The sequence below is a fragment of the Drosophila hydei genome, unplaced genomic scaffold (genome assembly GCF_003285905.1).
Source record: "Drosophila hydei strain 15085-1641.00,03,60 unplaced genomic scaffold, DhydRS2 tig00008114-arrow-pilon, whole genome shotgun sequence".
NCBI lineage: Eukaryota > Metazoa > Arthropoda > Insecta > Diptera > Drosophilidae > Drosophila > Drosophila hydei.
Genome location: NW_022045827.1, coordinates 10,631,103 through 10,703,191, shown reverse-complemented (window position 1 = coordinate 10,703,191; position 72,089 = coordinate 10,631,103). Strand labels below are relative to the sequence as shown.

At 39.2% G+C, this 72,089-nt stretch overlaps 2 protein-coding genes across 2 annotated transcripts; one reads left to right on the top strand and one right to left on the bottom strand.

Moving 5' to 3' along the window:
• The first annotated feature begins 18,757 nt into the window (after positions 1–18,757).
• Positions 18,758–27,948, top strand: LOC111603625 (protein teashirt). Its single transcript, XM_030224458.1, has 2 exons — positions 18,758–18,885; positions 24,868–27,948. Exons 1-2 carry the CDS (start codon positions 18,833–18,835, stop codon positions 27,767–27,769), a joined length of 2,955 nt encoding a protein of 984 aa, XP_030080318.1. The 5' UTR covers positions 18,758–18,832; the 3' UTR covers positions 27,770–27,948.
• A 1,624-nt stretch (positions 27,949–29,572) lies between these two features.
• On the bottom strand, positions 29,573–30,286 carry LOC111603652 (ER membrane protein complex subunit 7 homolog). The gene has a single exon (XM_023321335.2). It carries the CDS (start codon positions 30,284–30,286, stop codon positions 29,573–29,575), a length of 714 nt encoding a protein of 237 aa, XP_023177103.2.
• Positions 30,287–72,089: the final 41,803 nt, after the last annotated feature.

The following is a 72,089-nucleotide window of genomic DNA, read 5'->3' as shown; positions in this document are numbered from 1 at the left end:
ATTCAAACGCAAATGATTTCAGGACCAACAAAAAAGTGCTCAGAAGTCGATGCTCAAATGAGGATTTCCGCATCTCGTATATTGTATGATATATGAAACAGATCTATAATGTTCAGTGATATAATCCAGTGGAAGCTTTTCGTATGATTCTGGTTGATTGTAGTTACTCAGAAGCAGACTTAACAAAGCTCTATTTAAGAGTAAGCTATGATCGTAAAAAATAATTAAATTGAATTGGAATTTTCAAGTCCTGTTAAAATTAATCACATGTGAGTTCGAGTCTCCGGTTCAGATTCAATTTCTGGTTCAGAAGCAAGCTCAAGTGCAAGTTCAGTCTCAGATTCAGTCTTGGTGTCAGATTCAGTCTTAGATATAGGCTTAGGTTCTGCTCTATATTTTGGTTTTGGTTAAAGTTTATGATCAGACTAAAGTTTCGTCTGAAGCTTATGGTTAGATATTCTTTCAAGTTCAGGTTCAAGTTCAGTTTTATTTCAGGTTCAGCTCTCCGACAGGTTGATATTCAAGCTCAAACTCAACGAGCACGCTGAGGCTTTGTTTCAGGTTCAGATTCAAGTTTAGTTTCAAATTTAAGTTTAGTTTCAAGTTAAATCAGATTTTAATTCTGATTTATAACCAGTTTTAAGTTCAGATTAGGGTTCAAGTTTAATGGCAACTTCAGGCTGAGCTTAGATTCGCAAATAAGCTTAATTTTAGCTTTAGACTCAAGTTCCGGCTAAAGTTCACGTTAACTTTTTATGTTTTCGTTCTCATTCAAGTTCGAGTTCGGGTTCAGGTTCATTAAAGTTGGAATTATGAAAATTTAAAAGAAAATATAAAATGAGTTGAGTTTTTCAAATATATACCTATAGCCTCAATCCAATCATTAAGCTTTCGGTAGCTTCTGGAATAAGATTATCAATGAAAAACTGAACGTTACAATATGTAATTCCTGCATCGATTACTACAAATCTGCTATGCGATAGCCGCTCTTTGCTGAAGTTCTAATGCCTCATCAGCAGCTTAGTGTGTAATAAATATGCTTAGAAAGCATATATATATACATATATATACATATATATATATATATATAATATATATATTACACTTATGTCTGTGTGGCATTTGTATCTGCAGATCTCTGTTCGCATTTTCTCGTACGTCGTCATCTAAATTTTCATTGATGCTGTGTGTGTGCGTTGAGTGTGCGTTTTTCTTTCGTTTTGGCCATTTGGCTGTGTTATTTGACTAACTGCCTGACGTGTTTTCCTCACACTGGTGATAACATAAAATTTTACTATTATGCGTTTTAGCTGCTTTCCAGCATTTTAATACAATATTTGTTTTTTCCGTGCCACACAAGAAGCCGAGGGAAAAAGTGCAAAGAACGCGCGCGCACACAACAGCAAAGGGCAAATAACGTACCACCTCCAAGCCCTCCCCCTTCCCACCGCCCACACAAACTGTGGCCAGGACGCGGCATTGGCTGAGAATTCATGGACATGCAACGCGTCTGAAATTTACATTCAAATGTGTTTCGCTTAGATGCGAAACGTATCCAGCCCCAAAAAAAAAATAGTACCTCAGTGCAGCCAATTCCCTCGAGCAGCATATGTTCCAAGCTGTGGGGGTTGGGCAATGGTCTGGCCTGGGGGCGCGTCTGTCAGAGGGTACGCAACGGATTTTTGATGAAATTTCAAAAATTTCCCACTTAGCGAGCAAAATGACAGACATTAAATTGATTTGCAAGCGAACGACATGACGTACGGAATCGGAGCGGCCTGCCGAGGCCGTCGTCTCAGCGGTGGTTGTACTGTAGATTGGAGGCGACGCCGACGGCAGCGAAAATCAAAATTCCATGCACACTTGAGCATTTCATTTAGAGTCTAAACTGCATGGCCAAGTGCTGAGGTGTGGGCCGAGTGGGCCGAGTGGCTCGAGTGGGAGTTGGCCAAATGGAATTCAGGTTTTTCTTCGTTTTTCATTTCTTTCGTTTCATCTTAACAATGCCTCGGTGATGTGTATGGCTGGGTGGGTGGGTGTGTGTGTGTGGCTCATTGGGCTCTGGGTAGTAATACAAATTTAAAGTTATGTTCGTATATTTGCTCGAGCTCAAACATTCGCTCATTTATTCATCTCGTCAGCTTTGTGCCTTTGTTTGTGCTTCCCTTTTATGCAGACGGTTTTGTTTTTTATTTTTTTATAAATTGTATTTTGCATTTCATGAAAATGAGAAATGAATAAAATAAAATTTTATTTTTTACGTGCAGCATGTGAAGAGTTTCGTATGCTTCTGGCCAACTTATCCTGCATTTGGTCTCGTTCATTTCTTTTCTGTGCTTTCTGTGCCATTAACTTTTACGCTTCATATTTAGTCAAACTTTTCTGACACAAACCAAAAAAGTGCCTCGACTGAGACGTTTTTTGGCACGTCTTTTATTTGGTTAATTTTAAATATTTCTTTAGATTTTATTTGTGGAATTGGGACTAACTCTAATTGTATTTAACATTGGGACTCTAACAGATTGTCAAGTTAACTTTATGATATTTTCTTTAAGTTCTTCAAATTTATTTACAAAAACTCGCAACCTTTCAAAAGCTCCAAATATGAGAAGAATCTCATTGTGGAAATTCTAGTTTGCATTAAATAATTTCGAGTATAATATTGAGTATATATTTAAGTATATTTATAAAGTTGACTTAAGCTAGGCCCAATCGAAAGGGTACCTTTTAGTCGGGCACTCCAAACTCGAGCACTCTTCTTTCTTCATAATAAGGTTTTAATGAATGATTTTTTTGTTTTGTATTTTATAGATTTGGTGAATTGTTTGCTGATCTAGTTTTGTTAGCCCGTCTACTTGGCTTTGTCGAGTGTGTTCCTGTGACATGTGTGCTTCAGAGTAGAGTTTCAATCAGTTAGATTAATGTTTTGCTATCAGTATTCGAAATGGTGACGTTCGCTTCCACAGCCATTTATCAGGGCCAGGCTAAGCGAAATCGAAAACAAAAATAATGCGGTTAAGCAAATCGTCATCGTTATACCCTACAGCTAAAGAGTTAGAGAGTATATTGGACAGAAAATAGGAATAACAGAGGCAATGTATTGTAGTGCTTAGAGTAAAGTTGATGGTAGAAATTGATAGATAACATTTTAGGCTTTATTATCTCAAGCCGAAATTTTTATATAATTTCCGTTAACAGAGCATTGCGCAGTCGGAAGCAAACAACTGTAACTAGTTTACTTACCTTATTTCATAATTATATATATTTTTTGTTAACCTGGCATTCAGCTATCAATCAAATAGTTGCCAACTCTTCATATCACTGTTGCTTCATGTATATAGATATATTTATATATATATATATATGTGTGTGTGTTGTATATTCTGATGGATGGATGGCTGGCTGCTTGATTGATCGATCGATCGGCCAGTTGACGTTGGCCAAATGTCAGAGCTGGAGCTGTTCATCTACAACTGATTAACCACTGAAGGTACGGCCATGCGGTGGGCGGCCGGTGGGGCAGCAGCAAGTGCTGGCTGCGTCATTCAGCGAGCACGCAACATTCACTCAGCCAAAGTTCAGTCAGTCAGTCAGTTAACCAGCCAGTGAGACAGTCAGTCACTTAGTCATTTGGACATCCGCCAGCCTTTGATTGATGGATGACTGAGGGGCCTGGCGCACAGATTAAGATACGAACAGCACTCAAAGTGGGTCGACTCGGCTCTCTGTATTTCCGTTTTATTCATTTTATTATTGAACCTAAAAAACAAGAAAAAGAAAAAGTAAGAAAAAGTTATCGAGCTGAGCTCCATGATAGACAAAGAGAGAATTTAATAATTTTTACAATTTTTTTAACTTAATCATGACAGAAGTAAAATTTAATAAAGTAAATTACGATATTACGATAAGTAGAATGAACCATGTGATCCTCAAACTTAAATATAGAGTCTTGGAAATGAACAACAAAATGTAGGAGACAGATATATATATATATAGAGAGCGAGAGAGTAAAGAGAGATATAATGAATGAGCTAGAGAGTGCGACCGAGGGATAGAGACAGAAAGAGCGGGCAATAAGAGAGAGAGAGAGAGACAAAAGCAGATATAGATAACACTTTTATTAGCCAAGATCGTATTATTTTCAATTAATAGGAGAGAGAGAGAGAGAGATCTAGAGAGCATTTGCAAGACTTGGTACGAAATGCGATTTCATGAAAGGCAAAAATCATGCAGCATTGTGGATCGTATAGTTTTAGCAAGCATACAGAAACAATATCAGGATTGAAAAATATTTCGAGTTAAATGTGGATTCGCACATGGCAGCGCCATATCAAATCCGTTTGCACCCATTCAAAATTGATTTTTAAACATTAATTATAATTTTATTGAACTTTTGCCTTGGGCCATTCGATCAAGCGGCGGGGCGGGTGGGATGGCCTGTTGCAGGGCGTTGCTTTGGGCGCTGCGTTGACGCATGTATCGTCTAATACCTGATAAATCTGTCAGTTAAATGTTTAAATTGAAATCTCTCACCACGGTGCACGCCCTCGCCTAAGAGGCTGCGCGACGGGTGAGGCGATGCGTACGGCACTCAGCGCGGGCCAATCGAAAGTGGGTTGGGAAGAGGGGCGCAGAGTGGGGAGGGCAGCATGACAAACAGACGAGCACTTGGCCAGGCAACAAAAACCTCAGCAAGGCAATGGCAAAACAAAACAAACAAACAAACAACATACAGAAGATGCATTTGCGCTCTGCAGATACAATTTAGATAATTTGTATCTCAGCGATGTTGTCAGGACGCGAGCGCTGACTGACAGATGTTTTGATTTGTGGGTGGAGCGAGGGGCGGGGTGGCCAATGAAAATACGCAACACAAACACATATACAGCTGTAGAATGTATCAAGATGCTCTCGCAGTCTCCCATTCTCTTTCACTCTCTCTGTGGAAAGTGGCAAGTGCTGTGCACATCAGAAATGAAAACAAATATTGGATGAATAAAACGCTTAATTCCAATTCGATTGCTGGCAAACAAATCGAGTGAAAGATTTATGAGCAATGCTCGCGGTATTTATGGCCCACTCTTGAATTATTTAGCAGCCACGCTCGTCGCTCAGCTCCTCAGCTAGTCAGCCGCGCCCCACGGTCCACGACCCACGGGTCGGCGAGGCCATTAAAAGTGCATAAAAACTCAACTCAGCTAATCCTCAACTAACTAACAAAACGAAATCTCTATGTTTATTTTTTTCGCAACGGTACCGAACCAACTGAAAATAAATAAATACACACCAACACCAACACAGGCAACTGGAAACACCTGCCGCTATGTGTGTGTGCGGAGATATATAATTTTTGGACCAATTAACGCCACTGAGAATGGGGAACACCCATTGCGATGGGAGTTGCTGGCTAATTGATGAAGCATAAATATATATACAATATATACACGCACACACATATATATGTATATATATATATATATATAACTCATCTATTACATTTTATTTAGAAAATTTGAATTTAGCATTTAGCAATAAATAAATTAAATTAATATATACATTACATTATTTTATACGTATATTAATAATCTTATTAAATTATAAACTATTTTTTAATTTTTATTATTTTTATAAATTAATAAAATATTTTTCTTATTTATTTTTTATTTATTTATATTTATGACTATTATTAGGTTTTCTTTGAGAATTGTTGCTATTTCTATTTCTGGTTTATTTAGTAATTGTTATTTATTTTTTAACTATTTTACATTTATTATTTATATTATTTTATATAATTTTACTATTTATTTTATTTTTAATTTTTAATATTTTTATTTCTGGCTTAATTATTAATTGTCTTTTATGGTTTTACTATTTTAAATTGTATTATTATTTTTCTTATTTTTATTTTATTAGTATTTATTATTTTATTATTAATTTTATTTGCATTTTGTTTTATTATTAATGTAATTATTATTATTATAAGATTCTTATTTCATAATTATTTTTATTTGTATTTTATTTATAAAATTTATAGAACATAATGTAGAGATAGAAAGATATTAATCTGCGCTAATGGTTTTAATTGATCATATCTCGAAGCTAGATAAAATATATTTAAGATATCTGAACTCCTTATATATAGTTATAGTATCTTCTCACTGACTAAACAGAACTGTCGAAAACACTTACTCAAGCAAAATTCCATCGGATTCCATACAATATCAAAGAGCCAAAGCTCGTAATACCACAAAAGCCATATCTATAGATTCTCTAGCATTTTTTTTAGATAAATATTTAATAGTAACGCATTCTTTATGCATTGCTTTGTGTGAGTGTGTGTGTGTGTGGGTAAACATTTTATTTTAACACGATAACTTTTTAATTTATTTGTTGTGCGTTGTGCGTTGTGTGTGCTACACGTATTGCAAATATTTTGCACCAATAATAACTCAGATTTTGTGGTTGTTAATTTTTGACAGCGACGTGAGTACGCCAACAGCCGCAGTCAACAACAGGCAACAGCAACAGCAACAGCAACAACAATGAGAACAACTGCGATTCGTGTTCCAGGGTTCACTTTCGGGTTGTGGGTCATTGTTTATTTTTTGAATCAACGCGTAGCGCCGCCAATTATCGCCAGGCGATAAAAAATATGAAGTAGTGCGCGCCGCAGCAACAGCAACAGCAGCAACAATAGCAACAACGCCAGCAACAGCATAATTATGACGTCAACAGTTGTTGTTGCTGCGGTTTTGGGGCTGCAAATTGGTTGCGAGCGTAAAAAGGCCAGATGCAAATGCTGGTCAAAGAGAAATGCGCGAATCGCACGGATTATGTGGCAAATGTAACGGAACTAATGTCGCTGGCTGCTGCTGAGTGGCCGAGTGGGTGGGTGGGAGAGTGACTAGTGGGCGCCAGCGTCGGTCTCTCTCAAAGCCGGCGGCAAGCTTTGATCATTGCCGTCGTTGTGACTGGCTCGACTGCCTAATTGCCCCAGTCGCCGCCTTTTGTAATTGATAAGTACACTAAGTACACACACACACACACACACACACCCACACACATATGCAGACACAACAATTCCGCATTGTCTGACGCGTCCAGCTGGAGAGGCTTCAGCGCACATCCATCAAAGGCCTTTAGCATTAAGTCAGTTAATTTGCTTGACCAGAGCTGCGGCTCAGTTCGTGTGGCAAAGCTCTGGCCGAGCTACTGGACTGACCAACATATTTTTGTTTTGATCGATTGTGAATTTGGCAATCACAGTCGGCGCACAGTCTTTCTTTCTTTCTGTTTTGACGGATTAATTCTCGATTCGGGCCTAAAACTGCATTATGATAGATGATAAATGATAGATGGATCACCGGCGATCGCTCTTCGATCATGCAAGGTTTCAGTTTCAGTTTCAGTTTCCATTTATTCCATTTATTCCGTTTGTGGCTTAAGTTTTCGCCTGAAAATTGATTGAGCAACTCGCGTCGTGGCTCAGGTATATTTAACAGGTGATATATATGTACATTCTTGCGGCCTAGTCGAAGGCACGCCTTACGTTTTGATTTATATGCGGCCCACTAAAAAGCGCCAATAATTCATTTACACAATTCTTTAAATTTCAACGTATTACGTATGCCCTCCCCCGCTCCCCCGCTCCCCAGGCCCCAAATCGCCAGCCTTTCAAACTGTTTTCCACACTTGATTGATGCCAAACAGTTCACAAACAAAACCCACAAGTGCCAGCCGCGAATGATATTCCATTAACAGCAACAAATTCCCATTCCAAATTAAACAAATAAACTGTCTCGCTGTGACGCTGATGTATGAATGGATGAATGCGCCTCGTCGATTCTATATTGTTTTAGTGTCTGCCAAAAAGGCACCGTCTGCCCCTCGATAGCTGCCCTGCGCCCTGTGACTTAGCGGCTGCCACCCACTTGATCAATTGTAGCGTCCCCAGTTATGGATGTGTCCCCAAGCCCAATGCCAAGCGATCAGTCTTCGAGTGTTGCCGTTGCAATTTCTCTACTCAACTGCAAAGAAATTTCAAAGAATTTACTTTTGTTGAATTTTATATCATTCAATAATAGATTTGATTTGTCACTAATTTTTAACTTAACACTAAAAGCTGAAATGTGTGAAAAGTATGAAGTCAAATTTGAAAAACTCAATCAGATTCGAATCAACTTCGATCAGCAAATCCTTAATGAATCACTTTAGTATTATAAATTGTTAATTTTATTTTAATAGTTATTTATTTTATATTTAATTTTTTGTTATATTCAAGTGCAATTTGAAATTGATTCTAAGCCAGAGGAATTGGAATTCGCTTATCTTAATTTTTTACTTAAGCATAAAGATCTGTTCGCTTTGCTCACATCATAGAATCAGATTATTTTTCTATTTGAATTGCTTTTAGAGATATTCCAATAGAGACAGATATATAGATAGATAAAGAGAGAGAGAGAGAGAGATGTTATCGAAGTACTCTAGTTAAAGTTTTTAATTGCAATCACTCAGTAAGAGACGAAAGAGTCTAGTTTGATTCTTATCTAGCAAAAACCATTTTTTTATGCCACAACTCCAGATATAACTCAGCTATAACAGTTAAAATGCGTTTTATTCGTCAAACCTGAAACAAGTGACATTCTAAAAAGCGTATAAAACTATAAAGTTTATACCTATTAAGTGTCAAGTGGAACTAGTTCCAGCAGAGAACATCGGAAAGGTGGAACAAACAAATAAAGTTTCGTTGATAATCGTCGATAGTAATAAAATTCAAACATGCTCGATGATTGTTAATAAAATCATTAAGGAACTTTAACGTTTGATCCAAAATAAACAAGATCGTAAAGATGAACATCTGGGGAGTGACCAGAGCGTACGAGTACTCATAGCCATGGCTAATGGCGCTGGCTAACAAGTTGAACATATTGAAGAAATTTCACGATTTTATGACTGCATTAAACACGACTTCGTGCATAAAGGGAAATACTTTCTTAAGACTTTCACATAAATAACTCCAGATCGAAGCTGGGATCTGGAAGATCATTGTTCCAGCGACAGAGACGAGAGAGAGGGGGACGTGCGAGAGAAATCCATGAAAGTGACGAGCGATTGCCGCCTGCAAGTGTCAATATAAAGTAACAACTTTATTGATCCTTATTTATTCGAGGGCAAACCAATAAAATGGGCAACTTTATAATGATGCACATAAATAACGCTCCCTCTGCCTCTGCACTCTCCCCTCTGCCCGCTCCCCTTGCTCCTGCCTAAAACGCAAACAAAGCAACTGCGGATGACCAAGTCAAAGGCGCAGGCGCAACGATAACCAAAACCAAAAAAATAAAGAAATGAACAAGAAGAAGAAGACGACGACCATCTGAAAGATGAAGGCGACAACATGTCAACGACGAATGGCATTGAGGATGTGAATCTCAAGTTGAGACCTGCTCGAGCTGACTCGAGACATGACTCGAGAGGCGGAACAAGACTTTGACTCGCACGCAGATGAGGAACATTTAACAGCGAATGTCTTGCAGGTGTTAAAAAAGATGTTTTGAAAGCCAGGATAGGTTAGATTATTGACTATATTCTGGAGTATCATTATAGGTATGCCAGTAGATAAATAGAACTGTGAAATTGTGCATAGAATTTTACTTACAGACTTGCAGTCTTTTAGAAAGCCAATATACTCCTCTTTGGATTAAATTTATTGATAGCGTATGTAGCTCACATAAGGAAAATCCTCGCTTTCATCTATAAATTTCTTTTCGTTATTCATGTTACTCATCATTGCATCGTTAGACAATCAGGCAATGATTAATCAATCACTCAGTCAGTCAATAAGTTAATCAAACATCATCAATCAACAGTTAGCCTATCAATCAGTTTTGTTCTTAGTCACATAACCTCTTAGTCAAACTCGTAGTCAATCAATTATTCGATCGGGAAGTAAATAAATCAGTGCCTCAATCAATCACTCAATCAATCAGTCACTCAGCCAGTTAATTAATCAGTTAGTCTGTCTTCAATCACACTCAATCCATCAGTCAGTAAGTCCGTCAATCAAACAAGCATTCAATCAGTCATTCAATAACTGGCGAGCTATGCACTCAATGAGTCAATTTGTCAGTAAATCAAACAGTCATTCACTAATTCAATTCTTCAGTCAGTCAATTAAGCAGTCAATCAAGATCTGACGAGTCAGTCAGTCAATGAGTTAGTCAGTCAATCAATCAGTTTGTAAGTTGGCCAGAATACCAATTTATTAATAAGCAAGTCAATCAATCAATTCGTCACTAATTCCATTAGGAATCTAATCAGTCAATCAGTTACTTGCCAGTCAATCAATCAGTCAGTATAGAAGTTAGTCAATGAACCAAAGTGTGAAACAGCCAAGCAATCAATTGGCTACGCAGGGAAACATTTATTCCATCAGTCACTCCATCAGTCACTCCATCAGTCACTCCATCGGTCAGTCACAATCAGTCAATATGTTCATTGTCAATATGTTCCCCATTTTATTATAGTAAATTATAATTCAAGACTTTACGTTTTTCTTTAAGCGTAATTTACGCTTCTTATATAAATTGCGATTTCCGATTAATTTATATTTCCTGTCTTTAATTTTGATAACAAATTTAAATTTTGAAATTTTATCAGCTGATAAATCAGCGACATCTGCAAATGGAATTATGGAACCGGCTTTAGGTGCATCGCGCGCTGCGTTCGCATTAAATTAAAATTGTTTATTGTGTTTGTTGGATTGTCTCGCATCGCTTGATAATCGAGTCCGCGGCTCATAAAGTTCGGCGACTGCGTTTTAAGCCAAACTATAAAAAGCGGAAAACCAAAAAAAAAAAACCGTGAAAAAATATCCTAAATCCCTTGGCGGCCCCAATCGAACTCGAAACTGATGGCGCAATTTACCGTTGAATCGAGCTGAGTTGATCCCGCAGAGCTTAACAGTGCCTCTCATAATTTAACGACTCGGCGCGCGGTCAAAATGATTTTTACTATTTGAATATCCTCGGCCAAGCGATGCGTCCATTTACAAGCTGTAACACGATTAAGTCCCAACTCCCAAACTTATAAACAATCCAATCATTAAAGTAAATGTTGTTGTTGTTGCTGTTGTTGTTGCTGCTGTTGTTTGTCTGATTTGCAGTTGGAAAAACTTCAACGCGAGCCCCGTCATAAATTTCAGTTTTTGCATATTTATAAACTGTTCGTTGTTTTGTGGTTGTTATGCGCGTTCAGCGAATGGAAGCGGGTATATGGGTTGCCATGCAAACTTCTATATACATTTTCCAGTCAGCCAGTGTAGCTGAATAATATTCATATTTCAGCTTAATTTAGGGCCGCTCTAAGCCATAAGCGAGTATCATGCAGTCAGTTACAGCCGTTTCCATTTGTTAATTATGCTCAATCCCAACCCAGACACATGCCCTGCAATTAGTGATTCGATATGTGCAGAGATATCATTTTTGCCCACTTATCACTTAGCTATGCGTTTACTTTTTGCACAAACTGTGCAAGAATAGTTTTACTCTTCATCTTTGCACCAGATGAAAACTAAAAACATTCGTAGTTATATTTACTTAATAATAATCTAAATGCTTCCTAAGGCCTTGGGATCAATGAGAATATTTTCCGCATTTCAATCAGCTTCTAGCTTCAATGGGCGCACCAATGTAGACCCCATATACTCTTCCCACTTCTTGAACGAGCAATAATAAAAAAAAGTAGATTTGCGAGAAGTTTTGTCTCGTGGCTTTGATCGCCATCAATTTGATGACTTTCTGCGAGTTTCACGGATGCGGATTTCTGATCCGCTGTATCGATGTGGCCCACATACAACAAATATATAATATATATATTTAAATGTCGCCGCTTAGCTAATTACTATTTAATGACGGCCCATTTGAGAAACTTGAGCGCTTCAGTGTGCGTGACTCGTCGAGGTATTTCGATATCAAATTAATGTTTTACCATTTAAACCGAAACACTTTTGTATCTTTTGTGCGGCTGCTAATTAATGCGACTGCCGAACTGCGAGATATCTTTGGCATCGCCTTCGTCATAATGTTGAATAAATGTTTTACGAGCCGTATTTGAATTGTTTGCCTGCTGCTGCTGCTGCTGATTTGATTAAGATGAACTTGGACAGCAAAATGAAACCAGATTTGTAGAATAAACAAGTAGGAAAGCTCTAGTCGGGGTGCCCGACTAGGAGATACCCTGAAGAGAGCAAAGCAGCGATGGTATTTGAATCGCAACTTAATTAAAGTTAATGATAATTACCAGTAATGATCAGGAACATAAATGAACATTACGACGAACATCATTAATTTAATAACAATAAGTATTTATTAATAATAGTTAAAAGTTAAAAATTATATAAACAAGAAAAACTTAAATATATTTTTAAATATTTATTAAACAAAAACTTAAGCAAAACCTTGATCGGGAATATATATGCTATTCATATATATCACATACTACCTTATGGGGTCTGCCACGCCTCCTTCTGTCTGTCACAAACATTTGCACCAAACCATTATATCCTTTCCCATTTTCAGGGTATAAAATGAGAATGGGGAGAGGGAGAGTGGGCGGTGTTAGGTGGCAGTGAGAGAGGCTATCATTCCCTAATCAATTAGTTGACTATTTTGATTCTCAATTTTATTTTCGATTTTGATTTTGATTTTGGCCAAGATCGAGAGCCATCGCGTCGACTTCGTCAGCTACTTTTGCTGGCGCCATAAATTTCTAAATTATAATTATAAAGTTTTTTGTGTTTTTGTTGCTTTCAATATTTGTTTTTTTTTTTTTTATTTTTTGTTAATATTTTTTGTATTTGTGACTTTTGTCGTCGCCTTTTTTTGTTGCCATTCAAAGTCGAAAAGCGCTTCAAGTTTATTGCTTTTGTTAATTGTAATTTATTTGATTGATTTATCGAGCGAATAAATATTTATCAAGCGAGTTTTGCAATCAGCTCGATTTTTAGTTCATAATAATAAACAAAAAACAAAAATTTATATATATATAAATATATATATATATATATACAGAAATATTTGTTCAGATATTAAAAAGTATTAAGCATGTGGACTGCTTAGGGTTTTAATTGCTGTATATATAGAATATAGGCTAAAGACTATATACCATATACCATATACTATATCTTATATCTATGCTCATTCACGTCAAAGTCATAATTCAGCTTTAGATGACATTTGCGCGCTGCGAACTGTATTTTTTGGCTGGGAAGATTTACGTAGCGCTCGTAATTCAAAAATGGAAAGAGTTAAGCCCCGGGCCACATGAAATCGCCATTAAAAATAAATCCAAGGCAGTTCGACCGATCATAATAGCGGCGGGCTCATCGCATCGTTTCACTTTGACAATTTACGTCGCGCCAAAAAGCCCGTGGGCTGCACTCGATCTATATCTATATACATATATATATATATGTATATTATATATAATCGCTGTCCGGAAGCGTTGACACTCGCCTCAGCTCTTGACGATTGCTGAGATTTCATTTTTCTTTCTCTTCATTATTCAGCCAAATGCGTTCTTAATGCCTTTATGGGCGTTACGTCCATTAAAACCTACCAATATTTAAGTACAAAGCTCAATCTGCATGAGAATATCCCAAGTCGTTCACTCTATCGCATTTTATAACATAATTTCATATGCAAACTGAAAGAAAGCTAAAGAAAGATTTGCAAAATTTATGAACAACATTTTTTTGTTCAATTTCAATGCAAAATTTACAAAGGCAAAATATTTTATGCATAAGATTAGCCTTTTATATTAAAATTATGCTACATTTTAAAGTAATTTTTAATTTATTTTTATTTAATTTTAATTTTATTTTATTATTATTATACAATTTTTTATGTTAAATTAGCTTAAAGAAACCTATTTAAAAATAAGCAATTCAATTTTGTAAAGCGTTTTTTTATAATAAAAAATTTAAGTACAAAAAATAAACAAAAAACTTGACAAAATGTTTACATAATTAAAAAAATAATAAATATGTAAATAAAATGTTATTGGTAATAAAACCGCTTTAAAATATAGTTTACGCTGGGAAAGAAGTCAAAATTATACAGAAATTAATTTAATTTAATTTATAAATGTAAAATATATAAAACAATATAAATACTTAAAATATATTATGTATTTTATAAATAATAATTTATTATAAATATAAAAATAAATAGAAACTACAATTTTATTATTTATTATTTTTATTAGCAAATACATTTATCTGCTCTTATTGATGAACTTCATTCAATATATTTAATATACATTTAAGCAATTTGCCTGCTTCACTGCCTCAGTCCAGGCTTCACTGTACCAGCAATTGGGCACAAGTTGAGCAGCGTCGCTTGCCTTAAGGCCACATTATCTGAGTTTAAGCCGCTAATTGTTGACGAATGCAGAAACATAAAAAAGTAAGCAGCGACGACAGCTGAGTGAAAATGGAGAACGCTTTTATTGATAGCCAATGATGGCTGAGGCTGCGGCTGAGGCTGAGCCTGGCAGCAGCTGTCGCAGCTTCGGCCGAAGCCGTCGCACTTGTTGCTCCAATCGGGCCCACTTAATGCCCGGCACAGTGGGTCGTAAAAGTTTTTACGAGTCGACAATTAAACGATGATAATCAAATCACTTGGAAGCGCTGGCTCCACCTACCAGTCCTTGGGCGCCCGCAGAGGAGCGGCTGCGGGTGGGGACTGGAGATTGTGCTCCTGTCGCCGCATAATTCTCTGCCCAACTGTCGCCAGCGCCGATTGACGTTCGTCTGGCGACGAGCCGGACTCTGGGGTAATAAATACTTTTACGATTCTATAATTTGATTTGGGCATTTCTTCTTCTTCTTCTTCTTCATCATCTTCATCTTCATCTTTTCTCTCGATTTTTTTCGTATTTAATATTTCCTTCGGTTCGCCGCGCTCGGCCGCACATTAAGTTTTTTATGTGCTCGATCGTAAAATGCGTTTGATAAATTATTATTTGGAATTCGTAGCTGGAATTTGCGCCCAGAGATCGAAACATACAGAAATCTGCATACGAACTGCGAATCTAGTTTGAATCTTTATGTTTGATTTCGTTTCAGGTAAGTTTCAGGTGGAATAAACTCAGAATATTGCAGGAAATTGATGGAGTATTGGATATATATATGGAATATGAATATTATATTTTTATTATTATTATATATTTAAGAAAATATGATTAGCGTATTGGTAGAAATATGTGGGAATACTGGATTGTTTGACCAGGCAAGAGAATTCCAGATCATAACAATATCTTCATCTTCATATTTGAAACTACAGATCTCTTAATATAAGAATACATATATAATATATATTGTTTCTATAAGAAGATCTTAGAGTACAGAAAACTGAAAGTATTTTAAGATACTTATGGAAACTATATGGGGAATACAGAAATCATATGAGACAGTTGTCAGTCTTGGTCGAGATATATGTTAAAATGATACTTCTTTCACCATATAATACTTCTGGAGATATTCCATAGTGAAAAATAAGATAAAGAATAAAGATATTTTAGTATATCTGGTATAAAAGTATTTCCCATTATATATCTGAACACTATCAAAGGTAACTGATTCTACTTCTCTCTCCCCCTCTCTCTCTCTCACTCTCCCTCATTTTATCTGTCTCTTCAACATTTTTTTCTCAATAACTAATTGAACAGTTGAAGTATTTTTAAAAATATTTTATAGCTTATTCATTTAATTTCTATCTCATTTTCAGCATTCCAACTCTATGAACTTCCCTCGATTGCTTTAAATATGCAAAGAGAAACGCAACATTAATTAAAAACATAAAAGCGGCTGTTAAATTCGGAATTAAACTTATGTTAGGCATCTGAAACGATGAATGGAACAAATAAGCAAACTGTAAATTGCAAATTTAGAATACTGAACGAAAGTGCATGCAGGCATATGCCCGAGTTGTTCAATGAATGCACGCTTACACATGCATGCCTAGTATATATATGCAATTCAGCAAACAGCCCTCAAAAGCTGTCATCAAATTGACGAACGGAGCGCGAGGAATAGAGTTTCGAGCTTTGCTGCTATTTACATTTTGTACATATTTAGCTGTATTACAATGTCATTGTGTGCACACATACACATCTGCATGCAAATATGTGGACACTCACACAGACAGAACACCCGCACGTCGCAAAAAAAAAACACAAAAAAATGCCAGACAGAGAGACAAAATGTCGAAAGCGCGACAGCTGCAGCAGCGGCGCAGACGAAAGCAGCAACAGCAACAGCAGCAGCAGCAGAGGCAGCAGCAACAACAGCAACAAATTAGAACGAACCACCTTCTGAGCAACCAACACACGCACACTTACACACACACAGAGTTACACTCATGCACAGCCATTGGAGTGAGGGAGTGAGTGAGCCAGCGCATGCGAGTGAGAAAATTTGTTTTGAACTGTCATAAATCTTAATTGTGGCGGAGTGATGGAATTGGAATGTGCTGAAGCCGCCGACCTACCAAAAGGGTGACGCGCTGACGAAACACTGCATGCAGCTAATTTGAGAGAGAGCCAACGAAAGAGCGACAGCAACGAGCAACAGCCAGAGTGTGAGAGGCAGAATGAGCACAAACATTTCCCCTGCGCTGGCTGGCTAACTGGCTGACTGTTCCATTTCCACTTCGTATACACGCCGCAAAACATAAACAAGATTTATGGCAGTTCCAATTGGTGAGTAGGGGAAACGTAACGGCCATGCGCACTGGCATCGCCCTCTCTCGCGAACGTCGCGCTCTCGTCGCGCCGGCCGCGCGCCACAATTTCAGTCAACAACAGACCGTTACAGCGAACGATCATGTTCGAAAAGCTCTGTGGCCCGCCAAGAACAACACGCACGTAAAACGTTAAAGGGTAAAAGAAAAAGCGCGTGGACAGATTCGCGCTGTCTGCGTCGTCGTCGCCGTTGCCGTCGCAGTCGTTGTAATTAATTAGCACAGACGCCAGCGTCGCTGTCAGCGTGCGCGAGCGAGATAGCAGCACATTTAATCACAGCATTTGTGACAGCCAGCTGCTAGTAGTAGTGGGGGAGGAGAGAAAAAAAAGCAAAACCAAAAAACACACACAAAAAGCATAGCAGCAAAGTAATCAACACGCTGCGCTGTCGACGTCGCCTTTTTGGTGGGGGCGCCAAATACTCGAACAACAACAAGCACTGAGTGCGCATTGCGTTGCGCCGTCGCTTAACGCAATCGAATCAGAAATTGCCGTCGCCAAACGCGCGCTTCGTGTTAACGAACGTCGCCGTCGCCGTCGTCATCGTCATCGTCAGCGTCGTTGTCAGCATCGTGTTTCAAGTCCAACTCTCGTCAAAAGACACCAGCAACAATAACAACAGCAACAGCAGCAACAACAACAAGAACAGAGCCGCCAACGCAGCTTCCAGGGCGCTCCAGCTCCAGAAAAGCAGACAAAACGAAACGAAACGAAACGTGCGCGTCGCTGCCACCGCGCTTTGAACTTCATTTTTTTGGTATCAATCAGCAGCGAACTGGCAGAGGAGCAGAACGCGAACGCAGACGCATTGTTGTTGTTTGTGTCTGATTCTTGACTGAATCAGTTTGACAGCCGACGCAGCACTAGCACCAGCAGCAGTAGCAGCGCAGCAGCAGAAGAAGCGACCCGAGACTGAGAAGAAGCGGCAGCCAGCAACAGCAGCAGCAGCAGCGCCGCAGCCAGTGACGACACGGCAACGCCGACACATTCATTCGCTGTTCGACTCTCAAACGAGTAACGACGGAATCCGGATGAACCGCACTAAGCACGAAAGGCAAAAAGAAACCAAAACATACGCACGCACACATCCATACACAAACAAACGCACACATACACACACACACATTGACAAATAAAAGCGAGCGAATTGTGTGCGACGCGTGTTCAACAAAAATAACAACAACAAATTCAATTATTTTAATCTGAGCGCCATTTATAAAACAAAAAGTGTGATAAAAAACAAATAAAAGAAATGCATAATTTAAAAAAAATTAATTTATTAACAAATTAGTTAAAACAACGGCATCAGCAACAACAAACACATGCATCATATCTAGTCAAAATTCACAAGAAATAAATAGAAGAAGCAGAGATTAACAATGAAATGCGCGTCAAATGTTTATTAAGACTGATTACAACAACAACAAGTATAACAAACAAACAAAACAAACAACAAATGGTTCAACAAAAGTATACGTAAAACACAAAAACAAAAACAAATAAAATATATTTATTAACAAAATAAACACTACAAAAAAAAATATAAAATTAAAATTAAAAATATATATATTTAACAATATTTTGCTCACCAAAAAAAACTTAAAATAAAATAAAATATTTAAAAACAAATCAACAAATTTCAAACGAAGTATACGATTCAACTGCAATTATTAAATTAAATTAAAAAAACATAAATTTTTCTGTCTGCCATATGAAAATATTATAAATATATAAAAACAAAACTAAAATAATATAAATAAATAAATATATATAGATATATATATATATTACACTATTTAACACACAAGTTATACGTAGCTGAAAACGCTAAAAAATACCAAGTGCAAAATATAAATAAACAAACAACAAAAACGAAACAAAATCGAATTATTATAAAAATATTGCATATTGTGTCAAATTAAATATATAAGTTAACAAGTAAATAAATAAACAAAAACAAAATTAAGTGAAATTTTTGATTGCAAATTAAAGTAAAACAAAATCCGTCAAAATTCAGCAAAACTTGAAAATGTTGCACGAGGCGTTGATGCTCGAGATCTACAGACAGGCGCTAAATGCCGGGTAAGCAAATGACCTTAGTGTTAATATATTATTAAATATTTTAAAGTTTTTTTTTATATAAAATTTAAGTTTATTAAATATATACAATGGCCAAAGTTATTGCGAAGAATACAAGAAAACATTCAAATATTTAGCATACAAATAAATCAAAATAATTATAATATTTATAATAAATAAAAATAACTATTAGTTTAACAAGCAGTCGTTAACCCAACCAAGTTTTGTAGCTGAATAAATATCGTTAATGAGGACCAGGAAATTATTGAACTTTTAAATTTCTAGCATATTATCAGAATAGAATTGAAGATATATATAAATATGTGCAACAATTGTGTAGAGTTTTACTTTAGCAACTCAAATTGTTTCAATTTTAATGTAGCTTGAATCTATTACAGTTATTTGTATATTAAATAAACCATTAACAAAAAAAAAGGTAATTTAGATAGGTTCAAAGATTTAAAGAGAAACTCACAAATTGCTTATAAATATAATATAATATAAAGATTGAAGACTGAAAATTATATTATAAATTAGATATTTAATTTAGGTATATATATTATATTCAATATTCCATAGTACACATTATCTATATTTATGCATTATATGTTCATTTATAATTTAAAGGAAATTGGGAGTTAACAAACATTATTAATAAATAAATAAAGTATGCATCTATTGAAACTAAAATGTCTTGAGCTAAGCCAAATTAATTAACAAATTAAATCACATAGATTTTCTAAAAATTCATTTAGATCAGAGCTAAACAAAAATTACTATATTATGAATTGTGTTTGATTAAGTAGGAATAGTAGAAAGTAGAATGTTAAATAAATTATTATACAACATAAAAGTTGACAGAATATGAATACATTAATTACCTTACCATTTTAGGAAATAATGATATTATTTTAAATTTTCTTTCTTCTTTATACAAGTTTCTTAGACTAACAAATTTCCTCATTGAAAATAAACTTTTTTAAAATGATTTTTAATTACAAATTTTTGCGCTCAATATAATTGAAATTTGTAAAATTATATCTAAAATGATTTGAAGCCAGCTCGACACTGTTAAGAGAGAAAGAGAGATGGGGAGAGGGAAAGAAATGTCTGTACGTTAATCGATTTTAAAACTGGTTTTCATTAACGAAACTCACACATAGAAGTCGACTAATTAGCTATTAGTCCAAAACTGGATCCATTTGATACAAAATATTATCTAAGAATTCGATTTGGGAATTATTTTTGAATGTGACGAATGTGCGAGACGTTTTGATGCTTTTGTCGTCCCAATCGTGGCAACACCTGTCGTTATAAATTCTCAGCTCGCACCGATATATTGGCCATATATCAAGAAACACCCACCCAGACCATATGTCGGCTATAAAGCAAGGCAGAGAAATTGATTTATAAGCCAAATATCAAGCGATAAATAGCACGATATATATACCTCGCTCTCTCTCTCTCTCTTTCTCTTTATACGGATATATATATCTATATAGTGAGCTGAGCCAACTAAATGCCATTGCCGACTTGCTCAATCGCTCAAGTATCGCACGCAATTATCGCTGGCTAAACGTTTGCCATAGGCTTTGTGATTAAACTCGTTTTGAGATACATTTTTTAATAAATCGGAACGCAAAACGAGTTTCGCTTCAGCACAGAAGTCGACTCCAGCTTCAGCTTCAGCTTCAGCGTCTTTTCTTTTTCGGTTCTTCAACTCATTTGGAAATGGGAAAATGCGCTGTCGAGCAAACTGAATAAATCAAAATAGTAAAATAGTTGAAAATACGAATTTCATATGCTTGACGTGGGCGCAGCTGTATCTTTAGCCTCTATATATGTATCTCTATCTCTATCTCTGGCCGTATAGCTGTAAATGTGTTTGAGTACGCGCCTATTACTGCAGAGATTTATGCGCACAATTTGCAGCTAGCCTGGCCGAGGGGGCTATTTAGTAATATTTAGTTGTTGTATTAGTCATGCGTGCACGGCAAAGTATCTGGCAGATACAAAAGTATCTGCAGCCAGTATTTAGCACAGATCAAACCCGTCAATCTGCCTAGCGGCTGCATGTGCCTTTCTCTGTGAGTGTGTGTGTTTGATTATTAATGAGACAATTCCCGCTTGTAATTAACTGCATTTCACTCGCTGCCTATAAATCATTTTGATTTAAGCTTCATCAAATAACAAGATTGCATATTATGATAGCTGCAGTCCGTGGAAAACTTGAAGCTGAGCTGAGCTATTTCTGTAGTTTTTTATGCGACTCTTAATCGCACCTCGCCATCTGAAAATCCAATTAGCAATTTGCGCACAGCTAAACGTGGCTCGGTGTATTAGGTGTCTGAGCGAAAGGTGTTTCAATTCCGATGTTATATAAAATAGGTAAAAAGCTTCCATGAATCATAACTATATAGTCTATATAGTTGATGGCGGCAGTGTTTGACATTGGGCAAAGGCCCATCAATATTACTGCACTTAGAGGCGAGTGGCAACAGCAATTTGTGGATCTATGCGACGCTATCCATCAATAAGTTTTACCACAATAGATAGCTTGATAAAATGTTTATTGTGTTGGACAACTTAATGCTGGCAGCATTGAGTGATCGTTCGCCCAGCCAAACAGCTCTAAGACATTGAGACACCAAAACTTAAATGTTCTAGGTGAGCTAGAAGCTAGAATTATGGAAAGTAAAAAATATATAGAGTGAAGAACATTCTTTGGGTTTAAATTGAGTAGAAAATATAGAAAATATTTGGACTTCATTTCTTTTGCTAGTTTAAAATTATGAAATTTATATTATATATATGTTATATATTTATGTTATATTTATGAGTTGGAAATGTGGGACAAATGTTGTTGTTTTATATTTATTTCAATACAAATTTTGTGTGATTTAAGCAATAAAATAACAAAACTTTAACTAAAAACTTTTTATTTTTATTAAGAATGCATTTTGATATGAAGAATTAAGATTAACGATGAGATATATTTATCTTAATATATTTATATATTTATTTATATATATTTCTTTTATAATTTTATATATCTATTTTTTATATATTTAAATTAATATTTATATATATATATATATATTTGTTTTTGTTTTATATTTTATAATTTTAAATACATATATTTTTATATGTATTTAATAATTATTTTTTTCTTATATGTTTATTTATTTTTTTTTATTTATATTAACATATTTTTAATTTGTATTAAAATAAATTACTATATATTCATATAATTACGTTTTTATATTCGTAAATATTTAAGATTTAAAATGTTGCTTTATTCTTATTTTTATGCCCTACTCTGTTTAACTGTCTCCCTGGTTGCTTCGTTTGTCTACATCTATTAGAGCTTCAGTTATATGAACTTAAGGTGCACTTGCTCTTCCTTCAGGTATAGATATGGAGTATACAAATGTTGAGCTATTTATGCCCTGAACGTCTCAATCACAGTTGAGTTCCATAAACTTACTATTTGGTTAGAGTAGCAACAGTTTTTACCTTGCTAAGCAAAACCTACTCGAGCTATGAGAGACTTAATATAGATACTATATAAACTGAGCACATTCCATTGTATCTTAAGTCTCCACATAGTATTCGCCTACTTAAAGAGTAATTTGTATCGAGACAAAGCTGCCAACTTGTTGCAGTAGGAGTGATGAGCTTGATTGAAAGCGAAATCTCATAGGCTGTTCTACATATAAATAAATGACGAATATACCTGATAGGTATAAATGTTATGAATGTCTTTAAATGACTCATATATTTAATCATTTTGCTGTCAATCAATAATTGTTACGAAGCCAAGTTATGTATTCGCTCGTAAGTCAAGTCAAAAGCTTTGCCATTTCCGGCAAATTCAACAACTTAGCGAGTCAGCAGCTCTGAGCGCCCAAGCCACGCCCACACAAACACACACAGAAAACTAATACTAATAAAATTGCCATCAAAGTTTTACAACTTTTGTGGTATATAAATAAAAAAAGATGTGTAAAAAGCGAGGAAATCAAAACCAAAGCAAAATTCATAAATGAAAAAATAATAAATATATATATATAGATACATATATGTATTTATGTATATATGTATGTGGTTAAGCATGTGCCTTTTGCAGATTTATAAGTAGATGCAGAGCAATAAAAATTTGTTCGTTATTTATGCACATTAGGAGCAGGTCAGAGGAGGGGGAGGGGCGGGCGGTGGTGGGGGAGGTAGGTGAACCGACTTAATTTATGCAAAATATGTGGAATGGCTTTTGTGGCTCGCTTTGTCGTCAATTTTATGGGCCGCCTTCTGCGTTCAGCGAAATGAGCTGAAGATAAAACAGATCTTAGATGTCGAAAGATCTGTTGATAATCGCGATGATGAGCTCCGATCATAATTCACGCTTTGGCTGTCTCGAATTAAACGCCATTGTTCCAAAATAAATTTAACCGATTTTTAACGATTTTTACAGGCAAAACTTGTCGCTGGAAGCGGCGAAGGGGGGCGTGGGGTCTGTGGCAGCGGGGCGACACATGAAACAGCTGGACACAGTTTCGTTTTGGTTTATGGATTTGAATAACAAACGAAATGTTGACATATGTTTCATATTGTTGCCATTGTTGTGCCACTAGATTTTTATGGCTGCTCGACCGCTACTCAATGAGCTGACAGAAAAGTAATATCAAATGCAGTTGGCTTTATATAACTCGCTCATATAGATTCGGAGCAAGAGAGATCTCTCGAAAGCCGAATTATGATCGAATGGCAAGCTTTCACTAATGATCTACGATCGAGCTGCCATTGTTAGCGTATGCAAATGCGAAAGCAATGTCATCTCTTTCTATCGCACACTCTAATGAGCCGATTATGTAATTGGGGGGCGGGAAAAGTTCTTGCCACGCCACACAACGACCAATCGATTGCCGCGAGCGAGTGTTTGCCATTTGTCTACTGTCAAAATGGCATTGGCGGCCATTAAGAGTGAGCTGTTCACTCAGCAAACATGATTGGTGAGCAACAAGTTGATCAAACGATCAGTGATCACTGATCACTGATCACTGATAACCAATCTCTGACTGCCGCTTGTCGATCAATAATCAATGATCAATGAGCGCTGATCACGTTGCCTAATTTCTGAACGTTTTGTATAATTAGCACAATTTATTGCTGTTGATTAATTAATGGCTTAGAGTGAGTGAGAGTGTGTGTGAGAGAGAGAGAGAGAGAGGGAGAAAGAGAGAGAGAGTGGGCGATGGCGTAGAGATCAACGATTGAATTGATAATCAAGTGCTTTAGCTGCGATCGTTCTTGCTTTAGGACCAATTCATGCAGTCGAAGTTCTCTTTATCCTCCTCTCTTTATCTGCCTGCTTCTTTATTATGATACTATATACACAGTAAATATATCTAAATCATTTTTCGACATATTTTAATTGAATTATTCTTAATTTATTTCAAAGCAAGCAACCTATGATTTGCATTTCCTCACATCTTTGTGTTGCATGTTTTATCTAACATAAAGATTTTCTTACTGAACCCAACTGTTACACACTTGTATAGCATTCTCAGTAGGATCTCAGTGAAGCTTTCAGCCATAGCTTTAGCATTGAAAGGTTATAACAAGCGAGTGACTACTGTGCTTAAAGGCTACTTAAAAGTAGATTAGGTTGGGAATTAGGAATTGAAATACAGTCTGACACAAATGAGATTGTATTTCTTTTATTGAATGGATTGAATTTCCAATACAAGTATTCTAAGCGTATCAGTTCTTATATCTTACATTAATCTATCTCAATCTCTTCTGTACACTCTCCATCACCTTTATTTTTAATTCTTATCATATCAATTAATTATATATATATTACAATAATGACCATATAAGATTGTCTTAGCTCTTAAATCTACTTAACTTTGCCTTATATCAAATATTTATACCCAGTCAGAAGACACTTGCAATAACTTTGCCTCGTCTATCGACTCGTTGCAGCGCCCTGCCCACAGCACGTCCACGTTCCACGGAATCGGCGAACTCCAGCGAGCGCTGCCCCTCGCACGATTCCAATTCCTCGGACAATGGTGGCCAGCGGGACGCGGCGAATATGTCGGCTGGCGTGCTGCCGGCGGTGCCCACCACAATGCACTCATCATTCCCGGCGGTGCCGCAGTCGCTGCCCGCCCAGCCCTCCTCCATGGAGGCCTACCTGCACATGGTAGCTGCCGCCGCGCAGCAGTATGGCTTCCCGCTGGCAGCGGCTGCTGCTGCAGGTCCGCGGCTGCCGTTGCCGCTGCCCAGCGAGGCGGCAGCGCCGTTCAAGCTGCCGCCACAGGCTTCGCCCACCGCCTCGAGCAGCAATTCGGAGGCGCTGGACTTTCGCACCAATATGTATGCGCGCGCTGAGTCCGCGGAGCCGGTGGCCTCCGAGGAGGAGGAGGAGTTCGACGATGGCGCCAACAACCCGCTCGACCTGTCAGTGGGCACACGCAAGCGCAGCCACGACACACAGAGTCCCATTGGCCAGATTCAGGTGAAGAAGATGTTCAAGTCGGAAAGCCCGCCCGCCAACGCTTCGCCCGCAGCAGCCGCAGCTCCAATGCTGCCCGGGGTCAATCCCTACTTGGCCGCCGTGGCGGCAGCCAACATATTCCGCGCGGGGCAGTTTCCCGACTGGAACGGCAAGAATGATCTGGTGGTGGATCCGCTGGAGAAGATGTCGGACATTGTGAAGGGCGGTGCTGGCGGTGGTGGTGGCGGCTCCTCGGGGCTGCATAAGGAGAAGCAACAGAACAAGGCGACGCCACCAGCGGCCGCTGCACCGCCGCCCAAGAGTCCCGCGAATCAGACGGGCGCCGGCAGCGGCAGCGGCTCCTCCAGCTCGAATAACACATCCGGCGAGGGCGGCGGCGGGGTGACTAAGGCGCGCCACAACATCTGGCAATCGCACTGGCAGAACAAGGGCGTGGCCAGCTCGGTGTTTAGGTGCGTGTGGTGCAAGCAGAGTTTCCCCACCCTCGAGGCGCTCACCACGCACATGAAGGACAGCAAACACTGCGGCGTGAATGTGCCTCCGTTCGGCAATTTGCCCAGCAATCAGCCGCACCACCACTCGGGCGGTGCAGCGCAAGCTGGCGGCCATCACCACCACCACCATCAGCAGCAGCAGCAGCAGCAGTCGCAGTCGCAGCAGCAGCAGCATCAACAGCAGCGCAAGCAGTCGGGCAGCCAAGCGCCCTCGGCGAATGTGAAGAACGCGTTTCAGTATCGCGGCGATCCGCCCACGCCGCTGCCGCGGAAGCTGGTGCGCGGCCAGAACGTGTGGCTGGGCAAGGGCGTCGAGCAGGCGATGCAGATACTCAAGTGCATGCGCTGCGGCGAGAGCTTCCGCTCGCTGGGCGAGATGACCAAGCACATGCAGGAGACGCAGCACTATACGAACATCCTCTCGCAGGAGCAGAGCATCTCGATCAAGTCGGGCAACTCGAACAACGATCACGGCAAGGACAGCGGCCAGAACAGCCTCAGCTCCGAGGAGTCGCGCACGCTGTCCGCCGTGCTCACCTGCAAGGTGTGCGACAAGGCCTTCAGCTCGCTGGGCGATCTCAGCAATCACATGGCCAAGAACAATCACTATGCGGAGCCGTTGCTGCAGTCGGCCGGCGCCCGGAAGCGGCCGGCGCCCAAGAAGCGCGAGAAGTCACTGCCAGTGCGCAAGCTGCTCGAACTGAAGGCCAATCCCGAGGAGCAGCCGCTGGAGAAGCCCAAGCCCGAGAAGTCGGAGGCGGCGCTCTTCGCCGAACGCATGCGCCAGTACATAACGGGCGTCAAGTCGCCCGAGGAGATTGCCAAAGCGGCGCAGCTGCTGGCCAAGAACAAGTCGCCCGAGCTGGAGCAGAAGAACGGCGCAGCCAATGCCAGCAGTACCAACTCGGGCTCAGGCACAGGCAAGGCAGCTGCCGGCTCCTCCTCCGTGCTCAGCGCCATCGAGCAAATGTTCACCACCAGCTTTGATACGCCGCCGCGACACGCCAGTCTGCCTGCGAGCAGCCCCTCGAACTCGTCCACCAAGAACACTTCGCCCGTGGCCAGCAGCATCCTGAAGCGCCTGGGCATCGATGAGACCGTGGACTACAACAAGCCGCTGATTGACACCAGCGATCCCTACTATCAGCACTATCGCTACACGAGCAGCGAGCGCAGCGGCAGCGAGTGCAGCGCTGAGGCCAAGCCGCGCCTGGAGGCGCCCACGCCGGAGAAACAGCTGCCGCAGCAGCAGCATCAGTCGACGTCGGCGTCGCAGTCACAGTCGCTGGAAGCGCCCATCAAACAGGAGCCGGAGTCGAGTCTCAAAATGGAAATCAAGTCTGAGCTGAGCGATGAGCCGCAGGATCTGGCCGCTGCTTCGCCCAAAATTGACGCCGAGGCGCCGCTGCTGAATGGCAACTACAACAACAATAACAATAGCAGCAGCAACAACAACAACAATAACAATAACAACAATGGCAACTCACCAAAATCGTCTTCCGCTGCCGCCAGCCCGCAGTCGTCGCGTCTGCCGCTGCCGCCGCGCAGCCCAGCGGACAGTCAGCGCTCGGCCACACCCAAATCGCCCGCCTCCAGCCACAAGTCCTACGACGGCAGCGACGGCAATGCCAAAAAGTATCCCAGCGACTCGCTCAACGCGCTCTCCTCCATGTTCGATTCGCTCGGCAGCAGCGGCGCCGGCGGCGGCAGCGGCGCAGCCAATACGCGCGCCAAGCTAGCAGCGGCGGCGGCCGCAGCGGCTGCAGCGGTTGCCGCTGGCGGCGATTCGTCGGCGCCGGAGAATTTGAGCGCCAGCAACTCGCTGGCGGCTTTGCGTCAGTTCTGCGTGAAGAAAGAGAAGACCGCCTAAAGCGTGGGCACGCCAAGAATTTGCCACCGAAAATATTTTTTCGTTGTTTCGAACAAAATAAAGATTTTTTGTCAACCTTTTTGTTTGCCACGCTTGGCCAGCCGCGGCGCCTCCCCTAGTCGGAGGCGTGGCGCGGCGGCAAAGTCAAGCGAGACTCTTCTATGTACGCACTCAGCGAAGACCACAAATCAAGATATATATATATATATATATATATATATCAAGACTCACATATATATATGTATGTATGTTGCGAGATCGAAAGGACATTTCGACGAATCGCAGCGCGTCGCGGCAGTTGCTCTGGTCACGCACTCAGCCTGCCGCCCATTGTGCGCGCCACGCCCACACAGCTCAGCCAAGCCAGCGGGCCGACTTTTTCAAGGTAATTATCAGCTAGCTATAAACAAAAGTCTATATAAATCCTAACTTGCGTGCCCTTCATCAGTTCTAATCAAACTTTTCTCCATTTTCTTCTGCTTGCAGAATCGTTTCATCTGCGCCTCGTGACATCCTTGAAAGACTGCGGCAACTGTTGGCTGCTGCGGGCGTTTCTCTCTTTCTTTAATTGGCCCCATTGCCCAAAAAAAAACAATTGAAATTATAAAAAAAATATGAAAATATATAAAAAGTATAAGGAAAAGCCCTTCTCAGGGCTGCCAAATTCCTGGGCAAAGAGAATGAAATTGGAAAAAATTAATCATTGTGATCAAAATAAACCGACTTTTATTGAATTTATAAACACGAATTTTCTACTTTACTTAAGGGCGGCAAACACTTTTCTTTCAGCTGAACAAAATTTGAAACAAGCATTGAATAAAATGCTGTGAAGTGCAATATAAAATGATATTCCAGAAGAGATCGTAGAACTGAAAGTGCTAGAAGCAAGCGTTCGGAACTCAAATCGAATCTTTAAAAGATGCAAAAAAAACTTAAACTAAAAATTATCTTTCAAACAGTTGCTTTTTGGAGTAGTTAAAAAGTTAAAAAAGTTATTTAATATTGTTTAAAATTCTTGAAATAAATAAAAATATTTTAAAAAAATCTTGAATTAGGAAAAACTCTCTTTTTTCCTAAAGTGAGCCTACAATTTATTTGGCTTTGTATTGTGTGAAGTCTAGCCATGATATAAAGCTGGCTTAACTTGCTTTGCCTCTCTACTAGCATTAATTGTAATCGCAGAACTCTCAACAGCTAACGCAGCAAGATAATGATCTAATAGTAGAAAAGGATACTCAGAAGCAGATTCCAAGAATCTCTTAGTAATATAAGAGTTAAAGAATCTGTTTTGTTTTACTGTTGATTAGGAATAATTAAAAAATACTAAAAGTATTAATCTTTAGCTAACAAAAATTTGTTAAGGAGTGCAAGAAGTTGGCTATTCGCAATAATTTCTCCATCTATCAAAATTAAAAATTAAAAAATAATGTGAGCTGAGTTTTGTTTTTTGCCTGCTGCAGCTCTAGACTAATGTGAGCAGCTCCTAAATATCTAAACTTTTCAGAAGGTGCCCTGAAACCAAGTGTTAAGTGGAAATAAAGGAATGTTCCACTGAATGATATTTAGAGATCAAAATAAGAGAAAGATATAAAGTTCATGATAAAACATGCCAACATTTTGCCTAAGGCCCACCTCAACTGGTCTTTGCAGTAGCTAATATCCCAGATCCTAGATGCTAGGTACATATCTCATAACATAAGACGTTTCAATTTGTGTCAATACGGCTATTATTCATAGAGCAAGAATGAAGGAAACTTAACAATTGAGAGGCTTTCGTTTCACAGTTAACCTTAACCACTTAGCCTAGTTGCGCCTTCTGCTCGAGGCGCCTGCGATCGCTTTCTTCTGCTTCTCCAAGGGATGTTTGCCGGTTAGAAGCGAGGTGAGCACATCACTGAGATCCGGCACACCTGTGTGTATTTTGGGGAATTGAATGTTCTCGATCTCACGCTTAGTCTCCGGATCGTTGATGAGTCGCGGCAGCAACAGCATCAAGAGCAGCGGCACCACCATCAGCAGCACCATTGGATTCAGCATGTAATCCATGATATTCCACTGCTCCCGGCTACGGAAGTATCTGCGTCGCATGCCCGGCTTCAGCATCACCGGATAGGGCAGCTTCAAGACCTGTGACGGCCTCAGATAGCACAGCTTGCGTGCCCGCAGCTTCCCGGTTTGGGTAATGTCCACGCGAATCGGCTGAAAGAATATATCCGCGTGATCTGCGTGAAGCACGTAACTGCCAGAGGGCACGCCGCTAATCACGAAATTGCCATCGGCCTGCACGAAGCCCAGATACTCGCCGCCGTTGATCGAGAGACTTATATCGGCCGGCCAACGTTCAGTGAGCCGCAGTGTCGGATCGGGCGGCAGGACTATGCCCTCGATGCTGTAAAGCGCATGGCCAACGCCGCTCTTTGCCGCCACCAACTGCCTCGGTAGCTCCACGGGCATCGAATAGCTATCGAGTGTGCAGACCATCAGAATAATTATGAATTTTTTCCACATTTTCGACATGTTTCCTAAAACGAGTTGTGTGAGTCAGAAAAGATGATCAGCCGACAATTGCACCTGAGATTTGTTAAGTAAAAAGAGTTTCAAATGTTCACTCAAATTTATATGATTTTCCTGTCAACTTGTCAACTGACAACTAACTATTGAGCTATTGAATTAGATTGCTTCTAATCTTGCTCACTTTCTCTTGACTTTTATGGGCACAATTACGCGCGCTGAACTTTGATATGTTCTGAAGTCTCATCTGAACTCTAGTCAGTCATAAAAACCTCTTGCTTCACATATACAATATACTTAAGTATTTGTTTATCAAAGAGTTTTTTTTGGACTGACTCAGTGACTCACTGATAGGTAACCGCGTTAAATGAATCATAAATGAATGTCAGGCGGGGCTGTACGAATGTCGATTAGAAGGTCATAGTTCAGTGTTTAAATATCAAAATTCTGTGAGGCTACGATGTGAGAGACTATGACTAACAGTCGGAAGAACCTGGGCCTAAACTGTGCTCTTTTTCAGCTTTTATACTAAATTTCGAATTAGTAAATTAAGAATGCAAAAACTTGAATCTTAAAGAAGAAAGAGAGAGAGAAATTAGAGGCGAATTTTTCTCGGAATTGTTCGACAGGGATATACCCTGTTTGAGTCTAGTTCACTTATCAAATTATCTGCACTATCTAATCCAACGTCCAGGCCACTCGCATTCCTTAGCCAAAATGTCAGCTGAAACATTCCAGTTAATAGAAATATTCTAAGTTCAAAATTTATATTCTAAATGTTTACAAAATTATTTAAGGCATCAATTAATTGACATTTCTTTTCACTTTCCATATCCAAACATCAGCTTCATGTTGCTGCAACTCATTAATATATATACGCTGCCTGAGTCATTTGAGTGCCTGCCACGCCCACACTCAATTAGAGCAGTCTGCTGCCAGCAGGCCGTTGCCTGGCGACGCGATCGTGACCAATGTGACTTTTGTTTGCAGATCATCAGCACATGTGAGGCTGAGGCTGAGGCAGAGGCAGCAGCCGAGCCTCTCTTCACTGCGAGTGGCAGATAAAGTAGCTGCCACAAATTTGCACTCGGCTGCAACGTTCTGTGCTGCATGCGACGCGCTGTCGCTTCTGTGCCGAGCAGCCACAAATCCAAACCGAAATTGCCTGAACGCGCGCTCTACACGATTATGCGATAATTTCGATTTGCCAACTTGCAACTTGCAACTTGCAACATGTGCAATCAGCTTTTATGCAGGCACTCTTTGCGCTGGGTATTATGATTTTCTGATCAAGTTTGTCAGCTCAAATCCTACTCTAGTTTTCAATATTTCTTTCTCTGTCTCTCTCTCTTCCTCTCTCTCCCTCTGTCTTTCATTAAACTCTTCCTAAGGGTATTCAACTAGCGACTCTTCCACAGAAATTACTATGCGCTCTTCTTCCTTAGCTTCTTCCTTGCTGCAAGTAGCGCTGAGATTTCAGCAAGTGCTCTTCGGCTTTGCGCGGCTTTGCAATAATTTTGAGCTGATTATTTTGGCTGCCGATGCGCCGAGAACGTAATAATCATCATGATCGGGAGCATCATCATGACGATCGTCATCGCTGTGTCGTCATTATGGCAATTTCGTGGCCATCGTTTGATTTAGCGCCATTCGAGCTTGGGCTGCTGTGGTTCGCGCTGTGGTGGCTGCTGCTCCTAGCTGTTTGTATTTAAATTTTGTTGCTGTAGCTGCGCCTCATGGGCTGCTGCCATTAAACTGAGTTGTTGGCTGCGCACAATTGACAGCCGAAGCGCATGAAAATTTAACTTATGGCTCCTTCAAGCGCCTCTGCCATTTGCTATATATGTGCTACCCACTTTGCTGAATGGAATCGAGCTTCACTCGAGCTGCACTCGCCTGTGTCTTGGCATTTGCACTCTATTCAGTTAACAGATTAAGTTGCTGAGATCTCAACACAAGTCATCGCGTCTTGATGGCTCGCTGTTTTGGCAATCTGTTTTGCCATTTATACCAACTCAAGGCTTACTGCTTTAGCAACTGAAAGCTTAAAGATAGATTAGATTGGATATGCTCTATTGGTATTTGATACTTAGTTGTGCCCAAGTCTAGAGTTGATAAGAGAGTCTAATGATAACTCTCTCAATCATGAGAGAAGATAAAGTATCTCGGAGCGAGCTGAGAGCTTCAGTGGAATGTCTGAAACACAAAGATCATGCAAATTAATAGGGTGTATCTGGTATCAGGTATCTGGTATTTCCTGAGATTTGATCAAGGGATTCCATCTTCTATGAACTGAGTTTTCAAGGGAATACCGAAATGTGTTAAGATATGCAGAAGCCGTCAGCACGATGCAATGAGGATGTGGCCCAGCTATGGCTTTGGCCACTCGTTTGGAGCCAATAATTTCAAGAATTGACACAAACTTAATAAATCACTCAGAGGACCCGGCCAAATGTTGCGAATGTTGCGAGGGACAAGGACAAGAGCCTTGGCCAACGAGTCGTGCCATACTTGTTGGCTGTCAGGATCGGTAACGTTTTCGGTAAGTTACTCGGTGCCAGAGACTGGGGAACCCGAACACAATCCAGGCAGGCCACAGACACTGGCTAAATGACCCATTGTTTTTTGGCATTTGGCTTGCTCGAACAATCGAATGGCATTGAGGCTGTTGCTTCAACAAAAAGGAAAAAAGGAAAAAAAACAAAGGACCTGGGCCAAGATCAGCGCCTACAACTCAGGAGACAATCGATCGCAGCCGCTGCAGATCTGTCGCTTCGACAAATATCGCGCATGAATATTTAAAAGTTTTTCACCACAAAAGAAAAAAAAAACAGAAACAAACAAAAACACAAAAGGTTTGAGTTTTGAGTTGAATATTTATGGCTGTCAGTTTGGATCTTTCATTGGAATTGCCATGCAAATCATCTTGAGAATAAATTATGAGCAAGCCAAAAGCCACAAAAACACGAAAACATTCATTAACTATTTGATCTGATATGTCTAATATACGAGCAAATCGAAGTGAAATCAAGAGAAGCCCAGCTGAGTGATAAGAGTGAGCAAACTATAAATCCCTGTGCCTATCGTCTGGCACAGTGAGTGCTATTAAACAATTTACTTAAATCGTATTGCTAACAGTTAGTCTTATATATGGTATGATAGCGATAAGGATTAGTCGATTCACGTGTAACGGCCTCACAGGCAATGCTGCCAATCATAATTCGGATTTACGATCATTCTACTGAAATTATAAGACCAAGCCGTTTCGCTTGTAAATCCATCACCGAAGCCTATCAATACATTTTGATTGATTTAAAGCGCTTTAATCGTCGCTGATCATATTTCTTGCTGGTTTATTTTCATGTGCAGCAGATTAGATTAAAATTGTTTATGAAATCGCATTGCAGTACAATTTTTTATTGCTACCTCTTGTGCCCCCTCTGCTGGGCTGATAGTGAGTGTAATATATTAGAAGTATTATTGGAACAGGTTAGTTCTTTCATTCTTTACTTCTGTCTATTTGATAATAATTATATATACTTACAAATATATATATGTCTTATATGTAAGCTTTGATAGTTTGTAGAAATTATAGTTGAATTATATGATTATATTATATTATTTGTTATCAAAAATCAAATCTTTTATAAATTAGTATTAACAATAAAGGCTTTCGTCTTAGACAACAATAGAGCGGAAACCTTAAGATAGGCCCTGAAGTATTCTAAGCAGAAATGTGTAAAAAATAATTTTCTGTTGGTCTTTTAATCTATATTTTTTTAATAAATTTAATTTTAAAATTGTTTCGTAAAAGAAAAATTAATTCGCCTAAAATAAAAATAGATAATCAACAAAAATATAAAATAATTTTTACTTATTTGTCTATTTTTTTTTAAATATGTAAAAATAAAAAATGAAATTCTATTAGATTTATTTTCGATATATCTATAATAATAAATTTAAAAATAGCATTCACATATCTGTAGTTCGTATTCAATTTCTAGCCATGCAATTGCATAAGCTCTTCTTTTCCTGATATAAGCCCTCGATCTGAAGTTCTCATGCTGGTTACATGGTGGCCTGCCGATGCTGTCTGCACCTGAATGCGCTTTAACCAAATTCTCCGTGTCGCAACATATTCTAATAAGCGCAAAATATCTTCTAATTAGAAGAAATTGTTGAACATGCCACGCGGATAGCTCAGCAATTTAGCAGCTCTGTTGTAGTTGGTTTTGCCTGTGTTTTTGCTTTTGTTTTTATGTGAGGTGTGCAGCGAATGAATCAGCCGCAGACTCCAGATATGGCTGCAGCGTTGACGACCACGACGACGGGAACATTGAGTACGAAGACGATGATGATGAGGAGGAGGCACCAGCCACAAGATGGAGTGGAGTGGCCGGGATGGGAGGCTGGGATGTGTGCGAGTGCGCGCGCATTTAAAACAAGTTCAAGATGCAAACAATGGATCATTATCCAGATACAGAAAGAGCAGAAGAAGAGCGAAACAGATACAATCGAGCGCAATCGCCAGCAGTCGCCAGGCAGCCAAATAGCCGACCAGCCAGCCAGCCAGCCAGCCAGAGCATTCCCATAGGTTACACGAGATGCCTGTCTCAGGGAGTCCAGCGAGCAGGGCAACTGTTCAGTTGGGCCGAGCTGGCTGAAGGGGGCATCGGATCGTAGCTTCGATGGCTCTTGTTGTTTATTGATTACACGCTTTTTGGGGAATGCGATGCATTGCCAATGCAATGGTGGGCAGGGACAGCAGCTGAGGCAAAGGCTCGGGCAGGGACTGCGGCTGGGGCTGTGGCATCGGGTACCCAGTTGCCATAATGGTGCGGATGCCAACGGCTTCAACATGCGCCTGTCATGCGATCGCCGCCAGAACATAACATCCATTACAGCGGATCGCAGCGAGACGACGACGGCGACGACGACGATGGAGACGATGGCGAATGCGACGCTTACGATTGTCGATGCGATTGGGGACCGGGGACCGGCTTGGCTGCTGGAACAGCGCGCAATATGAAATTCAATGCCACATTTGCAGCATGAACTAGAAAATAAGCGAATAAACTTACAAATCAAGCAACGGCGACTAGGGGAATGCCCTTACTAGAAATGGAGCAGCTTAAAATCGATATCGATATTCATGAACATGAATGCGGAGTAAATAAAATGTCCATATATAATGAAATATATGTGTATATATATGTATACTGCTTGAATAATTGAAAAGAGCATATTAGCTGACAAGACATGTGGCTTGAAATGTGAAACATATACTCTCTTATATATCCTTAAATATATCCTTTGAAACATATACTCTATTATTTGCAGCATTTCAGATTATGAAGACTTGATAATTGAATAATATATTAGAGATTTTTGCACTTCCGATACAAATATACGTCCACTGGAAAGGAGGAATTTTATATAGTATAATAGGCTTAAATACTAAAATATTGTGATAATTATTGCAGATAGAGACCTGAGATTTATTTGTATAAACATTTATTTGTATAAACTATCTTCAAATGTAAATATAAATTTTATATCTTTTGCAATTTCCCAACAAGAATCCCAAAGTTGAAAAAGATCTTAACTCTTGATCTTGTCTAATGATCGATCAAACATGATATCTAAACTCACCTTGAGCCGTGGTAACATTTGTACAGCTACTGTCAGCAAATCTTCTCCGATCAACTGATAAGCTTATAGGACATATGTCATCATATCCGATAATATGATCAGAGAAGATCAATATCGATAAGTTGGATATTTTATTAAAATAAGCCATTATTGGAAGCTGAACGAGAAACATTTTTACTACCTTTATAATAATAATAAAAGACCTAATAATATTTATGCAATGGCTCAAATTTCACTTGATGCTGCCACAAAAGCAAGCCAGTTAGTACAGTGAAAGTGCCCCAAAGTCAGCTAGCTAGCTGTAGGGTATAGCTGCTGGTAATGTTGCATAAAGTTCTATGCTGCCTCCTGTGCATTTAAATACAAAATATCAAAATTAGCATTTGTAACAATGGCGAATTGGCCAGAAAATAATGGAACTGACCTGGCATAACCAGCAGACGATCTTGGCCATGGCATCGCACGGCCAGGGCTACGGCCACGGCCTGGCTCGTAAATCAGACATGAAGAGCCAGCCCAAAGATCGCCAACGACGGGGCAGGGCAGGTGGGTGGTGCTGTGGTGCAGCGGGTGTTTGGCTGCCACGACAATTGCACCAAATTCTATGCCGGCAATGGTCAATGTGTGATGCCGTCTGTGACGACAACGGCGACAACATTTACAACGGGAGCAGGCTACAGGTCGTTCAACAACCAGGACAACAACAACAAGAAGAAGAAGAAGCAGAAGAGGAACAGCGCAACAAGCGCTTGCGATTGGCACAAAAAGCGTTACTCAAAGGCCAATCGGCCGTGACTACAACGACAGCAACAACACTGACAACAACAACAACATCGACAACAACAACAACAACAACAACGTAGTAGAACAACTCTACGTATATCGCATTGCAATTTTTACGTTACTTCCAGGCCATATTTGTATCTCAACTTTAGCGACCTGTCCCAACCTTGTTGTGATTGGCAAAAGTCAAGATCCCAGTGTGTTATGGCCAGCTCTGTCTGGGTGTCTCTCTATGTTTGCCATCAGATCTGGTCTTTTCAGTGCGTTAGACTAGCTCACGAAATCTGAGATATTGCCTTAGACTAAAAACCATTTTTTTTGTGTGTCTTTTACTAATTACATTTTTTTTTAAATTATTTATATTATATTTAAATGGCAAGTTTCTTGAAAAAAATGTAAAAAAATTGCTTAAAAAATTTTAAAAATATTTAAATATTTAAATTTAAAAGTTGAAAAACATTTAACAGCTGCGCAAACCCAGATAAAAGCCATTCCCAATAAGGGTTCATTTTGAAATCAAACTAATAAAAAATTGACTTACAGCCAGGCTTCAAAATATTCCAAATTATGAGATTCTACTTCTAAGGCTTTGTTATATAAAGATTTAGTTAAACTTTCAGAAAACCTTGCTTTATAGCTTTAGCATTTAACATTGATGAGTTTAATATATTGTCCAAAACTTTTAGTTTCTTGCTTGCAGATCTAGATAATTTAATAATTAATCTATCAATGAAAATTCCTGGCAATTTAGCAATTCGAGCTTAAAGTTAAGTAAAGAAAAATTTAAAAAAATTAAAAAAAATGTTAAAAAATTTAGAAAAATGTCAATTAGAAAATCGTATATCTGTCAGTTATCTTATATACTCTCGATCTATTTTAGTAACGGTTGGAACTCTGCCTTTATGACAGGAGCATTGAAATTCATGGGAATCTTTTACAGTTAGTGAATTGAGTTTTAACTGGAGCTGTGGTTCCGCATGGAACAACGAGAGGAGTTTCAACGCTTTGTGTTTGGAAAACATTCGTGATGATGGCAAGGGAAATGTGAATGTCTTTTCTTTAAGCGATATTCAGTGGAGCGTTGCGATTTGCATGTTGCTGCGATCTGCGTCTTTTGTATCTTTTAGCCACCTAACCAGGGGACAATCGAACTACATCGTCGATTGCGGTATCGAGCTACAAGTATCTTGCGGCCAGTAACAACGACATTGCTCAGCTTATCTAAATGGGATTGATAAGCTTTGGAATTTGCTGGAAATTAGCGATTTTTTTTTTCACTTTTTTAACTATGTTTTTTTCCTGGCCAACTCGTGGCAATTGCCGTTGATTTCTCATAGAGTGAGGCAGAGAGAGAGGAAGAGAGAGAAATTAAGTAGCGCTAAGAAATTAACCCGCAGGTCCTTCGCCGCGAACGATAAAAGCGATCTCATAAACAAAGCCAATTTGGAAGCTGGCAACGGCAATGTCCATGCGCCTGCCCGGGGGCAACGCAGAGCCTCAACAAAATGCGGCTGCTGCTGCTGCTGCGGTCGTCCACACGGCACACACAGAAGCAGCTACTTTAAATGAACAATTTTATTTTTATCCCGCAAACAAATCTCGCAAACGAATGTTTTACAATTGGCCATCGAGGCCGAGAGTCGAGAGAGTCGCAGCCGGTGCAGGTTCAGGTCCGGCCTCGGCTACAGCCGTAGCGTATTTAAGCAACATTATTGCCAAATCGTGACCATAGTTCCATGAAACTGATATGGACCAGCCACGGCCCCCTTTCCCTTACCCGCCCCAGCGGCCACCTCCGCCGCCCTCACAGCCCCCAAACAGCCCACCAGCTGCACTTCGAATCCCCAAATGCCACGCCTCTACTGAAGCCAACGGCGCCCGCGTTGGCGCTCATATTTGCAACGAAATGAAATGTGCCCCGTTGTTTGCCGTACAAATTAAATTAAGTGCAAAATGTTGCCGACGTCGCCGCCGGCGCATCAAGCGCACATCATAACGGTGCTCGATGCACCATCTGACACATGCAGCACCACACCACACCACCCCATGGTCGCTGCCCCAATCTGCGTCTTCTTAGCAACTCCATCTTCCAAGCAGCCATTCCAGTCGTTGCAGTTGCAGTTGCAGTGGCAGTTGCCGCGTCCCAGTCGAAGTTGCAGTTGCAGTTGCAGTCGGCTAGTCGCATATGCTTAACTTGAAATCGATCGATCGTAAATTGCGGACTTACGACCATTGCGACTACATTTATAGATTTTTGTTTCCTTTTGGCTAAGCTGAGGCAGCGCTTTGGCTTCTGTTGCATTTTCAATTTTTCCTCTTTGAGTTTTTGTTTACTTTTGTGCAGCTGGCGCTTCAAGCCGAACCCACAGCTCGAATTGTTTAGTCGCTTTAAGTCTTTAGACAAATATAATCAAAGGACTTTTGGCATGCATTCGTAAAGACTATAAGCGGCTATAATGCAATAGTTTAATGTTTTCCTTAACATATTACAGTTAAGCTGAATGGCCCTCAACACTCATCTACTGCAACAAGAAGAGAGATTCTGGTGTGAATATATTTATATATATATATATGTAACATATATAGTTTAAATCTTATTGATATGAATGATAATTGAATAATAGATAATAAAGACAAAATGACATAATGATCTTAAGTCCTCTCAGATTCATGAGACTCGCATAGAAAGGCCGTATTGAAAAAAGTCTTCAGCACATTTTAAAATCTTATAGAGCATCTAAGGTTTCAAAAAGTTTATTATTCTATTAAAATATTTAGAATAAATAAAGAAAAATTTGCTCACATTTTAAGTATAGGGTAGTTCACCCTCAAACAGTTTTTGATCATAAAAAAAACATATAGCAACATCATTCGCCCGCATTTCCGCTTGAACGTATGTTCTCATAACTGCTGCGCGGCATAAAAAGCAAAAATCATTCAAGTGGTTTATAGGTAAGGACAGGCTGAAGGACAAATTGAAAAGAAAGCCACACACTTCCTTTTCCTGCAGCGGCAGTCGACGCAAAAGGCAACCAATGCCAAATGCCAAATACCAAATACCAAGTCGAAGTCGAAGCCAAATCCCAATCGAAGAGCAATCCAATCGAAATCCATGTGTGCGGCGGATTGTTACGACTGGCAGCGGGAGGCAACAGTTTAAGAACGGAACCGAACCGAACCGAACCAAGAGAAACACCCGAATTTTTCGTCTATTTCGATGGCAATAATTCAAAAAATGAAGACGGCTCGATAGTCATAAATCTGTCAAAAATCCATTTCTTCCATTTACCAAACAGCTTGGCATGGCGTTTCCTTTCTTTCTCTCTCTGTGTGTGTGTGTGCTTGCTAAGCGTATCTTTCAGATACATAAACTGGCACTTCAAACATGAAGAAGAAGAAGAGAGAAAAAAATGAAATACTGTGGCAGGAGTCAGCAAGGCAGGCGTCGCCATTCGCCGACGTCTTTAGACACATTTCAGTGGCTTTTGGGTTTTTCAGTTTTTCGGCATTTTTGGGCAATGTTTGTGGCACTGCTCGAGATGCACTCGATGGCAAACAGCAAATGCCGAAGCTGGCGACAACAGCAGCCTCATTGTTTGGCAGTTTTGTTGTCTGCTTTTCAATTCCCATTGAATGCAGCCAGCGTAACTGAAACGAAAGTGAAGCAAAAGTATCTGTAAGATACTTCAACTGTGCGCGCTTGCTACTAGCCCCTTGAGCAGTTTCCCCCTTTCATATATATTTGAGTGTGCGTGCCTGTGTGTTTGTGTGTGTGTGTGTGCACACCCACTGTAACCCGCACAAAGTCCAAACGAATTTATATATATTTATATAAGAAGGAATACATATGATGGAAAGCAGCCATCGCACCATATTTCAGTCAATTAGAACTGTCATAATTCATTCTTCGGAGTTATTTAGTTGCCTCTCAGTCGCTCTCCCCCGTCCTCTTTCTCTCTCACACTCTCGCTCTCTGGCCTCCACATAGAGGCCAGCGTATCGCTTGCTTTTTTTCTATATCTGATAATTTATGGTTTCGCTTATGATGAGTTCCAGAAAATTAAACAATTTTCTTCTTTCGTTTCATATTTTTCCAGTTTCAAGCAACAATTTTCTATGTGAGTGTGCGTGTCTGCATGTGTGTGTGTGGGTGGGTGTATTTCGAATGCATTTGTGCGGCATCGTAAAATTTTGAATTATTTAAAATGTGGCCTTAAGTATTTGTTACACATTTACAACATGAATTTCCAACAAATCTCTTCGTTATTAAGCGCAAATTATGCTATAAAACATATATGAACAGATCGTAATACAAATATAAAGAGCATATATAAATAGACTATGCTTTATATAGAGATTTATTGTTTACTTTCAAGACATGCCAAGGTCAAGTCAAATATGTTTATCTATATCAGTCGAAAGTCTTCCAAACCAAATAGAAGAAATCTTTAATATTTCTCTTATTGATATGTTTTTATCTGTTTTCATAGAGTTGTGGGTTGGGAAAAAACTATTTTTAATTTTATTGTACTTTAAATAAAAATAATTTGAGGTTTCCTAAATTTAAATTATATTAATTTTTATATTTTAATATTTATAAATAAATTTTCTAGTTTTAGTTTTTGAAAATTACTTTTCTTTTTTCATGCCATATTTCATGGAAAAGAGCAATATTTCTTAGTCAAAATTTAGGCATCTGTTTACTGTTCGCTTTAATTTTTAATCCCTGGAGAGCAATATTTTTAGTTTTTTATTTTTGTTTCGTTACCGTCAATATTTGGGCGAGCAAATATTAAATGAATAACTTGGAATAAACTAAAAGAAAATGAACTATAAATTAAAATTATTTATTAAATATCAAAGAAATGCTTAAAAATAACTAAAAGTATACTTAATAATATTTAGAGTGTTAGAAATTTAAACAGCTATGTTAAAATGAACAAAACTTGCCAAGGAAAGCGTCATCGATCGCAGGTAGTACAGATATTCTTGATCAGCATCAACAGCAGAGGCAGATCGATCTCTAATAGTATTAATAATCTTGAGCACGATCAACATTTGAGTTGCTTTAGCTACATTCAGGAGAGGAACATAGTTAAGCTAAAGCAAATGTTTCAAAATATTTCAAATAATCGATCATTTTCCATTAATCGATTCAAATCGATATCGACATTGAGGTTTCGTAGCCTAGCTGGAATACTTTAAGATCAATATTGATAGTCTATACAATTAGAGCATATACTATTATTGAGTATTCTTCATCTCCTCAATAATGTATATACCCTCTTCAAAAGGACATAAGAAACTTCAACTTTAATACTTTAGAAATAATAGCCATATGCTCTATGTGCTAATTGTGTTTTCGCATTTGCAGTTAGTGCAAATGCGCGATTATCAGAGTGCGAAAGTGCAACTAATTGTGTTGAGTCATAAACCACGCCCATAGCTCGGCTAATTTCCAAACACACACAATTTTCACTTAAGTACACTTAACATAAATTAACTGGGAAATCATAAAATTTCTTTAAAAATATATATATAATTTCGGATTGCATTACAGCGAGCAGGAGGCGGAGGGGCGCTCGAGCGCAGCTTGGGGCCAGGACATGCACAAGTGGTAATTGCCATTAACGCGAAATAATTTTTGAAATGGCAATAAGAACGACAATTTCCAGCACGCATGCACGTCCAGGACACAAATTGCAGGACAATCATCAGGCGCGGGCGTCGACGTCAGCCGCGACTGCAAGCGCCAGGCTTCACCATTAGCGAAATGGATGCCGGACGCATAAAATGCACTGGGAAAAAGGACTAAAAGGACTATGTGCAGCAGGGGGTGGGGCCACTGAAAATCCACTCAAATGGATTTGTATACGTGTGCGTGCGTGTCTGTGTGTGCGTGTGTGTGTTGTATTTGTTTTTAGGAATAATTTTCGCGCATCGAGGCAATCAAAATTGTTGACCAAATCGTGGCTGGGTGGAGCTGCGGGGCAATGGATTTTTATGTGGTAATCAACATTGGATTGTGTCGGATGTTTTGAGTGGTGATATGTGTGGTTGCAGTGTCGATATGGCGGTTGCTCCAACGGCTCCAGCACTCACATCTAACCATCGCCAGTTGCCAGTTGCCAGCTTTATCCTGGCTTTGGCCAATTTTAGCAAAAATTTAACGAAATGTTTTTGCAACGCCTCTTAATTGGCGGCATCAATTTTCACACAGAGAGACGGCGATAGAGCGAGAGAGAGATTGTGGGAGAGAGGGAGAGCGGGAGAGTGAGCTGTCGGCCATATGGTTTTTGAGCTTATGACAAAGTTGTAATACGCTCTGGAATTGGCTTAATAGGGTTATTATAGTGCTGACATATTAAATAAATGCGTAAATAAACTTCGTTCGCGTTTCAGCTGAGTTCTGCGACACCAATTTGCGAGTATTTATTGATGATTAAGAAACGGGCTTAACCTTTATATACCTTTAACTAAACTGTATTTTTCAGTGATCTAATTTGGGGACTATCAAAATTAAATGAAGTTGAATAACTAAGAATCATTGCTAGACTCTATGCTAGCTCTGATTTGGTTCTTGAGCACAAATAGATCTTGAGATAAATGTATATTTATATTGTTAGAGAAGAACTCAGAAATGCAAAACAAAGAAGAATTTGTGAATTCCTTTCTTTTACTTGTCATCAGTTTATATTTGGTTACACAGAAATGTGAACTTTAAAAAATTAATATAATTATAAATAATGTGAACATAAGCTAAGAACATTAAAGATTAGTAAAGTTAGAGGACTACCTTTACTTTTCGTAAGTTTTATACCTTCTAAAGATTTTTTCTTTGATGGTTCTTCAAAGTATCGAGTAGTCTTATCGTTATGTCGTCCCAGACTCAAGCGCTAAAAGGCAAAAGAAAGCAAAGGAGCTGTAGGTGCATACATACGCACACTTATACATATATATATATATATATATATATATATACTATATGTTTGCTTGAGGGTGGAAGAGGTGGGTTATGAGAGAATGAATGAAACGTTCGGATTTTGGAGATTGGCCGAAACTGAAATGAAGTTTGAAGTTGCAAGTAAGACGCTTGAAAGCTCAAAGCCAGCGGCAGCGGCTGTTGGGATGCAATGCCAAAAAAAGGGGCGGGGTGGCATTTGGCAGACATTTGGTGAAGCAGCAACAGCAACAGCAGCAGCATCAACAATGGCAACAGCGATGAGAAAAATATCGAAATAGCAAACGATAACAACGAGCGACAGCAACAACAATTGAAAAGAAGGCAGCGACCAGCAAAAGCTCAAGTGGCAGCAGAGAAAGAAGAAGCAGCAGCAGCAGCAGCAGCCAACGAATCAACAGCAGCAGCAGCAGGAACAATGAGAGACGACGATGACGTTGAGCAGGAGGAGTAGCATCAACAGCAACAGCAGCAGCAGAAGCAGCGGCAGCAGAAGACGAAAAAGTCAACGAAACGAGACAACGACAACAACTTCATGTGTATGGATTTTTTTATCCAACTGCGTCTTCTTCTTTGTTCGTGCTCGTTGATGCTGCTGTTGTTGCTGTGCACATTTTTTGATGGACAGAACAATGAGAAAAGGGGTGGAATCGGCAAACAACTCACAGCACCAATACCAACGCATACCATTTACTCCATGCCAGTATATGTACATATGTGTGTGTGTCGATATGAATTTCGATTTGCATTTTACGAGCTTTGAGCAATACGGCAACAGCAAAACAGAATCGACGAAAATGTCGACCGAGGGCAACATAAAAATTGATGGATTCTTCCTCAATGCGTCCACCACAATACTAACAACAACAAGAAGAAGGAGAAGCACAACTAGAGAAATAACAAGAACAGCAAAACGAGTATGGGGCCTGTCCGCCGCTGAGGTAGAGTGCAGCCCTTTTTTTGCAATTCACTCAAGCAACATAGGTCATAATAATAGAAGCACTTCAGCTTCATATATACATATATATAATATATGTATATAAAAACTATGAAACTGAATTAATGCTAAAACTATTTAAGTTATTCGATATGCATATTTATATTATACATTTTATTCTTATTGTGAAAAAAACCAAATAATTAATTTTATTTCCTTACAGGCAGTCAAGTCAAATTTATTATGAATAATATAAATAATAATGACAAATAAAATAAAGTAATAACAATATTATTCTTTATACATTCAAGTTGTCTCGTTTGTAGAACAATTTATGTGAGTGCAGGCAGGTGCACCTATTTAATTGTCTTTAATTGTTTTGTGAGAAAGCTCGCTGGTTGCTGTTGCTTCTTCGTTTGCGTTTTTCAGCTTACTTTGTGCTCGTGCATTGGTGTACGTCGTTATGTGCCTGTGTGCGTGTGTCAATGTGTAAGTGTATGACTGTGTGTGCTGTGAGTTTTGTTCAAGCGCATTGAGCTGTCAACTTCATGTCTCAGCAACATTTCGTTTTCGTTGCTCTTCTTGTTGTTGTTGCTGCTGCTGCTGCTGCTACTTTGCTTTGTTGGTGATGGAATCTGGCTATACGATGCGGCAGACAGAGGAAGCTAACAGAGCGAATGCTGATGCTCGCGCTGGTAGTCAACTACCAATCAGGTCGGTTGCCGTCGCTGCTGCCCCTTGCCAAAGGATTTCACGTGCACTTCACACACACACACACACAGACTGACACATACAGTCATGCACACAAAATGGCAGACGTCTTGCTCAAGTGCCCGTTCTGCAACCTGTATCTGTACATGCTATTGTAGCTCTATCTCCCTCTCACTCTGTCTCTCTCTCTCTCTTACTCTCTCTCTCACTCACACAAACGAATTGAGCTGCTTAATTGAGTCACTTGAATATGCAATTTTTCAAATGCTGCACTTGGCCCGAGCCGCTTTGCAGCTAATGAAAAATCGACCACATCACAACATCGTTAAGAGCAACAGCAGCAATGATGGCGGGGTTGCAGACAGTGTTGCAACTGCCTAGCCGGGTCATGATATGATTTAATTAGGCGTTTCCACGCGCAATCAATCTTGAGCCTTTTTAGGCAGGCAATCGGAATGCACCACTTGAAGAAGACACAAAGTTAAGGTTGATGTGGCAGCGCAACGTGCACACGTGCTACAAAGTCGAGACAAGTTAAGGGAATATTTGTTAAGAATACATTAGAAGAAGTGATAGAACATATGTATATACATACATGAATAAAGTAATTAAGAAAAATATATTTTTTTAAAATTATTTAAAATATTGTAATACATTGTTTGATAAAAGCTTTATATTATATAACTTAGGAACTAAAATCATTTTTTATATAAATAATATATATGTTTATATAATGTATGTTTTCATTATATTATAAATTTTAAATTTAATTTTTCTATAATATTATTTAGAGATTACAAATATATAATAACTAATAATAATTAATATTTAACTTCTCGAACTCGAAGAAAACATTTCCAGAAATCTTTGCAAAATTCATAAAAAACAAAGTCAATTTATGAGCTAAAAATAATTTCTGATAACAATTAATTTATTTAATTCTTTTATATCGCCTATTTAGGAGTAATTTAAACATTATTAGAGTTCATGTGCCTTGAAATGTTTTTTATTGAGGGAACAAAATTAATTTTTAATTTTCTTGAATTACCCATCAGTTTTTTCTGGTTGTTTGACGCATGAACGCAATGACTGAGAACGCCTACGCCTACGAATTTATACGGGTACCTGTTTCTGCTTCATTGAGTGGCACTTAACCAAAATTGTTCTCCATCTCGCTCTCTCGCAAGCTGTTCGCCTAGCTCTAACATCTTACATTTCAATTATTTCGAGGAGAAGAAAGACATGAACACATGTTGGACCTTCCTTCAATGCTGCTGCTGCTGCCTTGACGGAGATGCAGACGTTGTGAGATTAATGCGCCAATTGTTCCCTTCATCATTTCCAATTTCCATTTCCCCACTTCGAAGAGCGAGCGAGCGCTCGACTGTCCGCCCGCCCGCCCGCGCCGCTGAATATCCGATAATAATGCAATTACTATTTGAAAAATTATGTCTGACAGTTTTGAATTTGTCATGGTATTTATCAAAGTCATCTCAGCCGCCATGTGCAGCCCGTTGCCGGAGGAGCCGCGCTCCATATGCTGCCTCGCACTGCAGTCCCTGGGAAATATAAAAAATTAACATGTCACTTTCATCGCAGGTAAATCAGTGTTTTCTTCCTCCTCCTCTCCGTCTTCTTTTCTTTGGCTGAAGGATTTACCTACGTCTCGAGCGTCAAGGTTAGTTCGGGTCGGGTACTAACTTTTGATATCAACACTACAAAAGACTTATTAATAGCTCTATTAATTCAACGATAAGAGCAACATCTTTTTCAACTCTCTGCCCTGGCAGCTTCAATTCAGCTGTTTTGTTAAGCAAAAGGACGGCAAGAAGAAGAGGGCCAAGCGGGTCATTTGTTAAGCTACAGCAGATGACTTTTTCGCCTTGCTCGTGATAGCTTAAGAACTGCAAGTGCTTTGGGTTGGCATGAACATCGGCGAAGGAGTAGAGAGTATAAACTTAATATAAAAAATTTATCAAGATTTTTTTACTCTTACTGTATGCTTAGTATATCTCTCATTTAAAATCCTTTCTAATTAATATTTAAACAAACTATAAAAAACATGAGCTACGTATGTTTTCTGTATAGCTATTTTATAAGAACATTCCAGTTATATTGGCGCCTATTTTTTGCTGGCATTTCTCTTGCTCTAGCTACTTAGCTGTAACCAGTTGAGAATTATATGGTTAAAGCCTCCATTTTGTATGTATAATACAATTAAACTGGCATTTTCTCATTTTTAAACTAAATATAATACTTTAGAAGACTTATAACTATAATTTATTTATTGTATGTATGTATATAGTATTCAATTCAGCTGCTATCTGTCGCAGATATTCTCTTAATTTATTTTTTCTGATAACTATAATAAGCATATAACTGCAAGCTGGATTTATAACCCAAATCCCTGGAATATACGTTATAAATAACTGTGCCCCATAAAGGACATATGCAGTTCAAAGAAAAACATTAGCCATATTTCGTAACCCTAACTCCCAGTTGAGAAACAAAAGCAAAATTCTTAAATTTATTTACGCCATTTGAATGACGTGAAATATGAATACATTTGCAACAGCAACAACAACAATGCCCCACAACATGCAACATCATCTAAAAACCTGTGACGCAATAAAATAGAATTAATAGAACCGGAATTATGCGACTGATGTGACCCGCTGCAAGTAGTCCAAAGGGACGTGGATAGAGCAGAGGAGGGAGCTGGTATGACTAAGCCAGGACTTGGCAATATCATTGTTTGCGTCTGCCTCTCTGTCTCTCTGTCTGTCTGCCTGTCGCATCTAATATTAATAAATATCTTCAATCTGCTGTCGTAGAGTGCAAAATAGTTATGGCGCGATATGCAATTAAAATATATCTAAAAGCCAAATGAGAAAAAAACGTCGTCGTGGCCGGGGAGGGTTGAGGGTTGAGGGTGTGAGGAGTGCGCAAATACCCCTGACAGGTAATAAAAGTAATTTATGCGCGCTAAGGGTTGTAAATGCGACGCCAGGACGTTGGCAGGACAAACACCGACTGGCAGCTCGTTTATGCTGAATGACGTTGACACTGACTGTGGCAGCAGCCAGTCGCAGTGGCAGTGGCATTGCCACTGGCTGTGGCAACACAGTTGGCAGCGCCATTCAAATACAAATGCACCTTCTATAATTCATATTCGCTATCAAAGATCACAAATCAAATTATTATGCCATGTGATGGTCACCCACACATACAAACATATAAATATATATAAGTATATATATTATATACAGCGTCACTCAGTAATGAGAGAGAAGACAACAACCACCAGAAAATGTCTATTGACAAAAAAAAAGGATATTGTACTGAAAACTTGTGGATTATAACGAAATTCTATTTACCCTAATTTAATTTTGTTTATAAAATATTAAAAGAGTTAATATTAAAATTATATAAATATCATTTTAAAAACAATTACATATTAATTATGTGGCTAATAATTAAAATATAATTATTAAAATAATAAACTATTAATATCAATTTGTAAGCATGATATGATACCATATTCTAGATGTGAGTCTTATTCTAACGATGTTATCTCCTCTTTTATCTCTTCACTCTGATTACTTAGCAATTTTATTACAAATATATAAAAATATTTAAGTAAAACATATAAATATACATTATTCACAAACCCTATTAATTATATATATTTGGATAAATATTTAATCAAAATAATAAATAATACATTTAATTTTAACTAAAAAATATAGTAAATAATGTAAAGGTTACAATAAGATAAATAATATAGATTTTTATAGATATAAATATAAAAATAAAAAGATTCAATGCAAAAAGAATATTTTTTTTTTGCAATTTTTTAAAAATTAGATCAAATACGAAAATTTGAAAAATTGAAATTCAATAAAAAAACATTGAAATTATTTTTCATTATTTATAATTTACAATTATAAAATATTTTTTTTTATATTTCTTGTTAGATATCTATCGCTGACTAGCAACAGGTCTTACACCTATTTACATATACAAGACCTTAAAGTTACAATTCTTACAAGTCATATAAGCTTACCATATATAATTATATATTATATAATATTTCTAATAATTTCAAAGATGATATTAAAGAATTTCCAATATAATGCAGAGTAATCAAGAAAAGAATGCTTAACAATTAAATAGCTTGCACAGTTGACGGTGTGTTCTATATGTGTCTCTGTGTGTGTCTCTATGCCTTTGCTTCACTCTCACTCTCTATCTTTCTCTCTCTCTCTCTCTACGTGTGTTCTAAATGCCAAATGCTGAATGCTCATTTACGCCCTGTGAAGGCTGTCGAGCAAGAAAAAGCGGTGCAAATGAGGAGTGCGAGGACGAGCCGTAGCCGTGGCCCGGGACAGAGACCCGTCAAGTTTAGTAGATGTCTGGCAGAGTGGCAAAGGATACGATGCAGTAAAGGATATTATTTTTATGATATCTGTGTCCAATCTCTTGATTTATTCGGCCGCACGAATCGGAATTATTTTATTCGTCGACTGCAGCGCCTGCCATTTTGTTTTGGCCTATGTCCTTTTGCCGCTGTGGCGGCTCGTCCTTTTTGCGTTTAATTTTATACAATTGAGTGATTTATTCGTGTCACAAAATAAAAAAGAATTATGACTCGAATCCTCAACTGAAATAAGGGTCGTTTTCCCGCTTTGCCCGTCGCCCGCTGCTCATTTGCTTCGTCCTGTTTCGGCGCTGCCTGTCAAGAAAGCGCTTTGGATGGTGGTTGCAAAGGACTTTTTGTTGCTGCTGTTGTTGTTGCTTTTTTTGACTCGGCCTCGGCCGTTGCCCTGCCCCATGGTTCGCAGTTCGGGGTTCGAACTTCTCACTGCATTGGTTCGTCTTGACTGACTGACAGACTGTCAGGCAGTCGCTGTTTCTCGTGCGCTTCGTCGTTCTACTCCTCGTCGTCGTCGTCGTCGTCGTCGGCCATGATGGAATGGAAATGCTGTCTTTGTATTTGTGCAGATGTGTGTGTGTGTGAGTGTTCGTGTGTGGGGTTGCTGGGCTGGCTGTCCTACTTGATGGCTTCTCTTTCCCACTTGTGCGATTTGAAAGAAAACTCTGCTAAGTGCTTGGCGTTTGCCTGTATCTGTGTCTGCGTGTCTACGAGTGTGTGTGTGTGTGTGTTTGTGTGTGTGTGGGGGCAATTTTCCACGAGCTGATGCGGGTTTTTCATTAAAAAGTTTCTGCGTTAATTTTGACGAAAGAAAACGATTCTTGAACAATGCTCGCTGAAAGTGGTCAACGTGGGAGTTTCGATTATCAGCTTGAAACGAATCGTCGAAATGGGAGCATGGAAACTGCTGCAGCAACTGCGACTCAGACGTAATTTGTAAAGTTCTTTAATATTTTCGCTTACAATAATGTTGAGTAAAGCAATGTTATGTGAGATATGTGCTTAAAATGTAATTCTACAAGTCGAAAACGTTTAATTTAGATCAGTTTTTATTTTAAAATCTTATATAAAATAGAAATGATTGAGTTTGTTATGTGTGATAATGCCTATGATATTATAAGCTTATAAGCTTAGACGTATGATCTAAGCTTAGTTTGTATTATTGTTTATAATTTTTGAACTGTTCTAAAGGATATAAAACTGAATTCAATAAAATATATAGAACTGAGACTATTGTTTTCTTTTGATAATTCAGAAATCCTGCTTAGTTTTACCAGCAATGCACATAATTATATATATTTTTGTAGCAGCTTTACTTCAGTAAAAGAGCTTTGATATAACGAAAGTCTTAAATATTTTTAAAAGACTTTAAAATACTTTTTAAAGGCCTTAAGAGACTTTTATGGACTAGAGACTATATAGAAAAGATAGTGGCTAGCTCGCAAGCAGCAATTAGATAAGTTCATATTCATGTCGGACTTGCATATATAAAGAAACTATTTTTAGTATATTTGCTGATCAAATATTCTCTGATAAATATATACTAAACATACTTTACGTCTACGCATTATATATGTATATAACAAATATTTCGATTATCTTTATCGTTTGTCTAATCGAAAATGTTCTCTTGCTGCTACACATTAAATTCCATTTTTAATTTTCTAAACTGTCCGAAATGGCCGCCCCCGGCAAACTGATTAAAGGCATTTAATTAAAGGGGCCAGCCAGAGCTGTCAGCGGCCGGCGAGAAATACCTAAAATTATGACTAATAACTTAAAATTACAAGAGAAATTAAATGGCAGATGCGACGAATTTATAAAATGAAAATTCTATGTATGTGGGACCGAGAGGAGCCATTAAAAAAGGCCGCCAAGGCAAAGTCTCATGGCCAGAGAAAACCATAAATTTGATAATTGACTTTCTACGTCGCAGCCAGAAGGAAAAACCATGGCTTACATAATCGAAGAAACGCATAAATCTCAGTGGCAGCCAGAAAGAAACCCAGTCACTCACTTAGAGAGAGCGCGAACAGCGGGCAGGAGCCGTTGCTCAACGCTCAACGGGCAGCGGAAATGTGCGTCATAAAAATATTAAAAATATTTGAGAAAAAGAAAAATATAAAATGAAAAGAAGATCAAAATGCGTCTGTGAAGTGCGACGTTCAGATAAAAGGCGGCCCTCGTGCGAGTCCAAGTCCGAGCTCTTCGTTCCACTGCATTAGAGCTCGATGGCATTTCAATAGGCTGTCGAGGCCATAAATCTGATACGAACTCTCGCTCTCTTGCTCGCTCTCTCCCAGTTGTTCTCGCTCTCTCCGTCGCCCATCATCATCGCGTTCATAATTTTCATATTTCCACATGGCGAGCTGCTGCAGCTGCGCCTGCGCAAAAGTATCTGACGGATGCGATCCGTTTCGTTCTGCCAAATTAGCCGAACGAGTGTTCGGTCGGTGGCATGATTTATGTTGTCCTTGTGTTAAACGGTGACAGTGCCGCCGACACTCGCCCATTTCGTCCTTTTCTATTCTTTCGCTCTATTCTATGCATTGTTTTAGTATTTTGTAAATTTGCCTAATTTACTGCCTGCCGCTGACTGCAGAGACTGCAGAGACTGCAGGGGGCTCGCACACAGAGTCGCCCGCCGTTGCAGTCACTTTCTTCCTTATCTTTCGCTCACGCACGAACAACATTTTCTAAATTTTGAACACACAGAAATATATACATATATATATATTGCTCAAAAATTATGAACTCCTTTCATTATGTTCTATTTTCATTGGAACTTCGAGCCATCCATCCGTTCGCTCGGCTCGCTTGTAAATCACTCAATTTTTGACATTTTCCTTCTCTTTAAATTGCGTGACATTGTTTTATTGCCTGCATGTGTGAGTGTGAAAGAGAGAGAGCGGGCTGCTAAGAGAGAGACAGACAGTTTTGACTGCGATGCGGGGTGTGTGTTAGTTTTTCGTCATGGAGGCCATTTCATTAGACATCAGAGACAAGCAGCGCCATGCTGTTTCGACAGCGCTTCGATATTATCAACACGAGATCCCGAATTCCCGTATCCCTGGCTCCCAAATGCACATATATATATATATGGGCCTTGCCACAGAACTACGCCGCTGGCACTTCGAGGTGGATTTCCACTGTCAAAAGTTGATTAGTTGCTTTTGATTTTGTTTTCGTCCGCTCTTCCTACCCCGCCCCAGCTGCGGCTCACATACGATTCCGCCCATCATAAATCTAGCGAAGGGGTTGCTTTTGTCTGCCCGTATGCCCCATGCCACATACATATTTTATATTCTGTCATTGTAGCACTCCTCGCGTTCACTCCAGGGCATCCGACTTACTTAGCTCAACTGCTTATCATGTGAAACTTTACCAACTGCCACAGCTAAAAGCTCAAACTTTCGGACAAAGGGTGTGATTGACATCACGTTTTTTATGGTTTAAACTAAGTTTAGCTGCGAAGGAGTGCATGAACATGTATGTAGGTGTGTGTGTGTGTATCGATCTTCGATTTTAGTTATTTTCTAATGCTAAATTGAAAGTCAAGTAGGCCAGGTAAAATAGTTTCAATTTGTTATTTTAGAATAACTAAATTTATTTAAGCTTTGAAGTAACTGAAGTGAGCTGAGTCGATATATGACGCAGTCAAGCAATGAGAAGTGGAAATGAATCGAATAATTGTAATATTATTTTCTGTGCATTGAAATTAGTCATAAAGTTCTAATCGCCAGTGCCCAGCATGGGGGTTAAATATGAAGTTTTTAGTTCTTATAAATTCTGAGATAGACGCACATAAACACGGCTATATGTACTTGATAGGGTCTATCACGGCTTCTTCTTCTGCATGTTACACACATTTTCAAACAAACAATTTGAACCGAAATCCCAGTTTCAATGTGTTTAGATCATAAAAAGTTAATTCTAAATGAAATTAGCTTAAACAAATTTTTAAATCAATATTAAAGCTACTGAAAAGTAAAAACTTTCTTGATGTTATTTGCTCAAAAGTATAAAACTATATCAACAGTCCTTAGCTTATTCCTTGCATAGGCAATGACAAGTAGAAAACACAGTGCAGCTTCACGTGCTCCACAGCTCAACTATCAGTCAGTTAGTAAATAGTTTAATATATATAAAAAAAATCCTAATTAAGAAAACGCTAAAAGTATCTAAGCAAATTTTATGGAAAGAAAAAGTCATCCAAAACCAACATTGAATCGATGTAATATCATCAAACGCCTTTGCCTATCTCAATTACATTTTGTTAAACAAAAGAAGAGTCGAAACAATTTGTTGACAAAAGACAAAAGGAAAACGCGTTGCATTTGTTTAACAAATGATATGCAAATTGTATTGTAAGCAGTAAGCTTAGTCTGGTCAGACTATCTTGTTTGGGCATAGAAGAAGCGTCCATCGGTAAACGCTAATCAGCAAGAGCTGAGCGCCAAGGCGACACAGCCAGGCAATTAACTGCGTCCAAGGCAGAAGTGAAAGCAGGCGAAAGTCTGGGAATTGGAAACCACCCTAAGATACATGGATGGTTTCTAGATATGCTTCTTCTTTTGACTGGATGTCATTAAATTATAATTGCGACTATTTAATGCCATTAAAGTCAGTGCGGCGATTAATGACTAATGGAGTTTTGTGCACTGACTGAGCTAAGCGGGGGTGGCAGGCAGAGACTGGCAGCAGACGGTCAGCTGTGGGCCTAGCTCGTGCCTGGGATTGATAGAATGATTTAATGTCGCCAATAAATGGTGGACAAAAACGAAACGTGCGACTCATTCGAAATGCACGACCCGCATGGATGCCAATGTGGCGACCAATACACACACGCACACAGATACATTTGCAGAGACACAGATATGGCAAGATGGCCGCCCATTTGGCTTGTTCATCGCATGCTCAAATGACATTTAATGTGTCAAATAAGGGTTACTCCCACCCCTGAAAGCAGCCAGAGCCCAGCTCTGGTAGCTCTGGTAGCTCTGTGGCTCTAGCTCTGGCTGTCATCATCATCCACTTTCTCGGCTGGGCTGGCAGCGTTTTATGTGAAATTGATATCCGTTCGAAGGCAGACATCATGAAATGTATCTGAAAGGGACACGCACACGCACACACACACATACGCACACATATCTCATGGTATGCGTGTGCGTACATAAATCTGTCAGTTTGCTTTCTTTTTGTCACTGCGCCTGTCAATTCACACAAAAATTATGATCCTGAAAAGTAGATTATCCTTGATTTATCGCCGCATCATTCGAAAGTTGAAAGCGAGCAATGAAATTGCACACACACACACACCCATACACACACTGGCACTAACGTGCGTGTGTATCTTTGTATCTTTTGTTACCAGCATGTGTCGTCATTTGGCTCTGTAGCTGTCCCAGAGGCCAGCAGTGAATTCCATCTACGCACACAGTTTATTTGTTGACATTTCTCTCGTTCGTCTCCTTTGCCTTTTTTTCGGTTTTCTTTTGGCCCTTTCTCTCACTTCAATTCGGTTTATTTATGTATGTCGCCTACCCTCATGCGAGTCCTGGGCCCGCTTTTAGAAGTCGCTGATAACGCCGAGCACGTCAAGTCTTTGTCCGCGTTTGAGTGAAAGTATCTGACGGATATCTCTCTGCATCCGCACATGTGCAAGTGCTCATCATCAGCGTTCTTTCAAAGGATAACACACGCACTCACACACACTCGCACACGCACACGCACACAGTCGATAATAAATAAAATTAAATGTGCTTTTGTTTGAGCCAATTGAATTATGTGCGTGTGAATGCCTCGTTTTCATTCCCATTGCCATTCCCTTTCCAATTCTATTGCCTTTGCTCAATTTCATTCTCCAGTTTTTTCTCTTTTCTTTCTCGCAGCTTAAGGCTTCGACTCGCTTCCAACTGTTTGGTCAGTTCACATTTATCGCTTTAGAAATTTCTGCTGAAATTAAATGGCGTCTATCTCATCTTCAAGACTTATGACTCCAGCGTCTTGTGTGACAATTTTGTGATGAAATCGTTTTGTGGTGGGTTTACACAATGCAACGAGATGTCACAGAAGAGATGACATCGGGCGAACCAAAGGGGTAGATCTCTCTGAAGGGCATTTGCATAAATTTGTAAGTGGTTTGTTTTTCTTTTTTTTTAAGCAATAAACGTTTTTGAAATGCAATTTTATGCTTGAGTTCTTTCCATTGAAAATATTAATAGGGGTATTTTTATTGTTAAAATATTTATAAAAATATATTCGGAAATTTTCCATATTTTTTGCATATTTCATTTTATTGGTACTCTTACACTTCCTTCATATGATATGCAAATTTAACTATTTAATATTATATATATATTAGTAAATACAGATATATAGCACAAATAGGAAGAAATAAGAATTGATAATATATTCGTGATTCATTTGCTTTTTAGCTCGTTTATTTTAGTTGGAGCTGCAGTTCGATATTTTGGGCAAAGTCAATAATTTCTTAATATAATCCAGATTGTTAAAGAAAACTTAAAATATATGTCAAAGATTTAAGAAGAAAGAAGTCTATCTACAAAGCTAAAATATTATTTTTATTAGTATTTAATTTAATAGTTTAAATATATTTTTTAATGATTTTGCTCAAATATAAAAAGAGATATAACAATAATTTTAAAAAAGAATGTCAAACCAGAATTTTAATTCTTCTAGTTATTTAATGAATTTTTCTTTTCGACTTTTTCATAGTATAATCAATACTACAATAATAAAATTAGATAGTTCAAACTGCTTGGAAATTATCGCTATATCTAAAAAGGTAAAAACATTTTGTTCTTTAAATTTAAAAAATTCCAGTCTAAAGTTTTTCTTTTACCTTTATCTCTTCTCCCTCGACTTTGCAGTTCTTTGACTTTCAACTGAGTGATAGTCATCTATAAAACGCTACGCCTTTAACCCTTAACGACAAAGTGGCATTAAATTATAGCATTTAATAGCTTCCGGTTTTGAGACACTCGCAATTTTCAATCAGCAACCCATTGAGCTGCTCCAGCTCCTTCGCCATGCAGCCCGGCAGAGGAGGGTGCAAAGAAAAAGGAGAAAAAATATATATTCGCATTTTGTAATAAATACGCTGTCAAGCCCGCATCGATTATGGACACTCACGGATGCACTCACACTCACACTCGCACTCACAGTCGCAGTGGCATTCATATTCAGGGACGGCTTGTGGCAGTGGCAGCAGCAGCTCCAATAATATGAGTCAATAAATCGCCAATCAAGCAATCATACACAATTTATTTCCCGTCATAATTATCGACCAATGTCTGTACGAATCTGTGTGTGTGTGTGTGCGTGTGCGTGTGTGTGCGTACTAGGAGCTGTGAGCAGTTGCCAGAGTGCAGCGTGTGATTATGACGCTGGACGTTGGACGCCCTGCAGCGGACTGACTGACTGCAAGCTCCAACTCCAACTCCAACTCCAACGCCAAGTCCAAGTCTCAGTCCAAGATTCATTTGCAAGCCCAGGCACGCAGACATAGAGGACGGGGGCCAGGCTCCATCTGGGCGTCTAGAGTCGGCAATCTTCAGCCGTTGCTGGCATTTGATTTGTGGCATAGACGGGCGACGCTGCTGCTGCTGCTGCTGCTGCCTGACTGACTGACCGACTCGTCGGCTCGCACTAAAGCAGAGAATTATTTGATTTCGATTTTGGTTTTTTATCATTTTTATTGCCAGCATTCCTTTGGGTCGGCTCCTCCATTTTGTTTAGCCGCGTGTTGTGCTCCATTTGACATTCCGTTGCTCTCCCACCTCTCGGCTCCATTATTTTTAATCGATTTTCAGTCAGTCGACACCCGCCTAATCCCTGCTGCTTCGCCGAGGCTCTTAATGCTTCTTGGGTTTTATTTTCTCTTCATTTGAATTTTCGCCTTGAAGTCGCTTTGGCATTGTTTGCTGTTGATTTTTTGCCTAGCTCCCTCCTCCTCGTCCACTGCTTCAACATCGTCGCCGACGATCATCTCAGCGGCATTTGTCATTGGTCAATAAATTCGATTGATTTATGTAGTTCGCCGCAATTTAAATCCCAGACGCTCCGATCTTTCAGCTCTTACTGAAATTCGTTGCGTTCTCAAATTGAATTCTTATATTTTTATTTATTCGAATTTTCGAATTGAAACTTGAAATGTTTTTTTTTTTTCGTTGGCCTCAAACTGAGCCGCTTGTTGAGGCGATTCTCGTTCTTCTTCTTCTTATTGCTGCTGCTGTTGTTGTTGTTGTTGTTATTGCTCTTAAGTTTCTTGATGCGGTTCACGGCTGGACGTCACGGGTTCAAGAGTTCAACGTCTTTATGAACGAATTTTCCATATTTATGGATTTGTTTTGTTTGTTCCTCAAAATATTTGATTTAAGCGGAATATTGTTTATTTCATGACATTCTTGAAATTGTTATTTTGATAAAAATAATTTTCTTATGTTTTTATTTTGTAAAATATGTGATTTATTTATTCAACATTTGAATATATATGAAATTAAATTTAATTTTATTATTTTATAAGTTAATGGTTGATTTAAAAAAAAAAACAAACGAAATAATACGAAATGTATGCAAAATTGTTCACTAAAAAAAAAATAAAAAGGAAAAAAGATTCTGAGAAAAAAGGCTTACTTTCAACACAATTAATATGCAGCTTATGGATGTCTTTCAGTTGTTCATTTGGCCAATTGAGTTGCCACTTGGTGGTTGGCTACGCGGTGCTTTCGAAAATCAGATGCGAATGCGATGCCAAAACACAACGAGAACTGCCAGAGAAGCCTTCACGACTTCATTAATTGCTGTAATTTTTCACAGCGCTGCAAAAAAGCAAACGAAATACAACAACTGAGAGAAAAGAAGGCTCCACAGAGTCAGGCGAATCGAAAAGCCAAACATTTTCTCCATTAAGAAGCGCACAATAAAAATAAATCAATCAATAACACGAAATTAAACATAAAAAATTCAAAATAAACAAGTTCGCGCTGAGCCACTGGCCACGGGGCGCTGCTCACATGTAGAGGCGAGTTATTGGTCGAATCACGGAAAGAGAAGGCTAGCCACGGCTAGCTAGAGCGAGACGACCGGGCAGAGCGAAATGGAGACAGGCCATTGAGCGTCGAAGGAGTGGGAATGATGAGGCATAACAGCGGGCTGCTGCAACGTCAGCTCATTGGATCCTAATTCCGAATAACGAATTTAACCAATTTACTCAAATGCTAATTTATGGCCGATTGATGCGCAGGTAGTCGACTGCATCTCCACTCCAACTTGGGACACGGACACGCAATCAAAATGTGGCAGCATTCGACATGTGCCTGTGAGTGTGTGTGTGAGTGAGTGTGTGTGTGTTGCAGGGGCAGCTACTCTCAACGGCAACACATCATTATCATCTGCAGGCAAGTCCACATCTTCGTCGTTTTCTTTTTCGTCTTCGTCTTCGTCTTCATCTTCATCTTCATCTTCATCGTCAAAGTCAGTGGCAGCCATAAACATGGAAGCTGCACGCACACACATCAGCTAACAGCTACAGATACATTTCGAGATGCAGGCCACTTGTTGTGCTCGGACTACGTGACGTGGTTTGCTTCGCATGAATTACGACGAATCAACGCGCGGCAGCAGCAGCTACAACAGCAACAGCAGCAGCAGCAACAACAACAACAACTTGACAGTTGAGCAACTGCTGCCATCATTGCCACCTTCGCCGTTGCACCGGTCCACGCAGCAAGAAGCGCCAAAGGTGCACAGTGGGAGGCAGCGCATCTCGTCCCAGTCCCAGTTCCAGTCCCAGTCCCAGTCCCTGCTCTAGTCCCTGTTCCAGTCACAGTTTCAGTCGCCAAGCTCTGGCTGGGCTTCCATGTGGCGTTTGCCATCGCGCACATAAATTTAGAGACTCCGGCATCTCGTGCTTCGACTGCTGCCCTGATTGCCGCTGATGATGCACTTGAAGTCGCCTCGCGCTGTTTCACCTGACAGCTACAAGGCAATCAAATTCTTTAGACTGCGCACTGCGAAGCTCAGCAGCAAAATATATCTTTTCGAACTTCATTTTAAAATTATCAATTAAAAACTTTTCAACACGGGCAAACAAAATTATATATAAAATCTAGTCAACAAGTTACTGTTAGATTGTGACTATGGATTTCGTCTATGGATTTAAGCTTTAAGCTGCAATTCTTTGGCTAACATTTGGGATCATTAATATGACGTTTAACTGGGTAATAAAAATAAAAATAATGAAATTTATATTCGATTATGAATTTTGAAATAAAATTTAAAGAGATGAACAGAGGAAGAGAATCATCTCCAAAAGAACTGCTTATCATATAAATTAACAACGTATTATAATTAATATATTTTTAAACAGCAAAACTTTTCACACATTATATCTACATATTAACTTAGTCTAGTCTTATCTTAAACACAATATTAAACTAATTAATGCGAAAAGTAAGGCTAAAGACATTCAGCAAAGACGCCCAAAGGAGGGATATGCCAGGAGAGCACGCGAGCTGCCGCAAGTGTAGAAATTGGCTGAAGGGGCGTGGCAGTGCGGTGCAAGCGCAGCGCGTCATTTGGGCATTCATTCATTTATGCATTCGCCGCGCTGCAGCTGCTGAGGCTGTCAATTTATTATGGGTGCTGCCACAAAGAGCCAAGTCCCAGCCCAGTTAGTTGCCGCGCAAAGTTGGTCAGCAGCAGTGCACAATGGCTATCGCGAAGCTGTCGAAGCTGCCCCTGATCCGTGTGCACTTGAAGCGGAAGGCACAGGCACAGCCGGAACGGCCCAGGGCAGGGCAAGGCAGGGCATTGTGACAGAGACAGGGACAGGAACAGGGACAGCGCTGGAGACTGCGAGGTAGAAACTGGCTAAAAAGGCAGCCGCGGCGAGTGTCAAAAACGGCGACGACGACGCCGACGAAAAAGTGGCACAGCCAACGAGCAGAGCGACGCAGAGCCAAAGCCTACAATGCACTTTTTGAAGTCAACTGCAACTGCAACTTGTGCAACGTGCAACGTGCAACATGTAACGTGCAATGTGCAACAAGTTCCAGTTCCAGTTCCTGCGGCCGCTGCGCATTAATTGACAGCAACAAACATCGCGCGGGGGCAATGCCACCCACCCACACACACATACACACAGTCTCGAGATTATTTCTGTGCGTTTCCCACAATTGATTCGGACAATGCGACCACAGCCTCAACTTTGGAATGAGAATTCGAATTGGAATTGGAGTTGGAATTGGAATTGGAATTGGGACTGGGAATCGGCTCGGATTGCTATTGAGATGGGGTTGGCTCTGGAGTCGCAAACTGGGGTTCCGTGTTCAGCTATGGCAAGGCTAAAGTGCAAATGATTCTTGCTCTGCTCAAAAAGTATTGCAAGCGATGTATGTATAAATATGTGTGTGTGCCGACACCAGACAAAAGTGTCATGGACTAAATGGAGTGCCTAAGGGTAAGTGAAATTTATGAAAGAATTTTAATGGAAAAAAATATATAAAGGTAAAAATATATTTATAATTTAATAGTAAAAAATATATTATATATACTAATAATAATACAATTATTTTGGTTGATTATCAATGTTTCAAAAAGACTTGGAAAGAACAAATAAAATTTAATGGTACAGGTAAATATATAAATATTGTTTCAGAAAGGCACAACATATGTTTTATAGCTAAGCGAGTGCTGATTAGCAGCCTCTGAGTTGCTTATGTTCAGTAATATTTCATATATATATAATTTATATATATATATATATGTTTCTATTTGTGTTTAAGCAAACATAATAAACTCTAGCCATACAACATACTCCTTAGTCATAAGTAAAGGCTCAGTACATTAGTTTCTTATGTGAATATATCTAACACTGCATCTTATGTTTGTATCTAAATTTCCAATTTTTACTAAAAACTAAGCTGAGCTCTACATCAATTGAAAACAGACTATGAAAACATTCATTTCATAAAGTTTCAATTCGAGAACTTCAGATAGCCATTTTGAAACATTTGAATATTAATTATGGATTTCATATTAACTAAAGGACTTTTAACAATCTTCAAGTGCTGAAAGCTATGAAGCCATATCAATATATCTAAGTTTTCGGGAAAATATTTAATGAAGAATTTAGTTTCTCACAATTTCTCGCACAACAAATAGCTTAACCACCCTCTGCAGATAAATAAAATAAGAAAAGTTGTAAGAAGATAGCTGAGTACCGCATATTATGCATATCATATACCTTCATTAAGTTCGTTATGGACAACTTTGTCGCCTGGCTTTCATCTACATAATGAAATGCATTTTAAAAGATATTTTTTCTGTTTGTGTGCGTTTTATGCAACAGGTTGCCTCTGAGGCTGTGGCCGTTGTTTTTTTAGTCGTTGTTTTTCTGTTGATCTCATTTTGTTGCTGTTGCTGTTGCTGCGCTACCTCTGGTGTGCCCTGTACAGGCCCCTCCTCCGGCTGGCCGCCTTCTTGGAGGCTTTGATTTTATGGCATTCGTTTGTCGTTGGAGGCAGTTTGATGCATGTAACTTGTCGTGCCGGAGATTTTTGAACATATTTAGCATTGGACGTGCAACATAATTTCCCAAAGTCATAAAATAAACAATATCAACAACAACAGCAACAACGAACATTTCTGACGTGCTGCAACGGGCCAATGGACTAGGCCGGGCGTAGCAAAGGGGAGTGGCCATCAGTTATAAATCTATATAATATTTGTGTGTATCTGGATATGCTGTTAATAATTGAGCTTAAGAGTTGGCTTATGCAAATCCGACCAAGCCCAAAATTTGTGGCTCATAATTCGATTGATCTGAAAAGTGTTGAGAATTCTGTGGGAAAACTCTTGAAAATTGTCAGCTAGACGTAATAAGCAGGCGATTAGCTAACAGTTCCTGACGGAGCCACAGTGACAAATGGAACTTAAGTCTCAAGTGGCTCAAGTGCAGAGTATTTGAATTTAGAACTCAATTCGAATTGCTTTCGATTGCTTTTGATCTTGCCGAGAGTTACGAGACCCCGAAAGGGATTCAAAGGAAACTAAGCAGATCTGTGGCCGTGTGATGATTACTTATGAACTGAAGCAAGTGCGCTGCGTGTGCGTTATATGTAATACATATTAATTGTCAAAGGAATTGAGGAAATGCGCAGCAATTCTTTTGAACTCAAGAGTTAATAAATTTCGTTATTTGTTTGTGAAATTCTTTTTCGGTGGGGGCTGGCTACAGCAGCCCCAGCAGCACCAGCCGCAGCAGCCACAGCCAGAGCAAACAATTTACCTGGGCATGGCCTGGCCTGGCATTTATCTACCGGATACATTTTTATCTTCAGCACGAACGCAATTATTGTTTGTCTGTGGCGGCGGCTGAACAATTAAGAAATGAACTATCGCTATCGCCTCGACGGCGACGGCGACGGCGACGGCGACGACGACGGTACACAGAGACCAGGTGAATTGGCTCTCGATCGGCGAATGGGGGCTCCAATTAGGCACAGCTGATATTTGCCCAAGATCTGTGATGTGTGTAACCCGAGACGCTCTTCCGCCCCCTTTCTGGAAGCTGGCTGTTTCGCAAGATCTTGCTTGATTTTCATTTTGGACATTTAATTAACACAGAATTTACGCGTATGTTTATATTGCGGGTGATTACGTTTTATGATCGCCTTCCGCTTGCAATATTTACAGTGAGTTTTAGAAAATCATAAGGCTTTCATAATTACCCACTTTATTGGTCGACTGGCCGCGGCTGCCACATGTGCCACTTTATCGGGGCCATTTACGTCCAGATAGCCATCCAAATATTTGCACTTGGATCTCACAATACACACGAAATACAATCAAATAAAGTTCTTTAATTGAACGCAGCTAAAATATCCCTAAAAATTCGCTGATTTACAATATTTGTAATTAGATCAAACTAATTTCTGTTCAAATTAATAACAATTGTCGAGTCAATAATATTCGTGGCTCTTATTTGTCTAAAAGCTGAGAGACTTAGAGACTGAGCCGATGCCATGGCCCGGCTCAAATTTATAATTCTTGAAATGGAATATAACCAGCCAAAAATAATTGTACAGATAAATTATTTCTTTTAGAAAGAGAGGCTGAGAGAGAGAGACAGACAAAGATACTAACTTGAAACATATTTTACATATTTTCTTTAGTTTAAAGATTCATTAAAATATAACTATAAATATATTGATTTAAATATTATATTAATAAATATATTAAAATGTATTACAAATGCTAATATTAAATATTTATATAATATTTGTGAAAAATTAAAAAATTTAATAACAGAACAATTGATGTAAAGAAAGTGATAAATTATGCGACCATCAAATGGCTTAAGGAGCAAGAGTTTCATCCCTTCAAGCTTTATTCCCAATAGTTTTTTTAACTCTATAACAAATATTTGTTTTTTATTTATTCTGTTGAATAACCTAAATTCGCGCTCAACCTCAACTAATCATAATCAAAGTATATGTGAATCGACATTGATTTGATTAAAGCTCAACTAATGTACAAATAAATAGTCATTTTTCATGATTTCAATTAAAAGTTCATGCGGCAAATAAAATAAAATGAAATAAAAATACAATTTTTAGTCGACGCCCAATTTTAATGCGCTTTTTGCGCCTGTGCTTGAAAAATGCACAACAATTAATTTTCAATAAAAAATTGGCCGGAACAGCAACAGCAACGCGACTATTTGCATATGTGGCATGTGTTTATATATGTATAAATATATATATTTATAAATATATGTATGTATATGGAGTTAAAAAAATCAAATCAAATGAAAAAACGATAAAAATCGCACAACTGTCGGAGGTTGCCGGAGGCCGAATGCAAATGCAACGATTTGAAATGTTGCAACAATAATTGTCACAAATTGAACTCATGTCATGGATTGCTGGCCGAACGGTCAGCGGACATCGAATATGGAGTAGTCAATATTATTGTTGCGGTTCTTGATGGATATATATATATATATATGTCTCTATATAGTTGTGATAGTAGCTGGCTACTGCCGTAGACAGACTGAGGGGCTGAGCGCAATTGTGATTGCATGACAGGTGCAATTTAGTCGAGGTCTAGAGCATAAAAAATAGACGGATTTTAATGCGAACAACTATCGACAGCTTGTGCAATGCAACGTGATGAATGATCGAAAAAAAAATATCACGAACGAAGTTTTTCATAAAGAACTTCTAGATTGATACAAATGCTGTTATTGAGATATATCTATGAAGGCATTGTCTAGCTCAGAATTAGTCTTAAATCGAATAGAAATATGGCTTAACTAAAAGCTGAAAAGCTGAAAGTCTATTTTATTATGGAACTCAAGTCTTCACTTCGTTCTAAAATATCCAAAAGTACATATAGTAGAGCCTTTAGTGACTTCTGGCACAGGTGACCAAAGAAGAGCCAAAGGAATATAATTTAAGTAACTTTAATTTATTTTTGAAGGACTTGGTTCAGTTTAAGGTCTTCTTCAATACTGATAGTTTGACATATTCTCTATTCTCCTCACTTCTTACGTCTTGATGTTAAGTTAAGAAAACCCAATCCCAAAAAAAAATTTCTAACTATGCAATGAGCTGACTGCACATTGAAGGACTAAGCTTTAATTTGATTAATATTTTAAAACTATCTGAAAACATTCGGCACCCGAGGACTCATAATCAAATGGTACATCTTGTTGAAGATTTCTTAAACTACAGTTCAGCGATAACTTAAATTGCTGCTGAAATATAGTTACCAGAAATAGTATCTCTCGCATTTGGTCAGCCTGTGCATATAAAGGTGTGTCTATAAAATATTTAAGATCAATCACAGTCAAGCTGATACAAAACTCTTATGCAGTTGGTGATTTGAACAGTCTGTGCGAACTGTTTACGTCTTAGTCGGATTTGTTGGGGATCTGTGTCGCACCTGTTTGCCAATTTGAAATGAGGTTATGAACCCAACTGTAGTTTCTCAACCGCAACAACTACAACAATAAAAGCAACAGCAACAACAACGCATTTGGCCACCTTTTAGCCGGTTTTCCATCACTGCCCCGTCCTCTGCTGCGGGCTGCGTCGCTTTTCCTTTTGTGGCCACCAAAGAACTCGTTGCACACCCAAAAGCCAAAAGAGCCAAGCGACCAAATGGTTGCCGTTGCCATGTGGCTAGGCGGCTGGCCATGTGGCTGTAGCCCAAGCCGGAGCTAGAGCTATAGCTGGAGCTGGAGCTGGAGATTGATGTTCGCTGCCTCTGACATTTGTTTCGCGCTTGCGTTCAGCATTCGCCATTCCACTCGCACTTGCTGTGGCCAGCGCAACCGGTTTGCTTGTCCACATTTTTTTGCAGTGTGATTTAAACGATTTTTCGCATTCAAATGGACGCCCCGAGTCAGCGATGCAGAGACCCCTCAAACATCTCCAACTGCAACTGCAACTGCAATATTCAACTTCAACTTCAACTTCAACGGCAACTGCAACGCCAACTGTTTGCAGTCGTCTACTGGATTTTCCACTGCAGATGAAAAATTGCACCGTTCGATCATGTAAACAAATTCATTAGCCCGCACAAATATTTTAATTATTTAACAAACATGTGCGCAAAATATTGAAAAAGCCGCTAAGCAATGCTCAGTCGGGTGTGAAGTGATTGCTTCTGGTATTGCCCGAGAGATGACATCTATAAAATATTTCTATGCATTACTCAGTCGCACAAACGAGCCATAATGAATGCTTAGCGCTAAGGTTCAGCTAACTACAAATTAACCTTTTCTTTATAGTAATATAAATAATATTTTTGCTAACTATGTTTGCTTGAGGTGTTAATAAATGAGAAGAGCAGCTAGTATTATTTTCTATATGAGTTAAGACTACATTTTATCATTTTTATAGAGGTTTTAATGTAGCTTTATTTTTTTGAATAGACCAGGATTTGTATGGAAATCAACGCTAGAAATTTAACTAAATTAAAAAATGCCAGAAAAATGTATTTATTTCTTCAGGGAGTTTCAGCTTGAAAGCTTTTTATAGGATAAATGTATGAAAACTATATAAATATAGTGAGTTCAAGTTACTAATACATACTCTGACGATGTCAAATATACTGAGGTTTGTCTAAATCAAGAATAGGCTATAAATTCTTGATGTTTTATTTAAGAAAAATTTAAATTTGCTTGTCACAATTCATTTTGACTTATAATTAAGATACTGTAAATAAAATGATTATTAAAAATTATTATATGTTATAAATATTTTAATATATCTATATATATTTATATCTCTTCTTATATTATTTATTTTATTTATAAAATAACTCAGTCGACTCGAATGTTCAATTTCGCATTTAATATTTTATGGCAAACTTTTGTTTAATAGCCAAAGCTTTGCTTTTGTTTAAATTGGAACATTTGCAGCTGTTTCCTTTTTGCACACACACACGCACACACTCTCACACACTCCCACCGTCGGGCAGGAGCAGAACAATTATAGTGGCCATAAGGCAATACGATGGCCTCTTGCTGCGACCTGGCCACGGACCCAGACTGCGCCAGACCAAAACTAATGCAACAGGTTAATTCTCGCGCGTTTTGGCCGAGAGTTCTCCAGGCTGAATCGGCGGGCAACAAAAGCCAAGGCGGGGGCGACGGCAGCTCCGCGTTGGCAATGCTGTCCGGCGCTGGTGGGCGCAATGAGGCAAAAGTGTCGGCCTTAAAAGGCAGCAGCGAAAAAGTTTTTAGAAAAACATGCAACTTCGCACGTGGATGAGATGCAAGGGATGACGCAGGAGGCGGTGGCAGCAGGGAGGACGGCACGTGGAGGTGGGGTATGCATTGAAATGTCCACTGAAACAATGAGCGGCCGTTGCCAAGCGACCAAATTGGCAACATTTTGAGCCTGGCCAGCAACTGCTGACCAGTTATGAGAGTAGGAGGAGGCGGGCAGGCAGAGAGGTTGCGAGGGAGAGAGAGGCAGGCCGGCAGTGCACATGAAGGTGTCATTTGTTGGGAACATGCATTTTCCGACTTGGCTACAAATCGCAGCGACAGCGACGGCAACTGCAACTGCAACATGCAACTGGCTGGGTTGACGTCAAACGAGACGCTGCTTGCTATCTAATGGCAGTGCACAGTGGTACAAAGTCAATTTGACTCATAAGACAATGAATATAGGAACCCGATTTGAATACAGTTTTAGCTTGAATTTTCACCTGCTAATTTGTTGTTCTTGTAGCACTGTGCCTTGGTGGGAACATGGATTGTAGGCCAGTTACTGGGTTACCTGGCGTACTGGCGTACTGGGGTACTGAGCCTTGCTGCTCGGTCCAGGCAAACATGTGTCTTGCAAATTAAACGCACATGTCGCTCGCTCGTCGTCGCGGCGGCCTCTTGGTCGCTGCACTGTGTCGGCTGTGGCGGGGGCTGCGGGGTCTGTGTATGGCAGGTATTGGGGCACCATTTTCCAAACACGTTTCGCTTTTGTATGGCAATTGTTTTGATTTTGCTCTGCCCTTTCCTGTTGCCAGTTGCCTGTTGCCTGTTGGCTGTTGGCTGTCGCTGTTCACTGTCCGCTTTGTTGGCCACATTTTGCTGTCAGACTTGCTTCTCGCTGTCGTTGTTTTTTCTCATTTTTTTGTCGCTTTTGTGCTGCGTTTTGTTCCACTCTGACACATTTTAACAATTTATGAGGCGAACTCACCCCCACGCAGCACTGCCAACAGCCCGCACTTGCAGCAGCGCAGCTTTGACAACTAAATTCAAAGCAATTCATACATCACCTGCTGGCCTAGCCTTGCCACCTGCCTCCCCATGCCACATAACTTTCGGCGCACCTGTTTGAAAAGTGCGTGTGTCAAAGTGCGTGCCTAGCCGGTTGGCATTTGCAGCTGCAGCTACAGCTACAGAGGCTATGTGTCAATGTGTGTCTGTGTGTGTGTGCGTGCGTGTGGTAGAGACAACGGTATCCGTGCTCCATGTCCGCGTTCCTGTTCGTGTCTTTTCCTCTGGCAGTTGTCAGTTGAGCTTTGATAATTCCATTTTGGCCCACTCGAAGCTGCCGCAATTGAATTGAGCCGCAACTCGCAACGCTTTTTATTTCCTACCTCAACGGCTCAATTCTTGAGGCAGGTTGTTTAATGACAGCTTCATAGGTTTTCCTTTGAAATTGAGCTTTTATTTATAAGTCATAAGCGAGTTCTATACCAAACATGACAATTCAAAGTCGTTTGCATAACATAACAGAAAACATATGATTTAAACATAATTTTATTTGACAGTTAAGGCTTAAAGCAGAGTTGACGAAGTGGCCAAGATAGATTCGGCTTTTAATGTATCAAGCAAGGCTTGAATAGAGCTTACTTCATCTGATAATGAAGGTTTCGTGGGTTAGACGTATTTTAATACACAGTTTATTATTTATATAACAAGGCAATTGATATTGTAGTCTGTTTTGAAATTGTATTCCAATAGGTAAAATATTTAAAAAAAATTATAATATTGCAGTCATCAGAACTTTGAGAAAATTGTGCTGATTAGATATTGTGCTCATAGATATAAGCTAAATATTTGTTTTATTATGGTCGTCTAATAAAAATAAAGATCAATTTATCTATGTGTAAAATACATTTTTCAAATTGAATAGAATTATAAATGTATATTTCGCAGCTAACTCATATCATGTTTGAATTCAGATTCTATATTCTAATATAGCAAAGTTCGAGTTCTAAATCTTATGAAAGTGATGAATACCTTGGCTCTTAGCAATCGAAGCCTAAGCTGAGCTTGTAAAACTTTCTGGAATTTCCAACTCTCTCTCGCTCAGCGACTAATCAGCGGCATTTCATCAAGATTGTGGCTCAGCAAAGTCACAAAACTTATATTCAAGGTGCATAAATATAATAAATAAAAACAAAGAGAAGAAGAAGAGAGAAAGAGAAAAAAAAACACTTTTGTCGATAGATCAAAGCGACGTAAATTCATAATTCGCTGCGCTCGAACGATCGATTCGAGCTCTGTGAGTGACTTCCTTGTTCGCAGCGTAATTTACATAAATTGAAGATAGCTAGATGAAGATGAAACGAATCCGAGAAAGCGCTGGCCAACCAGGCTGACCAGCGCAGTCGTCAACTGGACTCGCGCAGCTGCCGTCAACACGACGACCGAATGGAATCAATTTGAAGATATTTGCCGCCATCGACATCGCCATCGCCATGGGTCAGCTCAGAGTCTCGAATCTCGAATCTCGTCGAGTCGCCAGCTATTGGAAATAACAGACGCAGCAACTGTCATCGCACAAATGATTTGTATTTTTGTTTTGGTTATTTATGTTTCATAAATTATCGGATATATCTAGACGATATTAGATTCTAGTCTCTGCGAGTCAGCCTGTGTGTGTGTTTGTGTGAGCAGTCAACGGATGCCGCCGTTGGTTGCCGATCAAGATTTTATTTAAATGGAACTCATCAACGCTCATTTGGGTCTCCATCTCCATCGCTGTTCGTCTGTGCGCCTCTTCCCGCTCCCACTCGCTGCTTCTGCTTGGACAGGCGATGATGAAGCTCTGCTGTCGCTTGCCTTTTTGAGCTTGTTCAAAAAGCATAAAGGGTATATTAGTTATGTGAAGTCTTTGATCTGTATATAGTCTATATAAATATCTTTTAGAATATATATATTAGACTTTCTTAAGTTAGCAAACTTTAACTGAAATCTCTTTATGTAGCTTATAATCTTGCTCTACAAACTTGTTGCATTATGAGCAAGCATTGGGCAGTCGGTTAGGCTCGACTGCACTGTTTTTTGTCGCCGCTCGTCGGCGTCGGCCTGCAACGCCTTTTGTCTTAGGTTCAGAGCTTTAATTATAGAGGTCGCCTCGAACACGACTTGTGCCCCGGACTACGGCTCTGCTTGCCTTATTTTGTCTCTCTCTTGATGATGCCTTAATGTCAACTCTGTCGGAGTCGTCTTCGCTGCTGCTGCTGCTGTTGTTTCTGCTTTCCACACGTTTCGTCTTTAATTAATGGATTTTGTCGTATTAAACTCATTAGTTTGCTTTCGGGGCATAATTTTAATTAATCACTCAAAATCCACGCACAGTAAAAGATCGCCAGGGCCCCTTTCGGATTTGATTGGGTACGTTTTAGCCGACCTTATTAGCTGTGGCTGTGCATATTAAACGAGCTACCAAATAGCTACTTTAAATAAATATACACAAATACTTGGACACGATATATACAAATATATATATGTACCGATTTGGAGGCGCTCGAAAACGAATTAAAAATGCGTCGAGCTCGCTGAGATCGACAGTTCGTTCGTTGCTCAATTGGTTTTTAATTTCAAAATGAAATAAATCAAAATTAAGAAAACCAAAAATGAGAAAAAAAGCAACAAAAGCAACACAAAATATAAATCCAATATTAAAAGCTTCGCTTCGCAAATTAACATTCGCCATTCGATTTGATATATTAAACTCAAAATGTATATTTCATCATTAAAAGCAGCGGGGAAAAAATACAAAAAATACAAAAAAATACAAAAATAAAAAAACACCAGAGAACGATCGCACAACAACAACAGCAACAGCAGCAACTGCTCAAAATGGAAACTAGTTTTACAGGTAAAACAGCGAGCGGCCCAGAGTAGTCAGTCGATGGAGCTCAGCTCCGCTCAACTCAGCTCAGATCCGATACGATCCGATGAGATGCGAACAGATTCGCCGTCATCGTCAGCGGCGTCATCGTAATTGCCGGCCCGTTCTCACTTGGCTTGCTTCTCGCTGTCCCTCTGTCCCTCTCTCTCTCTCTCCCGCGCTCTCTATTTGAGCTCTGTCTCTGTCCGTCTCTCGTTCGTATGATAAATAACAAATCAAACGCTAAAATGTCGGTAATGTATGTGGCATGTCAGAGGCTCCGCTTATTTATGGCCTGGATCAATAAGAATAACGCCCCAATCAGAGACTATAAATTAACGCAAAGACAAAAAAAAATACAAAAAAAAAAAACACAGCTTCAAAAAATGTCGACGCTTGAGAATGTTTTTCAGTTGTTGTTGTTTCTTGTTGTTTATTTATTTCACTTCATCTCAAACTGAAAAGCTTGAAAATGCGTTTTGGATATGTCGTTGACTGCGTTCTTCAATCCGAATGAAAACTGTAGCACGAAATTTGAATAACTGAGCATCGCTGAACGATCTTGGCTATAAAATGCATTATGGTTAATGTGTCCACTCAATAGCCGCGAAACCACTTAAGAACGTGTCAATAAAACACAATACGTAAGCTCTGTAAGAGTT

Coding starts and splice junctions, on each gene's coding strand:
- LOC111603625 (XM_030224458.1), top strand. CDS start 18,833: ATGTTGCACGAGGCGTTGATGCTCGAGATCTACAGACAGGCGCTAAAT. Junction 18,886..24,867: donor AGACAGGCGCTAAATGCCGG/GTAAGCAAATGA, acceptor GACTCGTTGCAG/CGCCCTGCCCACAGCACGTC.
- LOC111603652 (XM_023321335.2), bottom strand. CDS start 30,286: ATGTCGAAAATGTGGAAAAAATTCATAATTATTCTGATGGTCTGCACA.